Source organism: Beta vulgaris, chromosome 4, assembly GCF_026745355.1.
Source record: "Beta vulgaris subsp. vulgaris cultivar EL10 chromosome 4, EL10.2, whole genome shotgun sequence".
Classification (NCBI taxonomy): Eukaryota; Viridiplantae; Streptophyta; class Magnoliopsida; order Caryophyllales; family Amaranthaceae; genus Beta; species Beta vulgaris.
Genome location: NC_079205.1, coordinates 64,516,520 through 64,569,794, shown reverse-complemented (window position 1 = coordinate 64,569,794; position 53,275 = coordinate 64,516,520). Strand labels below are relative to the sequence as shown.

At 35.5% G+C, this 53,275-nt stretch overlaps 5 protein-coding genes across 9 annotated transcripts; 3 read left to right on the top strand and 2 right to left on the bottom strand.

Moving 5' to 3' along the window:
* Positions 1-551: 551 nt before the first annotated feature.
* On the bottom strand, positions 552-1,579 carry LOC104905559 (uncharacterized). The gene has a single exon (XM_010694150.4). It carries the CDS (start codon positions 1,556-1,558, stop codon positions 674-676), a length of 885 nt encoding a protein of 294 aa, XP_010692452.3. The 5' UTR covers positions 1,559-1,579; the 3' UTR covers positions 552-673.
* A 4,301-nt stretch (positions 1,580-5,880) lies between these two features.
* LOC104889962 (outer envelope protein 80, chloroplastic) lies at positions 5,881-15,458 on the bottom strand. Of its 3 annotated transcripts, none has more exons than XM_010675305.4 (16): positions 14,692-15,458; positions 12,796-12,889; positions 12,625-12,707; positions 12,404-12,501; positions 12,183-12,252; positions 11,683-11,776; positions 10,858-10,939; positions 10,716-10,751; positions 7,998-8,151; positions 7,759-7,899; positions 7,506-7,576; positions 7,090-7,162; positions 6,902-7,017; positions 6,637-6,784; positions 6,419-6,488; positions 5,881-6,226 (listed from the first exon to the last, which is right to left on the bottom strand). In XM_010675305.4, the coding sequence occupies exons 1-16, from the start codon at positions 15,274-15,276 to the stop codon at positions 6,072-6,074; spliced, it is 2,070 nt and encodes a 689-aa protein (XP_010673607.2). In that variant the 5' UTR covers positions 15,277-15,458; the 3' UTR covers positions 5,881-6,071. The 3 variants fall into 3 exon arrangements, with proteins under 3 accessions (XP_010673607.2, XP_010673609.1, XP_010673608.1); XM_010675307.4 differs by having other exon boundaries at positions 12,625-12,715; positions 12,796-12,885; positions 14,692-14,831; XM_010675306.4 differs by having other exon boundaries at positions 12,796-12,885; positions 14,692-14,831.
* A 6,703-nt stretch (positions 15,459-22,161) lies between these two features.
* LOC130591229 (mechanosensitive ion channel protein 9-like) lies at positions 22,162-27,884 on the top strand. The gene is made up of 6 exons (XM_057394185.1): positions 22,162-23,285; positions 24,150-24,408; positions 26,129-26,422; positions 26,736-26,947; positions 27,523-27,739; positions 27,855-27,884. Exons 1-6 carry the CDS (start codon positions 22,162-22,164, stop codon positions 27,882-27,884), a joined length of 2,136 nt encoding a protein of 711 aa, XP_057250168.1.
* A 7,407-nt stretch (positions 27,885-35,291) lies between these two features.
* Positions 35,292-43,979, top strand: LOC104889963 (copper-transporting ATPase HMA4). 3 transcript variants are annotated; one of them, XM_048643819.2, is made up of 9 exons: positions 35,292-35,371; positions 36,419-36,707; positions 37,109-37,854; positions 37,962-38,433; positions 38,535-38,702; positions 39,074-39,328; positions 41,115-41,237; positions 41,499-41,984; positions 43,473-43,979. In XM_048643819.2, exons 2-9 carry the CDS (start codon positions 36,450-36,452, stop codon positions 43,878-43,880), a joined length of 2,916 nt encoding a protein of 971 aa, XP_048499776.1. In that variant the 5' UTR covers positions 35,292-35,371; positions 36,419-36,449; the 3' UTR covers positions 43,881-43,979. The 3 variants fall into 3 exon arrangements, with proteins under 3 accessions (XP_048499776.1, XP_010673611.2, XP_048499777.1); XM_010675309.4 differs by having other exon boundaries at positions 35,304-35,507; XM_048643820.2 differs by lacking the exon at positions 35,292-35,371 and having other exon boundaries at positions 36,568-36,707; positions 37,143-37,854.
* A 2,098-nt stretch (positions 43,980-46,077) lies between these two features.
* LOC104889964 (hypothetical protein) lies at positions 46,078-48,288 on the top strand. Its single transcript, XM_010675310.4, has 2 exons — positions 46,078-46,260; positions 46,660-48,288. The coding sequence occupies exon 2, from the start codon at positions 46,754-46,756 to the stop codon at positions 48,122-48,124; it is 1,371 nt and encodes a 456-aa protein (XP_010673612.3). The 5' UTR covers positions 46,078-46,260; positions 46,660-46,753; the 3' UTR covers positions 48,125-48,288.
* Positions 48,289-53,275: the final 4,987 nt, after the last annotated feature.

Genomic DNA, 53,275 nt, shown 5'->3' with positions numbered 1-53,275 from the left:
TAAATTAAATTACGTTAACTTGACATTATAAATTTAAAAAAACGAACACATTACATAAGATAGATAATTAAAAAAACACACATACATGAAATCTGATACATAAACATAGATAATTTAAACACAAATACATGATAGATTGATACATAAAGCTAAGATAGATAATTTAACAACACAAATACATGAAATTTGAAATTAACTTAAACCATAATTAATTAAATAAAGTTAGTTAATCAACTTGACGATTAGGCCCAAACTTACGCCATATGTGTTCAACCAAGTTATTTTTTAGTGAGATGTGAGTTTCCGCATCTCGCATCTCAGATCTTCTCTCCATGTATGCACCTAAATTTCGCGCATCGAGTCTTCCGTTGTGCACAACGAATGAGTCTTCTCCGACTTGGTTAGATGACCCCCGTTATTTTGAGTTTGAAGCTGATCATATTCGTTTGGATCTCGGTAATTTTGATAAGTATCACGCTCATCTTCAACAATCATATTGTGCATGATGATACATGCCATGATTATTTTCCACAATATGTCTTTATCCACGCGAGAGCGGGTTTACGAATGATTGCAAATCTAGCTTGCAATACTCCAAATGCACGCTCTACATCTTTTCTAACAGCTTCTTGATGTTGTGTGAATAGTCTTTGTTTGGGGGTTTGGGGGAGCTTTATTGCGGGGATGAATGTTGACCATTCGGGTAGATGCCATCAGTAAGATAGTAACCCATGTTATAAGTTGTCCCGTTCACCGAGAAGTTGACCTCTGGGGCTCTTCCTTGTAGGACATCATCAAAGACGGGAGACCTCTGCAATACGTTTATATCATTGCATGAACCCGGGGTGCCAAAAAAAGCATGCCATATCCATAAGTCACTTGAAGCAACCGCTTCTAAGATTATGGTTGCTGTTTTGCTTCTTCCTTGATACATTCCTTTCCAGCCCCGAGGACAATTCTTCCAGTTCCAGTGCATGCAATCGATGCTTCCCATCATGCCTGGGAAGCCACGACGCTCGCCTTCATGTAGGAGACGCTCAATGTCATTTGCATTTGCCTTCCTCAAGTATTCATCTCCAAATCTAGCAACAACCGCTTCGACAAAATGAAGAAGGCACTCTCTAGCGGTACTTGAAGCAATTTTCAGGTACTCGTCAACAGCATCAGATGATGAACCATATGCCAACATCCTGATAGCCGCTGTGCATTTTTGTAGTTTAGATGCACCCATCCTTCCAGTAGCATCTGGTTTTTGCACAAAGAATTTAGCATCTTGAATTGTTACACCTTCGACAATACGAAGGAAAACATGCCTATGCATACGAAACCTACGACGAAAAATATTCTCGGGGTATAGAGGTTCGTTGCTGAAATAATCATGAAACAATCTTTCATGAGCTTCCTCACGTTCCCTACGCACAAAATTTCTAGTGCGGGGTACAATTTCTTCTTCATTTTGTTGCTCAGCATCAACGGACTGACTCCATTCTATGTAATCTTGAACCATGTAATTAAAAAACTCAGAACCTGAACTAGAAGAACTTGAATCATAGTTCATTTTGGAGATATGTTGATTGAAGAGGTGCTTTCCATAATATAAAAATTGAGAGGAAAAGTGAATGGAGTTGTGATTTTATTCTTGAAGTTATGCCCTATTATATAGGAAAAATCCATCATATGTACATAACAGTAATTCATTTACAGATTAGACATATCAATGCAATGTAGGAGCAGACAATTCAATGCAATGTAGGAGTAGACAATTCAATGCGACTATGCATCATACTATTCAAGTCAGGTGAGTTGACAATTCAATGCAGTACTATTTGTGAGTGATTAGACAATTCAATGCAATAATAATAACAATAATCATATATTTATATAATAAAATAATAATAATAATAATAATAATAATAATAATAATAATAATAATATGTATAAATACTATATACTATATATACTACTACTACTACTAATACTACTAATAATACTAATACTAATACTAATACTAAATACTAATAACTAATATAATAATAATAATAATAATAATAATAAATAATAATAATAATAATAAAATAAAATAATATAATATAATACTAATAATATAATACTAATATAAACTAATATAATAATAATAATTATATACGATAATGATAATGATAATGAATATTCATAATCAAAAGTTACGACACATACATATTCATAATTAAAAATTACGATACAACTAAATTGCAAACTAAAACAATTAAAAACATGAACACTAACTAAACATATTTGTCCTTAAATTGTAGCTTAAGTTTTTCATACATCTCTCTCTCATCCGGATCAAGGGAAGACTTAGCCATTAATATATTCCAAATTTTGAACTTTCTATCTTCCTCTTTCGTTGATTCTCTCAAGGCATCACGCTCCTTTTGATACTCAAGTAAGTCCTCTCCCACACGAATCCTCCTCGTAAATTCCGAAGAGGATGGAGATGGAGATGTAGAACTGGATATTGGGCTTTTCTCCTACTCTTGACTTTCTTGACGCCGTCAGGACGTATTGAGCTCACACCTTCATCTGGACCAGACCGTTTTGAGCTTCCGCCGCTCATTTGGGTGCCATCTGTCCATTTGTCGTAGTGTTTAGAACATTCCATGCATGCTCCAATGTAAATCGGGGCCCATGGACTTCTATCCACATCTCACGGGCTTCAGTCAGGACGTCTTCAACATTGCAGCCGGACCCTTCTTCCTTTTCGCCTCGGTATATATCCCGACCCATGCATTCACATCTCCGTTGATTTTTTTCCAACGACTAGTGATAGCTTTGAATGTCCTTGGGCGTAAAGTTGGATTGAGTCGTCGTGACTCTTCAACCTTCTGAAATACCGAACCCCAAAAACCGTCACCATTTTGGTCGGTTCCCTTTAACACATCTCCTCCGCACTCTAGATATGCCGAAATTAGTGCATGATCTTCATCTACACTCCATTGAAACTTTGATGTTGTGGCTTTTTTTGAAGTAGGGGTGTTTTCATTTTCTGTGATTGGATTTAACTACATCGTCGTTTTCGTTAGGTTGTTCATGTTGTTGTGAAATATGTTGGGATATAGGAAAAGATGGTTGAACTTGTTGTTGGGTAGATGATTAGAACTTTGTGGAGATTGTTGTGTAGCTTGTTGAGAATTTTGGTAATTCGATTGGCTTTGGAAAAACATAAACATTCTTTGAAATTCTGGATTTTGTAGCACACTTGGATCGAATTGGAAATTATTTTGGGAATTTTGTGGGTGGTTTGGATTATTTTGGGAGTAATTAGGATTATTTAAATCCATAATATTGACTTCCTTTAAGTAATATTAGGTAGAGAGCTAATTAGATAAAAAATATATTTGGAAGAGGTGTGGTAAAATATATGAAATTTGGGCTCAATTTATAGATAAAAATATTTTATAGCCGTTATTGTAATTTTTTTTTTTTAATTTTAATGTCATTTTTTTTTTTTGACCGTTACAATATTTGTAACGTTACAAATTACTGTTGCTTGGGTTAAGCAAATTGCAATTTGTAACGTTACACTAGCTGGCAGCACTATGCATCAAAAAGAAAAGCTTGCTGGCGACACTTGGCAGAAAACATAAAAGTTGGCGACACTTGGCAGCAACTGATTTGCTGCTCAGTGGCATCTGACGCGCGTCAGAGCCACTGACAGCTCATCAGTCACTTTGCCCCACACGCCAGATGAAACGCTACACTTCCTTGCTTTCTTCCGCCTTTGCACCCTTCAACCCAGCGTTTCACGCTTTTTTTGGCCAGTTTACTTCGCCACGTGGCGGCTCGTTATTAGCTGGGTGCACGCCATCCGAGGAGCTGTTGGTCTGGAATTCTAGACCAACCAGCTCCAAGGACCAAGTGTCCCAATGGTTAGACTAATTAAGACTAGTTTTACTTTTTGTTAGACCAAGTAAAACTAAGCCATTGCTCATGCTCTAAGTTACACTCAACTATAATCTCATCTTTCCCTTACGAGACGTACGATTATGCAATGAAAGTGGTAGATCAAGACAGAGGCGAAAGTTATTCGGATAAAATCCAAAATCCAATCCAATCCAATCCGAATTAGTAATTCAGATCGGATTCGAAATGTGTTCGGATTGGATTCGGATTAAAAAATTTTGAAAATTTGGATTTTCGGATCGGATTGGATTGAGGTAATTGGATCCAAAAATCCAATATAACCAAATAGTAATATGCCTTGTATTATGCATCTTGATTGGGCTTAAGTGCTTAACTATTTTTTTTTCTAAAAAGAAGCATAGTCCATAGCCTAGTAGGGGTAGCACTTCCACCCTTCTCCTAGAACCCTAACAACACTTAATTCCTCATTTCCTAAATCTACTAGGCTGTCGTTGTGCTTGATTTATTTCATCGAGAAACTAGAGTTTTAAAAAAATCGGATTTTCGGATCGGATCCAATTTAAAGTATGAAAATTCAAATTGGATTGGATCGGATTCAAACTCTAATTGGTTTGGATTCGGATCGGAAAATTAAAATCCAAATTTTGTTCGGATCGGATTGGATTAGGCTCTAATCCAAACCGTACACCGAACTTTCACCCCTAGATCAAGAGGCCTTGGCTTTGAAGAATAAGACGCAAAGGACAGAGGTTGAGAAGAAGATTCTTAAGTTGCTTGATCACCCTTTCTTGCCTACCTTGTAGGCTCACTTTAATGCTTCTCATTTCTCTTGCATTGTTATGGAATATTGCTCTACTGGTGACTCGCATTCACTCCGTCATAAATCTTGAATTTCAGTCAACAATTTACCCTTGAATTCATACAATAATTTTGTGTTCTAGATTTGAGGAGAGAAAAAATGAGAATTGAAAATGAAGGAGAAGATGTTCAGCTCCACCGAAACATCTTGTGTTTGCTTTTGAAAAAAGTTTCAGATTTGGGCTCAACCCGTCTGACAATAAGTATTGGTCAGACGGTCTAACCCAATACTTTTACTTATTATAAACCATGTTAAATATATTTAATTTATCAAAGTTGAACAATGTACAATTATTGATCAATTGTCTAACGCGATACCCTGGTCAATGCTCATAATTTGTTTAACTTTTTTTGTCAAAAAAAGTTGATAATAAATGCTCATAATTTGTTCCAAATAAGTTAACTAATGTAGACATATTTTAGAAAAATTAACAATGTATACGATTGATTTCAGAGAAAGAAAGCATTTCTTGGTGTATAAACGAAATTTGATTTCAGGTCTTTACCAAAGGCTACTTGGCATCCATTTGATAAGAAAAAAAACACATATATTTAACGGTGGTATATTATTAAAGAAGAAGAATCAATTACCTCTATATATTATTAGAATGTGTTTACAAAAACAAAATACCAGTCATATATTAATCTCCTCTCACATGAATCCTCTTGCAAATTTATAGAGAAAAAAACTGGTTGTCGCTAGGCCTAAACTTGACCATGCGCAAGGAAAGAAGTATGCACAAAATAATCAAGGTTGGCCGAATTGGTTGGAGACCTTCCTTCTACCCCCTATGACAATGGTTCGATTCTTGCTCCTTGTAAAGTCGGGTCCGTAATTTCTCCCCTACTTGTGCAAGGGATTCATCTTGCTTAAAAAAAATCCTTTTGCTATTCTTATCAAGGTAATGTCTTACATCTTTTGCTCACAAGAAAAGGAGGAAAAACACAGACATACAGAACATCTTCTTAGGTAGTTGTGCAAAAAGTCTAGTTCAATGCCTTCCTCGGAGTAAATAAGGGAAAGCTTCACAAGTTTCATTCGGCATACACTAAACATCAATTGGATAAGACATACAATATGTAAAAAGCCAAAACATGAGGGTGAGAAAAGAGATGATATACAGATGAAGCAAGAAGATAACATTGCAGGGATCAGGTATGTATAAAGTGTAAGCCTCCCACAGGTAAAGCCGAATCATCATGTATTTTCATCAATTGGTAGGATGTATTAACTAACCTATACTACTACTTTAGAACAAAAACTTTGATAGATGCCGGGACGAGGTACAAAAGAACCTGCAGAAATGATGCTAGTTCCGGTGACCAACACCAAAATGAAACCTCCTTGCTTGCTTGTCGTTAAATGCGTATTCAAGACGTAAAGGACCTAGAGGAGACTCCACGCGTATACCAAATCCATACCCGTATCCACTCCCAGGTTTTAACCTCGCACCAGCAGGATCACCTTTAAAGTAATTTTAGAATATAAATCAGATCAGATCTCGGCTCACATGATTTAAGCATCAAAACTACAAATTTAGAAGTTTGATGAAAAATCATGGCTTCTAAATTTCTAATGATTGAATCTCAACTCTTTTATTGACCAAAATGGAGGGGGACGTAGCGGATCGAATAAGAACAGAAATGATGCACATACCAGGAACAGATGGTCCCGATCCCAGGTCAGTTCCATAATCAGTGAAAAGAGCGCCATCTACTGGACCAAACTGAAATAACAATATCATGTTTAAGTTATGTATAAATGTTTAGACACAAAAAATATTTTCTAATACACCTCTTCACCAACATAGCATCACAAGTTACTTATTCAGAAGTAACATTGCATCATTTTTCAAAGCTGGGAATTTAGAATACCAGAGGGAAGGAGATTTCTCCACAGCCAACCACATAGGAACGGCCTGAGCCAACAGCACCCTCTTCATATCCTCTCACACTATTTGTGCCACCAATAGCAAATGCTTCATGAGGAGAGAATTTACCCACCACGTTACCACCAGACAAACTGAAGAACCAAAAGGTATTCTCGAATTAACACCAGCATTTTAAAAAGAAATATATGTGAAATTTCATTAATTAATCACAACAACAAAAAAAGAAAAAAAGCAGGTTCATATCAAACCTTAAAAGAAGATTAACTGGTCCGACTTCCACACCTGTCCTGGCACGGGCATTCACTCGGTTAAAAGATAACCACTCTGGCAAGACGGGAAGACCTTGTTCCATGCTGAAGACCAACTGCAAAATGAACCATATGAGTGACAAGAAAATAACGGATGAAGTTAGTTTCTAAATCAAAAGATAACTAACCATGGAGGATCCTAAATCACCAGTGTAGGCACATTCGCATTTGGCAAGCAACATATTATCATGAGTATTCCCACTGAACACAACAAAAATGCTCATCAAACAAGGATAGAAAGTTGAAACAGGAATGAAATTCAAGACAGACCAAAAAGGGCATTAAAAAAGCTGTTACTTGGACTTGGGTATGCATGTTGGACACGGATCCATATCTACATGTCCTACTCGGCTTATTTTAAGAAAATTTGCCATAATTTTGGTTCAAATTTTAAAGTGAAGTGTCCATAACCATGTCAGAGTATTAAAAAAAAAGAAGAGCCGACACAGATACTTGAGATAAAATGAAGAGTCTGAGTAGAGCTTAAAAAAAAAAACAGCTTCAGAATTTAAGTTAAGAAGTTGATGCATGCAACAGTTCATACCTCGCAGTAAGAGGGCTGCTGTAGAAATCCTTAATAACAGGATCCCCTTTTTCATCATGAGCACCAGCACGCTGCAATACCATGAATGGGAAACTAACGTCAAAGTAATGAAGGTAAACGACACAAACAGAAAACACCACTTTAACACAACTATCAGACAATGATTTTTCCATATATTTTAGCCAAAAAAAGTTGTGTATAACATATTTTGGCAATCAAGAAAAGGATCATAAAAAAAGCTAATTGAAGATACCTGAAATGTAAGCCCAGCAGTTCCGCTCCACTTTGGTCTTATAGGCCTGCTGAATTCAATGCCAGCTGTTACACGGCCAATGGTTATGTTACTATTGTCGGGTTGATTACCATGGACCAAAGTACCAGGAGTTCTTGAATTCTGGAGGACCAGGAATAATTACAGGACCAAATAAACTTAGCAAGATAAGCAAATACCAATTTCTTCTGATAAGATAAATAAGAAGAGTATTTTATCACCTGAATCATAATTGATTGTTGAGTACGCTTATCATCACCTTCAATCCATGGGACTGTGTAATTTATCCGAAATATAGAGTCGATCTGTCCCCTCTCAAGCGAGACATTTACTTTTTGATTCTTACCAAAAAGGTTTCTGTGAGAATATGCAAAGCTGCACCAAATTCAAAAAAATCCTTCTGTTACAGAATCATAGGATCACATAAAACTCTAAGGATTAAGGGTTTCTTCAAAAACTACTTCAAAGAAAAAACAGGCTCCAATACAAGAACAATAAAAGCACACAAACATCTGAAACCAAAAGACATAATTAACAGTCAGAATCAACTTCAAAAGTCCTGGCTTCTCTCCTAACCTAATACTACTTCCTTTTTTAATACTCCCTCCGTCCCATAATATAGTGCTTGTTTCTTTTTTCACGGTCTCCAAAACGTAACTTTGACCTTTAATATCTTCAATTCCTTATTAATAAAAAATATAAAAAGTTGATATTATGAAACTACACATTGAGACGAAACTAACAAGATCCTACATGAATATGTTTTTTTATATATACAAATGAGAATATTCGGTCAAAGATTTTAAAGTTTGACCACCAAAAATGAAATAGGCACTATATTATGGGACGGAGGGAGTATATAAGTACAAATTGATGAGACAATTCAAGTATTCCATCTTGAAGGCTGGCAGTGAACAATGAGATTCTAATTCCTGATAAAGTACTCCCAGAAACTCCCTCCCTGCTTCTCTCCTATATAGGCTAACATACACAGGATGGGAAAAGAAATACATCTACACATGCACATATGGAACCAACAGAAAACCAATGTGTCCATAAGAAAGCTGCAAGATGAGTAGAGTTAGCTTGCTTGTTTCTATCCTTGGACAGCCTAACATAGATACAGAAGCTTGTTCAGAAAATGAGTTGAAAATGTCCATCTTACTCCAACAGCATATAATTCAGACCAGTCAATTCATCAAATACTAGAACCAACCAATTCTCAATTGCCTTTTGTCCCATCAAACTCCAAAAACCTTTTAGACAATCTGAATCCGACCACAGAGAGACTCATACTAGTTTGCCAATTATTACCTTTCACCACCAGAAATCATTCATTCACCACCATTGCGAATTTGATCATTCACCAATCACTATTACTCCTTAGGCAATTTGATACCAACAATAGAGAAAGTAGGCGCCCACTTACAACAAGTAATACATAGTATCTTGAGCTCCTCCAAGAAAACAGCACATAGTAGTTTCAACTAGTGTTGATTAATATATGATTGATTTGATATATGGTACAAGCAAGGGTATGGCTAGGCTAAAAACAATCTTTTTAACTATCCAATTGTGATGAAACCAGATATTCATCTCTTCAATCTTTGGATTACAATGACTAGATCTCAATGGTTCTTTCAGAAGTGTACAATTCTCATTAATTTTTCACACAATTACAGATTTGGGGAGTATAACTTACTTCATCCCAATAAAATCTTCCACTACTATTTTGGGATATCCTGTTAATTTTCCACTTACCTTGTCATAAATTTGACTGCCCACCACCCAATGTGAAGTGGATTCACTTTGTTATACTCCTCACTCACTCATCCTATCAACCACTTTCTTTCACAATACCTACACATTATCTTACCACGTTATCTCTTTATCCACTTTCAATTTGTTTATTCACATTTAACCACAAACTAGCCCATCACCTAGGAGTATTGATAATATGTGTGATGAAGCAAAGAAGATGATCAAATTGCGATAAAGAGTATGCAATATAGAAAAGGTCTGAAAGTAGCTAAAAAAGTTGGAAACGAAATGTTAAAAGAAAAAACAATACTCAGCCAACACCTTAGTAAGAAAACCCCAAATGGCAATGCCTCATGTCCACGACCATTTCGACATGTACAGAGACGGTGAGCGTGAGACTCCAATTTGGCCCCAAAGCCAAACAAAACTCTCCATGTCTTCTAACCGAAAGAAATCATAATTCTTACTATGGAAGACAGGAGAGAGGGGAGAGACAGAAACGTGCACCACACAGATAATATCAAAGCCTTAATACCAAAAGGATAGGCTCAAATACACGAACCAAGATGTCATTTCCATAAGTTGGTCACACGTGAATCCTTCAGCTTCACTCCTTCCTATCCTATCCAATCCAATATGATCGGCCACAATTTCGGTCACCTGGGCTTTCAATAACTCTTCCCCGTTACCCTCTAGTTTGTCTTCAATCTCTCAGATCTAGGTTACACAAAGCGCCTCCTCTTGAACTTAAACTATGATCCAAATCGTGTTTGACCCATGGAGCTCACTAACTTGTTTAACCAACAAATTCATTACTCCATGCATGTAATAATCTATCCCTAATATGAGTCGATAACAAATTTTATTTAGACTTAAACTCAATTGAGGATAAGATTGTATACATCTATACCCCCCAAGAACCCACTATCAGTATGGAAAAAAAGGATCAGGAAATATGAATTACGCACTTTTTTCAGATACTAGATAAGCAAAGATAGTCTTTTCCTTATGTACAGGGCATACGTAATTTCTTTTCCTAGGGTCTTGAATAAGATTAAAAAGTATTAGGAAGTACTCTATCTTGCAGGCTTGGATGATTATAGCATGTAAGCCTAAATGTAAGGAAATATGTATTTTATCAATTAAAAGAAAAAAAATTCTAAGCAACAGAATAGTACCTTCCAATTAGACCTGACAACGGGCCACTTGTTATCCTGTAAATGCATATGCAACCACAGTGCATCAGAATAAACATATACATAGCTTTAAAACCATCATTTTAGAGACTGTATATAACATTATCACAACATCTTTTCTTACCCACTCGAAATTCCACCACCAGCCGAGAAACCTCCACTCACACGCTCAACCACATTCATTACCAAATCAACCTTACCAGTGTCTGAAATGTGGGAAGAAAAAGAAACTGATTAGATTACTGGAAATTTGATTCATCCAGAGAACAAGACAGATGTAAATATCCAATGCAACACCACAAGTATCTTTATACTGCATAATCAACACAATGGTCTCTCTAAAGTCTGAAGTAATGAACTACCACCAACTGGGAAACGAAAATAAAGCGATAATAGAAGCCAAACAATTCGATCAACAGTATGGGAATATATCATATAATAATGGTAACTTAAAGGTCAATTAAAGCCTATGCTCAAGGGGAAGAGGGTCTATCCTTAATCCAGCTAATAAACTGAAGGCCAACAGATCAATTGGCCTACAAAAAGAAACTCAGACCTGAGGCCATGTATAAGAGATAGAGAGTTACACAGTACAACAATCTCAAACTGCTATTTAAAGCATTATCTCAGTCAGCAACTGAGCAAAACAATCATCCTTCTGTATTGCCTTTAGCAGAGGCCATTATTTTGCATCTTAAACAGTTTGCATTTGCCGTGCAACAAAAGAGGTATTTGCAAATATAGCATTAGGCCTCACCAATGAGTCAGTGGCCAGCAGAAGCCCAGAGAATAAGGCTTTCATAATAAGAAGCAAAAGCTCCTGAACTGATACTCTTTGACCAGAAAAATATTTTTACAGGAAAAGGTCCAACCTCGAGATCAGAATCATAACATATGATCAGAATTTTAGGTCAATTGATAATTACTAATAAGAATAACTGATAGTTACCGCCAGCAGGCTGCGGAAAGATGCTAACATCTTCCATAATTCCCATTGTTAAGACAGTCTCCACATCCCTTTTGCCTTGATTTATACTGTACACCTGTAAGAGAAGCATGCAGAACACGTGAAATTACTACACCACAAGTCCAAAGTGTGTATAACTTCTCACTACCACAATCATAATTCAGGGCATTTCCAGCTGGAAGATTAAAAGGCAAAGTATCCTCAATGGCAATTCAACCAATAATAGAATTCTCACAAATTGCCATATAACAAGAAACTGATTGAGAAGGTGATAAAGATTACTGCTCAATTGTCTATATAAGTTCAAAGAGCCAGATCTATCAAGAAAAGTGTGTAAAAGAAAAAAATGAAATTGGAAAGTTGAGAATGGCTTTAAGAAGAGAAAAAAAAGATTCCCTAAGCAGCTCCTTACCCTTAGTTAACAATCAGAAAATGGGAAACATCACTTGCTATCTACAGCAGCGAAAGCAATAGATACTAACCTGTCCTTTTTTAGTTGTAAGCTGCCGAAGTATTGTTTCCGGCTTTGTCTTCCCTACAGTTGGTTCACGTCTAAAGACAACAATTGAATGCGATTAATTAGACTGACATACGAGCATTATATAAAATTTTAGTGGATCACACAAATTATCAACAACTATCTATTAAAACTTGTAGACACGACACATTGCCTGAAATAGCAAAAAGATTAATAGGAGCTTACGTCTTCCGGTCAAGGAAACGAATTGAGACGTCATTGACCTCAGCTTCAGCAATTTGTAACCTCAGTATACCCCCTGAAAGGATCTCAACACCTGATACCTGTAGGAATAGAACAATGAATACTCTGCTCCAAAACATTGCAGCTCGGGCCTTGGGGGAAGGGTAATCAAAAAGGATATCACAATAGGCTTCAATGAATTAAAAAATAAATCAGATATTAACCATGCCAAAAAGGCCACGCTCCATGTACCATCCGTTGATGGAATCAATCACTTCATCCAAACGCCTGATATTGACCACTTTTCCTGCACAGCTTGATGACCAAAATTAATTTAATGAAGGGAAGGCTTCAGTTTTAAAAAACTGTAGCAATAGAGTGATAGAAAAACTTACCATATCCATCACGAAATGAATCCTCTACAAACTTGGATGGGAGAACATTAGCTCCTTCACACACCAATCCTCGAAACTCCTGGTTTGGTTCTACCTTGTGCGACACAATAGAAAGCAAATTAAACAAAACTAGCTATCTCAAAAAAGAAAAATATCTGCACCCAGAGAAAGTTATGGGCTAGCCACAACCACCAAGATATAAAAACAAGATCATGTAAATGAATTACTGACATAACGAAATGCACCCCAAAACGTCTAGGACAGTTATGGATACAGATGAAAGTTGAAAACAAATACAGACATGAGGATTTGTGAGTTTGTGACCATTGCAGTGGCGGACCTATGCATTAGCATGAAGATAAAAAAAAAACCTTTTATAAGCTTTTGAAGGAAAATTTTGATCCCTTTTATATTCTTCTGAAGGAAAATTTGGATAGTTACAAGCTTAAATCCCCAATGTTATAAAACCGACACCCCATAGTTAAGTTCTTACATCTGCACTGGACCACTGGAGTGATAGATCACCCAATAACCTGATGCAACCCTCTTTCTCCTACCTCCCTTTGTGCCTAGGGAAGATGGTGTTTCAAACCTCTTATCCTCTTTTTGGTGTAAGTTATCAATCTTATACCCCTCCCTTGTAATTCAGGGAAGATTATGCTACAAAGCCACAACTAAAAGGCACAATAAGCTGCACGATCCATTCCACTGTATTGCAATTAATACTTGAAATATTTAAAGCTTCCTGGTGCAATTATGCACACGAAACTACTTTGCTACTCAAATTTCTAATATTAATAATAATTCATGTCCACAAAAGCTTCAATAATGAGTCTATCTTCCACCAATTAAACTCTTTTCGTTGGTAAGCCAAAGAATACAATCATAAAACATAGCCTAAACCCGAAATTCATCTTCCATTCCATGTTTGAAATTTCACACCAATGCCAACCAGATTAATTCCCAATAATGAGTCTATCTTTCACCAATTAAACTCTTTTCGTTAGTAAACACAAGAGTACAATCATAAAACATAGCCTAAACCCGAAACTCACCATCCATTCCATGTTTGAAATTTCACACCAATGCCAACCAAATTAATTCCCAATAATGAGTCTATCTTTCACCAATTAAACTTTATTCGTTAGTAAACAAAAGAGTACAATCATAAAACATAGCCTAAACCCGAAATTCACCTTCCATTCCATGTTTGAAATTTCACACCAATGCCAACCAAATTAATTCCCAATAATGAGTCTATCTTTCACCAATTAAACTCTATTCGTTAGTAAACAAAAGAGTACAATCATAAAACATAGCCTAAACCCGAAATTCACCTTCCATTCCATGTTTGAAATTTCACACCAATGCCATCCAAATTAATTCCAATAATGAGTCTATCTTTCACCAATTAAACTCTATTCGTTAGTAAACAAAAGAGTACAATCATAAAACATAGCCTAAACCCAAAATTCACCTTCCATTCCATGTTTGAAATTTCACACCAATGCCAACCAAATTAATTCCCAATAATGAGTCTATCTTTCACCAATTAAACTCTTTTCGTTAGCAAACAAAAGAGTACAATCATAAAACATAGCCTAAACCCGAAATTCACCATCCATTCCATGTTTGAAATTTCACACCAATGCCAACCAAATTAATTCCCAATAATGAGTCTATCTTTCACCAATTAAACTCTTTTCATTAGTAAACAAAAGAGTACAATCATAAAACATAGCCTAAACCCGAAATTCACCATCCATTCCATGTTTGAAATTTCACAACAATGCCATCCAAACTAATTCTCACTATAAAACCATTATACATAAATATATAAAAAGCAGCATTGTACATGAGAAAAAGCAATTAAAAATAATCCACATTGTTGTATACCTGAAAGACCAATCTGATACCATCCCTAGTATCCACTGCAACAGGCATACAAGAAGAGAAATACCCACTATCAATAATCCTATGAACATCCTCCTGAACCTCTCTCACTGTCAAAGCCGAATTGGCTCGACACGCTTTCAAAGCCGTTAACGCCTCCGATTCGAGGTCTTTCCTCTCCAACTCTTCTCCATCTTTGTTCCTCACTAAAACCTCACTGATCAACACTCTCTCCTCATCCTCTCTCCGAGTTCGACTCACTAATGCCTTTGCCTGACTCACCTCCACCGCACCACCAGCACCACCAGCACCAGCACCGGGTGGCTGAGTTGACTCATCTGGTCGACTCAATGACAATGTTGAAGAACACAACAATGGTGGTGGAAAAGAACGCAACTTGAAGGGGTTTTTGTGGAGTTTGATGGAATCTATGAACTGGGTAATTGAGAATTTGGCTTGTGTGAGGGAAGAAGATAGGGATTGAGAGCAAAATGGGAGGTGTTGTGAAGGAAATATAGGGTTTTGGGTTGAAGAAGATGGTATTTTAATGGAGGATGATATGAATTGAATGTCGCCATTTCTGGGCATGGTTGGAGAGAGAAATTGAAGAAGTGAAATTCAAATTTTTGAGGTAATGGGGTTTAAATTTTAATGGAGGTGAAGAAGATTTTGCTCTGCTGCTATATCATCATTGTAACTTCTAGGGTTTTGTAGGAGGGTTTTTGGTGGAAGATTGAAACTTTGGTGCCCAATTTTGAAACAATTTTGGAACAAGTTATTCCAGAATAATGCTCGAATAAAAAGTCTATTCATTCTTAATGTAAGAATTTTTTTTGAGGGGAAATAATAGGTGCAATATATTAATTAATGGACAGAGTGTCCATAAGAACATAAGGGGCCACCTCCGCAGGACAATGATGTTCCCAATGTTGTTCAACACCAAATGGAATAAGTCTAGCTAGGTGATGGGCAACACAATTTCCATCCCGTAGCACATGAGACCACTTAACAGAAACAAAATCCTTGCTAGAGAAAAGAGCATCCTCAAGCACAGCATCTAAATCAGAAAAGAAGAGAGCACCCCTAGACAACCTGTTTGTAATAGTAATACAATCTGACTCAAAAACGACATTCTGCAATGCGTGACTCCGGGCTAGCTTAATGGCAAGACAAAGAGCTTTCCCTTCCGCTACTTCAATAGGCCACCATGCCTTCACCCTACGAGAAGCCGCGAACAAAACTTCTCCCACATCATTACGAGCAACAACGCCCATGCCAATCCACCCATCATCACTAATCGAGGCATCCGTATTCAATTTAACACACCCCACAGGGGGGGGCTGCCACACTTTCGAGCTTCGCGACGTCTGCCCAACCACGCTGCCATATATATGATGGGAGTATTCATTGAAATCGGCTGCAGCTCGCATAGCAATGGCTACCATATTCTCGTTCGGCCTATACCAATTTTCGAAAACCACCGTATTTCGCCTATGCCACACGTAATAAGCTACATAACTCAAGACAACCAAAGTTTCACTCTCCACCTCCTGCCACTCATCCCACAAGTCCAGCCAGCTCGCCCATTCCCCATGCGGCAGCTTATTCGTGAGCCCTGCCACCTCCCAGATATCACGCACCTTCGAACAATGCAGCAAGGCGTGAGAAATAGTTTCGGGCCCCTCTAAGCACAAAGGGCAAGTATCATCTAGGATGATATGTCTATGCTTTAAAATGGCTCGAACCGGCAAAGAGTTAGAACAAATTTTCCACAAAAAATGTCTCACCTTCGGAGATACTTGCAAACCCCAAATTGTGACCCAAGCTCGATGAAAAAGATCAAGATTTCCCGACTTACCAACCATGTAAGACGTCTTGACAGAATATTGGCCATCTTTTGTGAAGGCCCAAGCTACACGATCATGAGGGAGGCGTTCGCTCAAAGGTACTGCCAATATAGCTTGAATATCTTGCTCATTAAAATACTCATTGACAACCCCAGCATCCCACTCCATCGCCCCAAAATCAATCAAGTCACACACATATGTTAGCTGCTCGACTCGTTCACTTGAAATAAAGCGGCTATCTCCATTAAGCACCCAAGGATCTTCCCAGATATTAATAGAAGTTCCATTTCCAACACGCCAAAGAACCCCTTCCTTCACCAAAGACTTCGATCCCCAAATGCTCCTCCACGAATAGCTTCCAACAGGACCCAGCAAGGCATCGAGGAAGTTCGAACTAGGGTAATACTTAGCTTTCAACACCTTACTAAGAAGAGAATCCTCACAATGAATCAAGCGCCAAGCGTGTCGACCTAGAAGGGCCTCATTAAATACTGAAAGATCTCTGAAACCCAGACCTCCTAAGCACTTTGGATTACACAAATACTCCCAACTCTTCCAATGCATCGACCTCCTATCGCCTTTTGAACCCCACCAAAATCTAGCCATTGCCGAATGAATAGATTTAACAATAGCCACGGGAAACCTATAGACACCCATCACATACGTAGGAATAGCCTGGATCACAGCCTTCAGAAGTACTTCTTTACCAGCCCGAGAAAGCAACTTTTCCTTCCATCCCTGCAACTTTTTCCACACTCTATCCATAATTCCTGAAAAAAGATGTTGTTTAGAACGACCTGTCAATGTAGGGATGCCCAAGTATTTGGAATGCCTGTCAACCTGTCTCATAGCTAAAAACTCCACCAACTCCTCTTTCTTAACAGAACTGACAACTTTGCTAAACGAAACTTCCGACTTATCAATGTTAATTTTTTGACCAGATGCTGCTTCATATTTGTTGAGAATATCAACTATAATTGAGCATTCCTGTCTACAAGCACGTGCAAAGAGCAAACTGTCATCAGCAAAAAGAAGATGAGAAATTTCCGGGCCACTGCGACTCGCTTTCATGCCATGAATAGACTTATCTGCAACTGCCTTTCTAACAAGAGCTGAAAAAGCATCTGCCACAAGAATAAACAAGTATGGAGATATAGGATCACCCTGTCTAAGCCCCCGAGAAGGAATAACAGAGCCACACACATCCCCATTCACCACAAAAGAGTATCTCACAGAAGACACACAATCCATCACACATTTCACCCAAGAATCTGCGAACCCCATTTTCTGCAACAGACTCCGAAGAAAACTCCACTCAACCCTATCATACGCTTTACTCATGTCAAGCTTCATGGCCACAAAACCTTTATTCCCCTTACAGCGATACTTCATAGAATGAAATAACTCAAGGGCAATTAGAGCATTGTCAGTAATGAGCCTACCAGGAACAAAAGCGCTCTGGTTTTCTGAAACAACACCAGGTAATACTACTTTCAACCTGTTAGCTAGAACTTTTGTAACAAGCTTGAAAATAACGTTACACAAACTTATCGGCCTGAACTCATAAACAAGAGTTGGAGACTTTACCTTCGGAATAAGCGCAATATTTGTGTTATTTAAAGCATCAGGGGGTCTAGTACCATGAATAATACCTGCAACAACAGATGTGACATCATCACCCATAATGTGCCAGAAGCGCTGGTAAAAAATAGCATGCATCCCGTCAGGACCTGGGGCCTTGCTAGGGTGCATCTGACGAAGAGCCTCCCACACCTCCTCCTTCACCACACGCCTACAAAGCGCCACATTCATCTCAGCAGAAATACTAGGAACCACGGCATCCAAAACAGCAGATAAAGCATCATCAGACGGCAGACTCGAAGTGAACAAATTTTTTATAATATGCCTCAACCACACGCTCAATATCCTCCTCATCATCACGCCACACACCCCTATCATCAAACAACCATGAATGTAATTTCTCCGCTTTCGTTGACTAGCTTTATGATGAAAATACTTGGTATTTTTATCGCCATCTTTTATCTCCGCCACACGTGATCGCAAATACCAAAATGCCTCCTGCTTTTCAAGCAATCCATCAAGCTTGCCATAACACTCCATAACAAATTCACGGTCAGCAGCAAGGGAAGAGTGCTGCAGCCGTTTTATATCTTCTTCCAACGAACAAATGTCACGACCCAAATGATTCAGCGTATCCTTGCTCCACGCAACAAGTTCCTGCGCTACAGCACCCACTCGGCCCTCGAAAGAAAAGCCCAAAGAATTTTCCCATGCAGCCCGAACCAAAGGCTCACAAGAATCCTCCAACAACATGCAGTTTCAAAACGAAATCTCTTCTTTATCCTCTTTTTTCTTTTTCGCTTGCACCCTAGAAGTTGGACCATTATGGGAGTATGATCCGACTTATGACGTGCCATATGCTCAACTTGTACCTGAGGAAAGTAATCAAACCACTGTGGAGAGGCGAGAAACCGATCCAAACGTTCACGGATCCGAGTTGTGGGATTCTTACCCCTCTCCCATGTATACCATAAACTAGAAAAGCCCAAATCACGAAGGTGAAGCTCATCTACAACCTCTCTGAAATCATGCATTGCTCGACTGTCATAAACACGACTCCCTTCGACTTCAGCCATACTCAACACTTCATTAAAGTCACCCCCAAAAAGAATCGGCCCTTCATAATCACCAAGAGATCGCAACAAGTCCCAAGTTTTATGCTTATTACCCGTCTCCGGCCACCCATATACACCCACAAATCGCCACTTGACTCCATTCTCCACAATGACATCTCCACAAATATGATTATTAGAAAAAGAAACCAAACTGAAATCTAGCAGAGCCGACTTCCAGTAAATACATAGACCTCCCGACCTACCAACACTATCAACACCAAAAGCACAATCATAACCCAAACGACTCTTTAAATTCTCCGCAACCAAACCCTGTATCATCATAAAGCTATCTGATTGGATAATTGTTAACTGGTTATATCCCCTCAAAAAAAAAAAAATGTTAACTGGTTATATTAGTTGATTTGACTAGCTGATTGTATTATCGGTTTGTATAGAGGTGTTTGGTAACTAGCTAATAGGCATGATACCTACATTATTATGTAAACAACCAATCGGGTATTGTCCAAAACATGCTTTTTTTCCAGACACATAGATCGATACGCGCAATTCTAGGCTATTCGGGAACGCGTTTCGGGGCTAATCGAATCGTTTTTTCCAATTCCGACCTTGAAACGGATTCCTTAAGGGTGGGGTTAAAATGACCCATAAAACCTTCAACGGACAATTTTTTTCTGACACGTAGATCGATGTGCGCAAATCGAGGTCGTTCTTTGCGCGCATCGATCGCCTCGATCTACGTGTCAGGACAAAAATTGCCCGTTGAAGGTTTTACGGGTCATTTTTACTCCACCTTTAAGGGGTCTGTTTCGAGTTCGGAATTTGCAAAAAAGACCCGATTAGCCCCGAACTGCGTTCTCGGATAGCCTCGATTTGCGCGCATCAATCTACGTGCCAGGAAAAAAAATAGCCCGTTCAAGGTTTACAGGTCATTTTAACTCCACCCTTAAGGGGTTGGTTTCGAGGTTGGTATTTGCAAAAAAAATGACCCGATTAGCCCTGAACTGCGTTCCCGGATAGCCTCGATTTACGTGTCATTAAAAAAACATATTTATACGTATTTCGTATAAAATATGTATAAAAATATGTATTCATATAAAAATACGCATAAAAACCATATAAATACTAAAATACGTATAAGAATACGTATTCGTATAAAAATATGCATAAAATACATATAAACACTAAAATAAGTATAAGAATACGTATTCGTATAAAAATACGCATAAAAATACGTATAAAACCGCAGTCAACTCCTCCAAAACCATCAAGGTATGGGTCAACATCGGTTTTGTATAATTCAGGTAGTTTTGGACAATTCTGAATATTTAAGGTAGTTTGTTACAAAGTGGCTAAAAATTTAGGTAGTTTGGGACAAAAAACCCTAATTCATATTCAAGAATTATCATTGGCCAATTTTTAAGAAACACATACTCTCATATAAAAACTTCTACTAACGCAATATACAAGAAAATCATGGTCTAAGTTCATTCTTCAAGACCATGGGAAGTTCATTCTTCAAGACCATGGAAAAGGAAGTATGAAGGACAAAAAGGAATTGAAGAATGAAATATATATATATAGGGTTGGGTTCTAGTGAGAACCCTCTCATGGTGAGAATCGTAAAATGTTAATTGATACATATAGACGCGATTTAGGTTTTTAACTAGTTATTAATTAGGCCCGGGTTATGCCCTGGGTAAGAAAATCTTCATTTATTAATATTGTACTTTGATATGATATCACTAAATACAACTTGGTCTAGTGGTTAAAACTTTAGTATATGAACTTGAGGTCACATGATCAAAACCTATACTATGCAATTTCTAATTTTTTTTATTGTACATGGATTACATGAACTCAAACTCCCTAGGGAGAGCGCCACGTGACACCGTTCTTGGTTTATGCACGTCTTTTAATATACTAGTATAGATTAGTACCCATATGTAAAATTTGACCAAATAAAGACGTCAGATTTAAAAATTAAGAAGCATCATGCAATGTCCAATATAAATAGGATTGAGTTGTCTTAGTAAAATAAAGTGAGATATAGCCATTAGTTTATCACACAAGTGGACAATATATTGTCAATTGGCTTCAGCATTTCACTCCTCGAGCTTACATTGACTAGATAAATATGCTCGAAGGGTAATAACATAATGCATCGATTAAGCCAAGTCAACTAAATTAAACATGTTCGATCTGAGCATTTACTAACACGATCATGAATCATGATTCAATTAAGTCAAAAGTATTTGTTCAAGAAACCATCGTATATAGAACTATTATATTATATAGTATGAATTAACTAATTAATCTTCACATGATGAACCAATTAGGTTATAAAGTCTTTGTTTAAGAACAAGTATTAGTCTTTTTTAAGCACAAATTACAGCTAGCTAGCCTGATGAGGCTATTGAGTCCAGGGTTTGATGGCATCTAGTAGCAATTAAAAATTTGTTTGATTAGCTACACTATATATACAAGTACAAAGAAATTAAGCTAGTTCATTACCTCCCAATTACATCCTTAATTCAGTATCTAAATCTTCTCTTCTTATCATGGATGATCCACCAAAGTTACCTAATAACATTAGTTCTCATGTTGTTAGCTTCGATCAGGAGGCTGATATTCCAACTAAGCCAAATTCAACTACACGACCACAATTTCGTGAAGTGAAGTACTTCTTTTCCATTTTGAGAATTTTTTTAAAAATGGGTTTTTATTTACTTCTACACCTTTGCGTGTATTTAGTTATGTTTTTGGTTATTTGTGTTTGTTTTGTGTTACTAGTAGTCGGTATTACACTAGGTTATTGTTGCATTCTAATTATTGCCCTTGCAACCTTGCCATTGTTAGTTATTTCTCTTCTAATTACACGGATTTTTCAATTCATTAAGTATGGATATAATTATAAAAAACTCACAAATTTCAAGCATCTTATTAGAGGATGGCTATACATAGATGTAGCCATGGTTTTGGTGGCACTATGGATTTTCTTTCCAATTGCTAAATATGTTCCTTCTATAAAGCAAGTAACATTATTGGATTTGCCTCTCACAAGATGGGTTGTGATAATTAGCATCATTTGTGGATTTTACCTCATCAGCTATGTTGTTTATATGCTTACTCATCAAGTTACTCGAATCCTTAATGTTAGAAGCCTAAATGTTGCACAAGCTTTTTCAGAGATAATCGACGGTCTCATATTCTGGTGGGCAGAACATGAGGTAATGAAACGTGTTCCTACTTTCAAGAACCACGAAATCCTCGGATTACCCACTCGAAAGTGGTTGAGGGTATCCATTCTAGTCCTTATTGGGTACAATCTAATCACCTTGTTTACCCACATAGCCGTCATGTCACTACGTCGTATATGTCAACAACATCCTAAAATAGCTCATGAAAACTTTTGGCAAAATGTCTTAGGAAGACATTTACATAAGAAATTCATAGTGTATTTTGCAAATGGAATGAAGTTGAGCATTAGCTTCATAATGAGCTCATTGTTGCTTCTACTTACATGGGTATTATATTTCGGCACGCGATTAGACATGAAGATAGGCAAAACCAAGAGTATATGGGAATATGGATTATGGACTTTACTTACTCTTTTAATATGTGCTTTTTTTTGGTTAATCAAAACTTTTGTGTTACTAGCTTGGGAAGTTCATACCGTTTATAATAGATTAGAGCATAGAATCATTTCCATTAGTGAGCAATTGTATTTCCTTGGCATTCTTGATTGTGACAAACATGATATATTCAAACTAAGGAATGATATAGTTGAAGATGATGATAATGAACAAGAAGCATCAACAGTACAGAATAGTCAAAGAGGAGGAGACAACAGTTTAACGAAATGCTTTAGCCTAATAGTGACTAGTTTGTTCGACTTAATTCCAAAAGGAGCCAAGAAGAAATTGAACCTTGAAAAAAAGGAAAGGATAAAAAATGAGTTGTTACTTCACAAGGATCCAACTATGGATGATTTACAACGGGCGAGTCATTTCTTTATAGTGGCTAAACGAAAATTGTTGAAGGAGACGTACATCTCTGACATTCTTGAAAGTTTTGATGCAACAAGTGATAATAGGTATGAATTAAACTTATTTCCTTTGTATGTCGATTTTCGATTTACTTGCCTTTTATGCTTTTTTTTTTATTTGGAAAGATAATTAATCCGAACACCAACCCCTATCATGCTACTAGCTTGCAGGGTACACCATCTCATATGTTGGGTACAATCAACATATTGTTGGGATGAGGATTCGAACTAGGGGTGTTCATAAGTATCCGATCTGATCTTTCGGATATCATATTTGCTTTTCTAGATTTCGGATATTTTTATCGGATACGAATCGGAATTTTTCATTTTCGGAAACATGCAATTTTTTTGGATATCCGTTTTTAAGGCCGGATATATGAAATATTCGATGATCCGAAACTTGTTTTATAAACTTTTCCTTTGAAATTTTCAAATTTTTTTAGTTTTCGGATATCCGATGATCCAATCTAAAAATTCTGGATATCCCGATACGATCCGAAAATTTTCGGATTTGATTCGGATATCATTTTTCCCGATCCGAAATTTTTGGACGTCCAAATTTTCGGATCGGATATCCGAAATGAACACCCCTAATTCGAACCATGGCAATGCCTTGAAATTCGGAGTAGTACTACACTGAGCTACCAGCCTACCACCTCTACCTCCTTTGCTTGCTTTTTATTAAATCAAACTTAATTTTGATGATAATTTTAAAAAATTACCAACTTATATAAAATTCTTTAAAATAATTGAAGCTGGTTTTATTTTGTTGATCAATTAGGCTGGTTTTCCCTTGTTTGAAATCAGTTATTGTTGATTCTATAGTTTTTTTTCATAAGCAAAGTACTGAGTTTTACTAATTAGAACCAGAGTACGTATCGTTATATGGGTTATTTGTGTCAATATGATCAGGGAAAAATTGAAACAAATTATTGATCATCATGAGAAAAATCAAGGGAATATCTTGATGAGACTACGTACATTGCATCAAAGAGAAAGAGGGTCTGAGGAAGAAGGTGTAGACAAAGAAGATGATCAAGAAGGTGCAGCACATAGCTCTACCACAAATTGCGCGAAACAAATCAATGATTGGGACCAATTTGTCATTAAGTTACCGAAGCAATCAGAAAATTCTTCTATGATTTCCTATGCTGATATTCAAACATGGGTGGTAAGTAAATTACTAACTTAACATATGATTTACTTTTAGCTTGCAATAGAGGTGATAATGGATCGGGTTCGTTTGGGCCGCGCCCACAAACTTGCCCATTGGTTGGGTCGGTCAAATTTTTTGCCCAAAGCCCGCTAATTCGGGTCAAAATGAGCGGGTCTGACCAAAATCGAGTCGTGCTAAAAAATGACTAAAGAGTCATTTTTGGCGTATCCAATAAGGGTCGTACGGGCTCGACAACGGGCCAAAAATTCTGCCCAAAAATCAGGCCGAGCTGAGTTGATCAACTCTACTTTGCTACTTGTAAAGTATTTAGGACCGGGCAATCTGTGCTACAATTTAGTAGTAGTTAAATAAGTCATTTCATTCATTATATGGATTTAAGTTTTTCATTCATATATCATCATTAATTTTAATTAAAGAAGCAATAATAGTATGCTGGAGTGATACTTGAAATTATGGTTTCAAATCTTCACGTTAATCTTGCTTTTTTTTTAAAAAAAAACTATATGAGAAAGAATATTAGTATAGTGTATAGATAGATTGTATCATTAGGTTGTTTCCACAAACTCCTAACATATTTGATTTACAAAAATTATTAAAAAAGACGGTTTAATTTTAATATAAAAGTAGATCTAGTAACTAAATAGATTAAACTAGTCACCGAAAGAAATTAACCTAGTCACTATCGAGCCGATTCTCTTTTTAATATTGGGCTTACCGTTGCCTAATTTTAATTTAATAATAGACGGTCTCTTACAAGACAAACTCTTTGATTTATTTGCTCTAGCCTCTAGTTTCTCAAAAAGTTCTAATATTTATTTACTATGGCCTAACATGAAAGAGGTGATATCTTGCGCAAATCTTGGGACAAGTCTAGCTAGGATAGATCATCCTTGTCTATCACTGGTAATCTTGTCTTACTTCTAGCCTCTAGGCTTCTAGCATATATGAAGAGAATTATAAATAGTAATGTAACTTTGATTTAGAATTTGTTAGGAAGTCTTCCACTAAATCTGACTTGACAAATGATTTTGATACTTTGATTTGAAACTTTTCAATTACCTAATACTCATATAATTTGTTCAACAAAAGTAGTCTTAGCTGTAGCACTAGGCGACAATAGCTATCAGTTGTTGTCAAATATTAATTGTTAAAGTTTTTTTTTTTTTTTTTTTTGATTGGGAAATTAAGTCAGCCCTAGGGCTAACCCCTACCAAGGCTACTAGCCTTGTAGGAACTACCAGCACATTGGCTGATAAAGCATGCAAAGCATGCTAAGGAAATACCCCAACATAATGCTGGGGGTAAGGATCGAACCCCTGACCTCAAGGATCAGAGGGGAGTGCTCGACCACATGAGCTAACTCCTCATCCTTATTAATTGTTAAAGTTTGATTGTAAAAATTGTTTTTATAAGAATTAATGTTCGGTAAAACTAGTTGTTATTTTAGAAAAATAACAAAAGCAAACGATATTCAATCTTCAAAAGCTAATACTTTAAAAGCTACCATTATTCCAAAATCTAATTCAAACACCAGAAACTACTCAAAGCACTACTTCACCAAACACGACTTTTCACCCATTATTAGAGTTTTGATTTAGTTCAAACACTAAAAGCTAATTCAAAAGTTATTGTCGAACACGCCCATAATTAAAGTATGAAACTTAATGATAGGTGTATATTTTTTGACATTTCGAATTTTCATGTACATGAGCAGGAGAGAGCACACCATCAGTGTATGTATCTTGCGAATACTCTAAGCAGTGCAGAGGAAGTAGCAGGTTGTTTAAACAAAATAATTAGTTGGCTTCTAATAGCTGCAACTTTCATAATGTGGCTTCTTCTTACTGGATTGGCTACTACACAAGTACTTGTCCTCATTGCATCACCATTGTTAGCTGCAACTTTTATATTTGGAAACACTTGCAAAACTCTATTTGAAGGCATCCTTTTTGTTTATGTGGTTCATCCCCTCGATGTTGGCGATTTATGTATCATTGACGATAAAATGGTTAGTTAACATATACTTACTTTTCTTTCTATTTAATCCAACTTTAGTTGCAATATTCATTTTTTGTATTAGCCCGTGATATGAAATAGATGACAAAAATGACATCAAATTTATGTCAAAATTTTGTATTAGCCCGTGTTATTTTTGTTAGATTCTATGTCATTATATGCGTGGGAGATTTATTATTATTATTATTATTATTATTATTATTGTTGTTGTTGTTGTTGTTGTTGTTGTTGTTGTTATTATTGTTATTATTGTTATTATTTGATTAATCATGTCAACAATTGTGCTATGTCTTTTGACTTTACAGATGGAGGTTACAGCAATAGGCATTTGGACAACTACTTTCACAAAGGTGGATAAACTTGGTACGCAAGAGGTGGTGATATATCCCAATGTAGAGTTAGCCATCAAAGTTATAATCAATTACAAAACCAAGTTTGATTGGAGTGATTGCGTAGAATTCAATTTAGGTTATGTGAACCTCACAAACATCAACAATCAGGAAGAAATAACTAATTTGTGAGTTTGTCTTCCTTTCTTTCTACTAATTCCATATTAGGGGTATGAAATTAGAGATCTTATCAGCTCATTAAGCAATGTGATTATACTTCATGACACCCCCCCCACACACACCCAATGACATAAACTGATAGAGAACTTGAGCTCTGATACCATGATAAAGAACCAAACAAAAGCGTAAACTGATGGTTGAAATTCCAAAAATAGTTTTATACTCTATCATAATTCATAAACATGTAAAGTTATTAGGTCATACGAAAATTAAAATACTTAGTTGAATAGGTGAAAAGACATTCATTTTACAGTTTATCTTCGACGCATTATGCTGTTAAATGATGGTACGACACCTAATATCGGCTTGTTCCATGCACAAGTGTACATAAGCCTTATCTATTTCCTATTTATGTTCATCAATAACACATATCACACTTACACCGTCGAAATATCATCTAATTAATTATACGGTCTGTTGCATAAAGCAAATTATAATTATTGTTCTTCTATCTAAGTTACATACACTTTTTTAACTAATTTTCTCTGATAATCAACCTCTTACCTCTAAATGCATATTTCAGTTTCAAAGATCACTTGGATAAGCAAAGCTTTGAGATTTTGCCAAGTTCTATTAACTTAGCAGTCTCAATAATGGGAGATAACATCAAGTTAGTCCTCCGTCTGAAATACAAGGCTGAAAATACTAAAGGTTGGACGTACTCGGAGTGCCTTCGGCGAAAGAATAAACTCCAAGCTGATTTTTGTCTACTTATGCAAGATGTTATAAGCAAATTCAAGGTAAAATTCCAACCAATAATACTTATGTCACTATTTATGTTAAACCTATAAGCTAAGTTAAGTTATAACATAATTACTCTGTTGTCTTGTACTTTCAACATGTATCATATTGCAGAGTAAACAAAAGGGAAAAGAAGCTAGCTAAAACGATATCATGGTCATCTCTTGAGGTAAGTATGTATTGTACTCCCTCCGTCTTTTATTAGTTTACCCATTTCTTTGGGGCACATTTGTCGAGATACTAATTTGAACCTTAATATCTCTAATTTTCGATAAGCAAATATTACAAAAAGTTGATATTTGGATAATACACATTGAGACGAATCCAACAAGATCTCACATAACTATATTTTTCCTTAAATACAAATTACAAAAGATAGTCAAAGTCATGTATGTGAATAGTGTCAAAAGTCAAAAGGGGTAAACTAATAAAAGACGGGGGGAGTATTTCCCAGTGACATACTTATACAACAAGTTAAGGTCATTTGCAGTTTCAAGATTATGTTTATTAGACTGCATTTTCTTTACCTAATTTCATTAATTTTATCTTATGAAACTTATTACTAGCTCTAAACTTCATTTAGCTTATTTACTTTGAGCTTAACATATTTGAATTCCATTTGTACATCAAATTTGAGTAGCCTTATGCCCTAGCTCTTACCAGCCAAAACTTAACTTGTACGAACTTATTAGCATTATGCATATTTTCTATTTAACAAGACGACTTAGACTTCATAATAGTCCTTCTTCATTAGGGCCTTTACAAATATATGATCATATTTAGATTTCGACTTATGGATGCTACGACGTTCATGATTGTATGCCTCAATTATCCTTCCTTTTTCCCTTTTCAGGTTTCATAATAACATTTATTAAGCAAGTCCATTGCTAACTTTAACCAGGGTACCTAAAAGATGTTTGTCTCCAGCGCCGAATGAACCGTGCTAATTCAATATCGATTTTTGAATGAAATTACACGTATGAAGTCGCTTATGCGAAGCTTAAGGATAGAGTTTTCTTTTTTTTTTTTTCAAACGAATTGAAATGATTGAAGTTTTTCTATTTGGAATCGTCTTAGGTTTTTAGATATGAGCAAGACGGAAAAGGATAAAAAGGTATCATCAAATTGAAGATATGGGAGTGTTTTTAGTAGGCCTGGAGACGAGGGCTAGTACTATGGACGAAAAGCTCACTTCATTAGATCAAAGGAGGTTTCATCGCAACATATTGGTAACAGGTCTAGTCCATCAGCTAGCCACATAAAGTCAACATCTTTATCTTTTTGGTATTAATGTGGGACATTCATATGTAACAAATATCAAGTATATCACATGAGATTAATTTAAGGAGGCTCAACAATACTTTGAAATATTTCTTCTTCTTTTAGTCTCTATAAGTCCTTATGCTATAAAGTCACACATATAATAAACTGAACATGTCTTTTTTTGTCAAAAGACAGTAAACAAAAGTTATATAGATGAAACTTGGAAAGAAAAAGAGTTGTGTAGGAATATTTAAATAAGAATATTCACGTTATCTCTAGTATCGTTAAGTTTAATAAAGTTTTACAGGGTACATATAATTTTCAAAAGAGGTACATATGTTATTTTAGTAAAGACACAAAGTTATCTGGTTGGGCACTTCCCAATTGGCCAACAATTTTCACCATTCCACAATTCCACTTGTCCTTATTGGGAAATTCACTATTGATAAGGCGAAGGAGTTTCATTTTCAGTAGTTTTGTATTACGAAAAAAAATGTATTACAATGGATATCTATTTTTTGTGGGAATCTATCTATATATATATATATAAAACAAGGTTCATTTTGCTTACGTGTCAAGCCAGCATTATTCAATGTTCACTTCGCCTACGTGTCATGCTACTACTACATCTGCCACATGTCATCGCCAAATTCGACACTCTATTATTTAACGTATTCACATCCAAAAATTCTGATGTCACATGGCATGATTATTTCCTTCCAAAAAAAAACTACCTTGAAATCAAACAATGATATTAGTGTGGGAAGTTTTAAACAACTGCCTAAATTATAGCTACCGGTCAAATATAATTAAATGTTTTTTATTTAAAATTCAAAATTCACCCACCAAGAATTGTTATTATAGTTGCGGAAAAATAAAGGTAAAAAATGTTATTATATAAGATGTTCATGTAATCACACCCTAATATAAACTGATTGTCCAGAAAATTAAAATGTGCATTCATCCTAATTTCAATCTCAATTATAAATTCCTAAATGATAGTTATACTACTAATATATTAAATTAATTTTCACTAACTGTTAAAACTTAGAATCTTGATTTTTTATATTTCTCACTCACTAACTGTAATAAATCTAATCCTTTCCCAAAACAACTCAAGTTATAATTTCGGAATTTTCTTTTCTCTCTAATTTTCTTTTTTGGACGAAAAACTGATTTACAAAAAAAATTCTGATTTCGAAAATTTTATTTTTTGAAAGATAAAAATCTGATTTAATAAATAAAAACATGTTTCATAAAAAAAAAATCTGATTTATTATAATTTTACTTTATTTGTCAGAATTTTATATTTATAAAATCTTATTATAACAAAAAAAAATTAATCTTAAGTAATGAGATGATTTATGTATTGTATTGTAGTGACCGTTAAAGAATTGATATCGGTATTATATAGGATCCATAATCGATTGTGTTTTTGTTAAAATAATATTAAAAAAACGATTTGCTTGCATTATATTATAATATTATATGTAAAATACCGATTTCCTTGAATAAAATAATGGGATTATGAGAAGGTATTACGTCAGACGCGTCCGACCATAATATTTGGTTGGACGACTTTCAGTCGGTTTCAATTTTTTTTTCAGTTGGTTTCAATTTTTTTCAGTTGGTTTCAATTTTTGTTCAGAAGACCAAATGAAAGAAAAACAACACAAGCTGAAAGAATTTGCACACCAACTGAAAGAACACAAAAGACCAAATGAAAGAAAAACATCACAAGCTGAAAGAATTTACACACCAACTGAAAGAACACAGAAGACCAAATGAAAATCATATCACAGGAAGGAAAGCATTATCTTCTTCTTCTGATTACTCATTCTCTCCCCCCCCCCTTCCAAAAATTGCAAAAAAAACACACCAATTTCATTCGGACGGGCTGGAATCACTACTAAGTCGCGGAACCATGTTCTTTAATCTCTATGTTGTATCTCTTCTCTTCACTACAATAATCACAACAATCCAAAATCTATCATCATCAACATCATCAATCATCTCCAGATTCCAAGAATACCTTCGAATCAATACTGCCCAGCCAAATCCCAAGTACTATGAAGCTGTTGATTTCATCTTATCTCAAGCTAAATCCTTATCCCTTGAATCCCAAACTATTTAATGCGAGTTGCTGTTGTTGATGGTTAAGAATAAGTCCTTGCATCTTCTTCGTCTTCTTCCTTGCGCTTGCTCAGCCCGTCCGACGGAAAGTATTGGGTCAGACGGTTTGACCCAATACTTTCACTGGGATTATTGCCTCATCATGGTCTACATAGTGTATAAATTGATTTGCTTGAAAAAACCAATTTGCTTGCATAGATTATTGCTTCATCATCATATTCTTTCCTAAAGTTAAGATTATAATTGAATAAAGTAACATTATTGCACCTACAAAACCAATTTGCTTGAACTGATGGCCGAAATGATATTTTTTCCTATAGTAATATCATCATATTCTTTCCTAAAGTAATATTATTGTCCTTGCATTTACATTACCACGTGGTAAAGCAAAGCAATAGGTTGAAATGAAGATGACACATGACATAAGCAAAGAGGTGGCCGGAAAAATTAGGATGAAGGAGAGCAGAGGAAGCTTCATGTCTTGCCACGTCGGCTGAAGTTTTCTCTCTAATTTTCTTTTCTCTCTAATTTAAAACTTAGAATATTTTTTATAAGGCCCGTTCTAATAAAATAAGAACAATCATACTACTAATTATAGATAATTCACAAGCCATAATCTTACAGCACAAGGGTCATAAGCCAGTTTTAAACTATTCTCATTACAAGATTTCTAAAATTTTTAATCACAAGGCCATAATAAATATTTCAACCTAAAATTACAAGATACACCTCATTCACGAATATGTTGGAATGTAAATATAGAAGTTTGAAATTGTTCTACAATACAATTCTAAAAATCGAAAAGAATATGAAAAAGAACACAGGTCATATGGTGATTAAGAAATAAAAGGCAAATCAATACAAAAATATGCCATATTTGTATAATTTTCTTGAGTGATTGTCTATTTCAATTAATTTTTTCACTTAGAAATTTAGAGATAACCCCATTTATTTTGATGAAAATCATGCTATATAAAACTTTGAGATTGTTTTTTAATACAATTTGGATAATCATATAATAAAAAAGATAAAAATTTGTAATAAGATAGTTTAATAAGAAGAGGAGTTGAGCGGGACTGCAGAAAGCAAGGAGTGAAAGTTGTTGCATGATCGAGTGACATTAGTGCTGCGCGTTTTGTATTTATATGAGCCGCTGTATAAAACGATAGGCAGAATAAAAGCTTCTTTATTGAACTTTTTTTGTTTTAAGAAAGTTTTTTTTTACTAAGCAAGTAATTATATTAATTAGAACAAACAGTTACAACCTAAAACCAACTAAGAAAAAGCAAACATTTGCTTAGCAAAAAAAGAAGTTGGTTGGTCACATGTTTTATCATGACATTAGCTACATCAATCACTGAACATACGGGTCATAAGTCAGTTTTAAAATTTATTTTTAATACACAATATGATTATGAAAACTTGAAATCAATCAACTACTATTCAAATCATGATTTTAGGAGAAACATTCTAAAATCTTAAATTTATAAACAAAGTATTCCCCCCATTTTAGTGTTTTTTTTGTTCATTTACGTAATTATAAATGTATATATCACGATTACAATATTTTTAAAGTTTAAAATGTTGTAACAAAGGATTTATATATATATTAAATATAATTTTACATTTTATATTCTTTTAATCTTAAATACATGGATTCTAATAAGCACGAATTCAATATATTTCGAATAAAAACAACTACTTAATATACAAAATAATGTTGTCGTACATTATATATGGCTCCAAACCATTTCTACATAAAACCTCCCGTGCATTTTTGCACGGGTGGAAAGCTAGTACATATATATTAAAAGGCGTGTGTAACAACGTCGATGCGCCACGTGGCACCCTCCTCCTGCCACCAGAATTTCGCCACGTGTCTGTTAACCAACAAAGTCAAGTAGTCATTATTTTAAAAATAAATATGTTGAAGCTTGGGCTCGAACCCCTGACCTTATGTAAGGATTTTTAAAGAATCACCATCTCATCTAACTTCTCTTAGTGATTTATGTTTCCACAAAATTACAAATACGTGTTGTAATTAGTTAATGTTATTAAACATATCCCTTACATCCTTAAAAATAAATGAATTTGCATGTTCATTAAAATTAATTATGTATGCATGATACCATTTAAAGAGCAGTGTTGACCACCACAGTATTACCCCTAGGGAGTTTTAGTTAGTATAGTGTTTGATCCCGCGAGACCTCAAAATACATATAATAAAGTCTTAACCACTAGGCTAAGTTGTTTTTATTATTATTATCATAAAGTATTATATTAATAAATGAATTTTTTTTCTTAATTACCCGGGGCATAGCCCGGGCCTAATAACTAGTTCTATAATAAAAAGTGTGGGAGAGTTCAGAAACTGGAGAGAAAGAGTTGAAGTGTTGTTTCTTGCAACACTATGTGAAATTATTAGCGGGATACCTACACCCCTTCCCCCCATTTTTCTCTCTTCTCTTTTTCAACCTATGGACTATCGTCACTTTTTGGGCGATGGTAGTCCCTTTTTTCCTTTAGTTACAATATTTTAGGTTTGTATTTAAAGATAAACTTCAGTGTATCTCTAATGGAGAGTTTTTCTACCTATATATATTGAATTACATCTACCCATATATACATTGGGTTTTATCTCTCTCCATGTGAGATGTTGGAGACTTTGTTTTTATTTTTTTGTGTAATTCAAGACAAGAGGTGATTTGTTGATCAAAATTTGTGCGGGGTTGTAACAGGTGTCCTACTTTGTTTACAATCACTTGAATTGAATCCGGTTCGATCTACTTAAAAACTATAAAAGATCGACATATCCTTGTAGAGGCTGCATCAGACATCGATGTGATGGACGAGGGTTTTCAGTAGTGTTGGATCTACTCAACGATCGTGGTTTTGTCATATTAAATGTGTATTTATTTCATTTTGATAATTTGATATGTATTTGTTTACTTTTGACTTCTATTATAGATGTCATATAACTCTGAATCAATGAATTAATTTTAATTTTTAAAAAGTGAAATTATTGACGTTGAAAAAGCTTTTAATTTTAAACTAAACTTTAATATTCTTTTCGTCCTAATTACTCGCTTCTCCAACCTACCACAAGGTCGAGCTTACATAGTGGTACGAATTGCGATGTCAAAAATAGGAAATTCTATATGAAGGGTAATCTAATAACTTCACATTATGTACCTAAGACTACAAATGGCCAATAGTGTGGACTAATCCAACCATCTAGCCCAGCCCACCTCGTGGGTTGTGTGGGTCGAACCTGTAAAAAGCCCGGTCCAGCCCAACCCGAGCCGTAAAATTGGTGGGTGTGTCGTAGGCCAGATTTCTTGAGCCCAGGCCACTAAATCGTGCTACTGCCCAGCCCGGGCCACAAAACCGGTCCAGCCCGACCCATGAATCAGACCAGTCAAGTCCAAGTAAATATTGAACCAAATTGTGTATAAATCAAATCGCATATATTATAATTCAATCAAAATTTAAAATAATGAAATTATTCATTAATATTAATAATTTGTATATGTTTTAATTCATTTTAAAGATTTTATGTAACAATAATGAATAATTTCAATGATTAATAATTTTGAAAAATAATTCTCATGCCGGCCCGGTCCAGCCCACAAGACCCACGAACTGCCAGAACCGCTTCCCGAACAGTGAAAACCGGTAACAGATCGTTGTGGGCCAAGATTTTTCAGCCCGCAAACCAGCCTGCCAAGTGCCAACCCATGAATTTCACGGCCCGCTTCTGGACTGTGAAACCTAAGCCCAGCCAGCTACGACCTACGGTCTGGCCCGCCTAGCCCGCACCAAGGCCACCTAAGACTATTCTATTTATCCAACAAATTTGTTACTAGTATTTCGCCATAGGCCTTAACCTATCAATCAAGTTGGCGATTTATAAGATTTCAATTTTCACACTAAGAATTCGTTTGATTCAACTTATTTTGACTTATCTGATCTAAACTGATCTTATCTTATTTTTTCTAAAATAAGTTAAAATAAATTGAACAAAACAACGCTAATAATAGAACCCTAAATAGTCTTGGTGGGAAAGAGACGAATGTAAGACTAAATCTTGTAGTAGTACTGGCAAATTCGAAAATTTAAAAGTGGGACCCGCTGAATGCAAAAAAGCGGTGGGCTAAAAAACGCACCCAAAATTCCCATTCCCGTCATCCCGTGTTCTTCTTCTTGCTCTGCCACAACTTTCTCAGAACATTCTCGTAATCTCTCTCTCTCCTCCCTCCTTAATTTCACCGCCGTTTTTTCAATTCAAAACCCTAATTTTTCCCCCAATTCTGTTATTCTACTTCCACAACTCAGATTCTTAATTTCTTCAATTCATTTGACGAAGTAGAGGTAGTTTCATTTATTATTGTTCAATTGCATTCGTTTAATTCTTGCTTATAACCTTCTTTTTTGTACGATTTTTTTTCTGGTTTTAATTCTGTCTTAGATTCTTCAATGTTCTTTTGTTGTTGCGTAATTGTGTTTTACTGGAATTTGAATGATTATCGAAGTTCATGAAGTTGATGTTTATGATAGAATATGAAATATACTAGGATTATATTTTGTATTTACACTTGTACTATAGTTAGGTTTCCTAATATTGTTATGATATCCGTTGTTGTAACCTATATATTATTATGTGTTTTGCTAGCTTATTGATTCGATTTTTAGGTATTTTTGTCTTATTGTAATAATTTTGAAGTCAAATTTGATATGTTGCGAATTAGTTTATGTCATCTATTGCATAATGAGAAGTGAAATTCTTGTGATTGATGATTCTGAAGCTCTTATTTGATAGAAATTTGGATTGATAGAAATTTGGATTGATAGAAATTTTGCAGTTTTTGAAGGAATTACGGCTTCTATGTATTAAGTTGTACTTCCTTCGATGTTATGGAACATATATGATCAACGATGGATATTAATGTTTTAGCTTATTAGTTTGTTTAACCGAACTTGCTTCAGGAATTTCGTAGTTTTTAATTCAAATTCCTTGTGTGATGATAATTTTGACTTGGTAATGCTTGGCATCTTTTTTTTTTTTTTCAGGAAAATATTCCACTCCACAACTGAATTATCAACCTAATTAATATCCTTTAATAATCATTTGGAAAGTTGAATTGTTCAAATCTTAAATCTTAATTGTTATGACATACATGATGTTTTCAGGTGTAAGGAGAAAGCCTAATTACTGATTCTTGATTCTTGATTCTTGATTCTTGATTCTTGATTCTTGATTCTTGATTCTTGATTCTTGATAGGGTTGAAGATTGAAATTTCGGTGCAAGCAAAATGGAAGTCAATGGAAAGTCTGACTTAAAGGTACCTTTATTGGAACCTCAGGACAGCGTGACAGTTAACATTCCTCCGGGCAGTGCAGATGCCGACAAGAAGATTACAACATTGAAATTTACGATCAAAGGCATTGTGTGTGCATCGTGTGCAAACTCAGTGGAGACAGTGCTAGGGAAGCTTGATGGAATCGAGACTGTTGCTGTTTCACCTATGGATGGGCAAACGGTTGTCAAATACATGCCAGATATAATTGATGTCAGTAGCAAATTCTACTCGTCTCTATGGTTTTATCCTGTCTGTTTAACTGTGTATTGATTTTCTCATTTCTTGCTAGTTCTCTTGTTTTGTTCTCTTTGAAAGGGTGTGGACCCATAGGGTCCCACCCCCCTTCTCAAGCTTAGAAGATAATTGTCTTTGAGCATTTTCTGTGAACTCATATCTAGGAGCAAAATCTGAAAATATGATTCATGATTTAGCGCTGAATATACATGGCAGCGCAATTATGATTTGTTGCTTCCCCTAAACTGCTGACAAGGAGGGATTTTCATGCATTTTATTATTCAAATTATCTCAAATATATTCATGTTATCTATTGTCATTATCATTCATTTGCGTAGTTTATATTGATCTTCTCCCTATTGTTGCTGCTTTTGTAGTCTAAAACAGTAAGAGAAACTATAGAAAATGCAGGCTTTCAAGTTGAGGGGTACACAGAGCAAGAAATAACTGTCTGTCGACTGAAAATTAAAGGAATGGCATGCACCAGCTGCTCGGAGGCTGTTGAACGTGCACTTTCAGTGGCTGATGGCGTGAAAAAGGCTGTGGTTGGCCTTGCTCTTGAGGAAGCCAAGGTCCACTTTGACCCAAATGTCACTAATCCCAAACAGATCATAGAAGCAGTGGAAGATGCTGGCTTTGAAGCTGATCTTATTAGCCCTGGGAATGATGTGAACAAAGTGCACTTAAAGCTTGTTGGGGTTCATTCCCTTGAAGATGCTAAGACTGTAAGAACTGCTCTTGAGTTAGCAATTGGTGTCAACCATGTTGACATGGATGTGGAAGAAGATAGAGTTACTATAAGCTATGATTCTGATGTAACTGGTCCCAGATCTTTGATAAAATGCATCAAAGAGGCTTCTATTGGCCTAACTTCTTATGATGCAAGCTTGTATGTGCCTCCAAGACAGAGAGATTTGGATCATTGGAACGAGATCCAAATGTATAGAAACCAGTTTTTATGGAGTTGCCTTTTTTCTATCCCTGTGTTTGTTTTATCCATGGTACTCCCCATGCTTCCGCCTTATGGAGTTTGGTTAAATTACAAGATTTACAACATGCTTACTATTGGAGTGCTGCTGAGATGTATCCTTTGTGCACCTGTGCAGTTCATCATCGGCAGGAGGTACTTATCGTTATGTGGCATATAAAATAGTGCATCCTGCAACATGTTCTATCTCGTTTCAAATTAATCATTTTCGATAATGGTGTCTTTTCAAATGCTCTTCTCAGGTTTTACGTTGGCGCATATCATGCGTTGAGGCGTAAATCTGCTAATATGGATGTTCTGGTGGCTGTGGGAACCAATGCTGCTTACTTCTATTCTCTCTACGTATTGATTAAAGCCTTAACTTCCAATGTCTTTGAAGGGCAAGATTTCTTTGAGACCAGTGCAATGTTAATATCATTTATACTCCTGGGCAAGTATTTGGAGATCGTGGCAAAAGGGAAAACATCAGATGCTTTAGCAAAGTTGTCAGAGCTTGCTCCAGATACGGCATGCTTGGTTTCACTTGATAGCAATGGAAATGTCACCTCAGAAACAGAAATAAGCACCCAACTCATACAGCGAAATGACTTGTTTAAGATTGTTCCAGGGACAAAGGTTCCTGTTGACGGGATTGTTATTGATGGTCAAAGCTATGTAAATGAGAGTATGATCACTGGAGAAGCACACCCAGTTGCCAAAAGGGCTGGTGATAAGGTATAATAGAGTATGGTAGATTCGATTTCCGTTTAGTACCTTTTTATCTTGGAATTTATTGATGATGACACGTTCTACTTTCTGTGTGATGCTACAAACAGGTTATTGGTGGAACTGTAAATGAGAATGGATGCATCATAGTAAAGGCCACACATGTTGGATCAGAGACTGCCCTTTCTCAGATTGTTCAACTTGTAGAGGCTGCTCAGTTGGCCAGAGCCCCGGTTCAGAAGTTGGCAGACCAGATATCAAGATTTTTTGTTCCAACTGTAAGTTTGTTTGCTTCCGTACCTATAACAGTCAGTTTTCTTGGTTCCATCCAAAATTTGAAGTTCTTGAGGAAATTATCTTATTGAATTATGGAAAAACCTTAAATGTGAACAATGTCATATGATGCTATTTCAGGGGAATCCTTTGCTAGGTGAGTAATGAGAGCCTCTTGGCCTAGCTAGGTTGCCGTGCTGTCAGTTGATAGGGTTTTGGCCTAGGGATGATTGGACATTATAGTCTCATACATCTCGAATCTTAGATCAACAATCTTTTTGTTTTGTTGTTAATTCTCCATATCGAGGGTTTTTGGCAATTTTCTCAATGAATCAAAGACATATATATTTGACCTTTACTTATGATCAAATATCAGGTTGTTGCTGCAGCATTTATAACATGGGTAGCGTGGTTCATTACTGGAGTAGCTGGTCTTTATCCAAAACATTGGATCCCGAAAGCCATGGACAAATTTGAACTTGCTCTGCAGTTTGGAATATCTGTGGTTGTGGTTGCTTGTCCATGTGCTCTGGGACTTGCAACTCCTACTGCGGTCATGGTTGCCACTGGTAAGGGTGCTTCACTAGGCGTACTGATCAAGGGGGGGACAGCACTTCAGAAGGCGCACAAGGTATGAACAGCTTTTGTTCGTTTGGTTGTGTCATTTGCTTAGATACTCGTATACAACACTTGACAAAATGGTTGTAGGGGGATTGTATACTGCAGAAGGTCAATTATAGATTATATTTATCAGAGATATGGAACCCACAAGTGAGATATGACAAGATAATAGTTGCGTAGCTGTATATGGTCCCAGTTAGAAGTCAATAGCAGCAACAGGGGCTGTTCAATTGACTCTTTTCAGTTAGGACACATGGAATACTGGTGATTTTGGCTTCTGGAGGGAGTTGGAATTTATAAGTTACTTTTCCTATGTGTTGGACCACCTGGCATGGCCCATTAAACCTAGTTACCAATTTGTGTGTAGGTTTCTTATCCAAAGACTACGCTTATTGGGTTCCAACTTCAATCAAAGCTCATTCCCTACCTTAAAACCCTTATTTCTGTTCTCCTCGAACAATTGTGCATTTAAATAATCCTAAAACAGCATCTTTCTCTGCTCGTTGGTCTCCGAAGGTGGACAGATGTATGCCAGACACAAAACTCAGCATGTCGGGAGGGATTTCTGCTGTACAAATTGGTTTGAATGGAGTGCATAATGTAGCCGTGTGGTATGAAGTGTTACAAATAATTTGCCCAAGGAGCCATTTTCCACAAATACATGGCTTGCCTTAGATGAAGCATAGGTGGAATTCCAATGCTTTTATTAACAACTGGATTGTGGGTGGTAGGAATTACTAATTTGTAGGATGTTCGTTCCATTCTAATCAATTCCCTCTGAAACAAGCAAATAACAACCTTATCCTTGTCTGATATTCACCACCTCCTTCATGAAGTCCTTAGTTACATAATCTGCAGTAAATGGATGCTTAAGACCTACAATATGACCATATATAGTTAGCCTGTCCACCACAATTAAGATTGTGTCTTTGCACTGGAAAGAGCGATAGCCTTCACAAAATTCATGCTTATGTTTCCTTAAGTTGTAGATGGAATAGGTAGAGGCTGCAATAATCCAGGTGAACTCAAAGGGGAAGTCTTTTGCAGTTGAACACCTGACATCCTTGAACATAACTGGCTACAATTCGCAAAAAATTTCTTCCAGCTTTCCTGAAGCTAACCTTCCTTCCTAATTTCCACTTTAAACTTTTTTCACCCTTCTAGGAAAAGTCAATCAAGGAGGGGTAATTGTTAATTCCTTGCACACTTCTAGTATTTTGGAGCCACCAATATACTTTCTGGCTTCTATGAAATGAAGGTAGAGACTAGAGAGAGGTGCTGAGAAAGTTGATATCTAGATTTTGAATAATCGAACACTTTCTTTACGTTATAATCTGTAATTTCTGTTTAAGATGATGAGTTTATTCCATAGAATTGATAACTGTGCAGTTAACATTGTAGCTGGTCAATTCAGGGTTTACTGTTTAGTATAGATGCACTGGTTCCATGCTGATATGCCTACTCCAATGACTAACTATCTTCTCTCCCCCCCCCCCTCCACCCCTTTTCTCCGTGTCTCCTATTCAGTGATTATCAACGCCTTATCAATATTTCATTAGATATATAATTTCCTGAGGAGTTGATTTTTGTTTTGTTGTTCTGCCTTTTTGGCTTGCAAATAGACTACATAAAGCACCTCATGGTGCATCTACCCTTTTTTAAAGGGCAATTAGGTCTTATGACTTATAGTAATATGACTTCTCAGCATTGCTTTAGCAATTCGACTCTTTGAGCTAATTTTGATGTTCGATCTTGATACTTCCTGTCATCGTTTTGATTTGGTAATTTTCCTGCAGGTTAAAGCGGTGGTCTTTGACAAGACCGGAACATTGACTGTAGGAAAGCCCATTGTTGTCAGCGCTGTTCTCTTTTCAGGGGTTACAATGGATGAATTTTGCGATATGGCGATTGCTGCAGAGGTAAGTGCAGTTATTTGGTTGCTTCACTGGTTATAGAGTTAGATGTTTGCGGATGAGATGTGTGTCATGCACTGTGCGCTTTTTCAGAAAAATGTGCTTCCAAATGTTTTATTTTCAATGCTTTGAGTATTGCGTAAGGAGGTATTAGTTGCTAATGTTTTTCTAAGTCTTTTTTGTGTATTTGTCATCATTATGATGTAACTGAAATCACTTTATTGCTCTTTCCCCACTTTATTGTTCTTTCCTCTAATCTATTTGCAGGCAAACAGTGAGCACCCTCTTGCAAAAGCTGTGGCCGAACATGCTAAGACTCTCCGCAAGAAACATGAATCATTGGTGGACCATGTCGAAGATGCAAAGGATTTTGAGGTGCACCCTGGAGCTGGAGTGAGTGGAAAAGTTGGTGAGAAGATCGTTTTGGTGGGAAACAAGAGGCTCCTGCAGGATCATAATGTGCCAATGAATCATGAGGTTGAGGACTACATCTCAGGGACAGAAAAATTGGCTCGAACTTGCGTGCTAGTTGCCATTGATGGCAAGGTTGCAGGGGCTTTTGCTGTGACGGATCCAGTGAAGCCAGAGGCAGGGCGTGTCGTTAGATTTCTCCAGTCCATGGGAATCTCAAGCATCATGGTAACTGGTGATAATTGGGGTACTGCAACAGCGATAGCAAGAGAAGTTGGCATCGATCAAGTTTTCGCAGAAACAGATCCAATCGGAAAAGCTGCAAAGATAAAGGAAATTCAGGTGGGTTTGCTGATACCAATATACATGGCTTTTCTTTGTACCAAAAAATATATATACTTCCTCTTTTCTGAACTAAGTTAAACACTTCTCTTATTTCAGAATGGAGGGAGTATATATATATACATATATATATATATATATATATATACATATATTATATATTATATACTATACATATATATACATATACATATACATATAATTACATATATATATATATACATATACATATATATATATATATATATATACATATATATATACATATATACATATATACATATATACATATATACTATATATATATATACATAATATATATATTATACATATATATATATACATATATATATATATATACATATAATATATATATACATATATATATATATACATATATATATATATACATATATATATATATACATATATATATATATACATATATATATATATATGTATGTATGTATATATTTACATACATACATACATGGGTATTCTTTCTTCTTTTGTCATTTCATGTCTCCTGCGACCTTGGTGATGAGTTTATATGTCTGTGTGGCACTGTCAAATTTTTGTCAGTAGTTATTGACATTAGGCCGTAGATTACCTCATGAACCTAGGTAGGGAATTATATTTGAGAACACAGTTGATTTTCCCTGGGTTTTTTAGTCCCTTAAACGGAAATTCTTGCACAGAAGGGGCATATACATCAAGGAGGAGGTAAGGAAGGTAATAATATGCAAAAGCTTGAATAAGTTGTTCTAGAATTAAAGGGGATATATTTCCTGTGAATAACTACACCTCACGGAGAGTCCAGAGCCTGTTCTTGGCACGACTGAGTATCCATATTCCGCAATGAAAGATAATAGAGCTTTAAATATTGATGTTATTTGTCTGTCTCGTGTGTGCTAGGGTGCATGTAAATTTGCTAGACATTTGTTGTGGACTTTACCTTGTTTCTTGATGAGAGTTAAATTTTTTAGATAATTCAAATTTGCATTTTATTAATAAAATGGAGGGAAGAAAATCTCAACTGATCACCAGGTATTCCTTCTCAGAAGAAGGAAACTTTTATAGTGATAACACACCCAATGATGAGGAGATTTTCCATCTCCTAAAATTACACTTACATACCATTACAAATATGAATTCAGCTCCACTTAGAAACCCCAACCCGACATGAACCAATCTTAAATAACTTGAACTTATCATAATTTGCAATAATAATTATATATTTTACCTAATTGGCTAAATGTTTTGAGCATAACCCGAAATTAACACCAAAAAATCAATTTTGAATTGGCCCTTAAACCCAACATGTGTTTCTGATAACCGACCCACCCTTGAACCAATTTTGAGTAGAATTGACAACTCTATTCTCTACATTTGTAGTGCAAGTTGAGAGTAGAAGTATATGTTTCGGTTGTCCTCTTTTTGGATGCAATGTTGGATCGAATCCTAATTATGTTGTTTCTGACAATCCAGATGAAAGGTGTGACAGTGGCAATGGTGGGAGACGGAATAAATGATTCCCCTGCCCTAGTTGCAGCTGATGTCGGAATGGCAATAGGTGCTGGCACTAATGTTGCTATTGAGGCAGCTGATATAGTTTTGATTAAGAGCAACCTAGAAGATGTGGTGACAGCGATCGATCTCTCCCGGAAAACTATGTCCAAAATACGTCTTAACTATGTGTGGGCCCTCGGCTACAATGTCCTCGCAATGCCCATTGCTGCAGGAGTTTTGTTTCCCTTCACTGGGATTCGGCTTCCACCTTGGGTTGCAGGGGCTTGCATGGCTGCCTCATCCCTTAGTGTTGTTTGTTCTTCTCTTCTATTGCAGTCTTATAAGAAGCCATTGAATGTTGATAGAATTTCAAGGCTGACCCCATAGATTTTAAATTTTTTTCAAAATCTTGACAAAATTTTAAACTCAGGTATGTATTGCAAAGTGTAAAACAATATTATGTGCAATATATTACCATTTTTGCCAGGTTTTTTTTTCCCCAACAGTCAGTACAACAATAACATTATAGCATACGGTCTTGTAGGTTTCAGCAATTGAGTATATTTTTTTCCTAAATGTGAATACCAGCTTACATATTGTATACATAGTATTATATGAGAATTTCTTTTTTTAAAATAATCAAACCTTATTGTTGCAATTTTCTTCTTTGAAGAATTGTGTTAATCAGACTCTCGATGAGAAGAGTGACCTTTGATAGAGAAAAACCCTCACCAAAGAATCTAGAAAACATTGCTAAGTTGGTTGATGACCAGGGCAGCGCTGAGCACGTGCAATATAGGCAATTGTATAGGGCCATAAAAAAATGTAGGGTCCCATTTATATTAATATGGACTCCACAAATTATTATAATAGACGGTCTAATTTTAATATAAAATTAGACAATGCAAACCTAAGTTCTCCTAAGAAGCCCATTCAATTTCTCTCTAACCTAACACTATTTTTAGGTATCTTGCACCATCCTAGTCGTCCATTCTCTTCTCCTTCTTTTATTTCCCTTCTAAATTTTGAATTAGAACAAATAATTTTTAAAAATAGTCCGTCAGTCTTACAAAATGGATTAAGCTAGTCATTAAATGGATTAAATCAGTCACTAAATGAATTAAAGAATGTTATTAATGAATAGATTAAACTGGTCACTAAATAGATTAAAATGGTCACTAAATAGATTAAAGTAGTCACTATATTAAGAAATATGATCTATTCTCTTCTTAATATTGGGCTTGGGCCGCGCCTACTTTTAAATTAAAAGTAGACGGTCTCTTACAAGACCAACTGTATTGACTCATTGTATAAATCATTTTTCGTTGTTGAGGTTGGATTCATGTAGCATCTTTATTTGAGAAATGTGATAGATATGTAACAAAATAATAATTTAAGTAATCATTTAATAATTTTAATACATTCCTAAACGAAAAATTGATGTCACTCTTCAAATATTTCAAAAGAATATTTTTTTAACAAGTTTTAATCATTAAATAAGGCTAGTTTCCTTTTCTTTATATTAATAAGTCATAACAAACTAAGTCATATGCCAAATATAATTTATATTGGACGTAAACAAGTCCAACTTACCCACTGCACCATGTAAAACCATTACATTAAGGGTAATGGTAAAATCATGAGTTGATTAACTATTAAAATATAGAGCAATTATGTTAATATGTGAATATTTTTTATTTTATAATCCAAAATTTAAAATTTGAAATATATGTGTACTTTTAGAGTGACCCCAACAGTTGCCCTTCTAGTGGTTTGTTTAGAGAGATAACATAAAAGTAATATTAGTTTATTAGGAGAAAGAAAAAATTTGGCAAAAAAGTGATGTCCAGCTCTTCATGATGGATGAAGAGAAAATATATGATGAGGTAGGTTAAAGAGTAGAATAGAGAAATATGATGACCACAAGTTGGAGGACTACGATTGAAATTAATGGAATTGAAATGACTAGAGTATGAATGAGAGAAAATAGTGAGAAAGTAATAAAATAATCGATGACCACAAATTATAGGGCAACTATTGGGTATACTCAATTTCTCTGAAATGAACTATGAGATTTTAACTACCAATATACTACAATATCAATATTTAATGTTTCAAAGTAAAACATAATAAAGTCTTATAATTATATTCAACAATAAAAATATACAAGTTTTTGATCTCCAATATTTTTTTTTTATTAAGGTAACAACATTCTCTAACCCCAATTTCATTAAAATTGTTATTTTTATCCCCAAATTCTTATACTTTCTTTTAAAAATTAACTTATCATGCCATAACGTCTATCGCCAATCTCGTACTAGACTGAAGACGAAAAACTAATTAATAAAATCAATTATGAAAAATTTATGAACAATAATATATTTTGATAATTGTAACTTATCCGACACATCATACGGGCCAAAATATTAGTGAAAAAAAGTTACTAGCTCTGTGTTTTATTATGTGTAACGATCTAACATAAAGTAGAAATGGAAAATGTGTAATCATTGCAAATAATCGAAAACGGAGGTGGTAGAATATCACATTAATATGCATAAGTAGTACTAAGTACTAGTTTGTTCTCGAAAAAAATAAGAATAGTTGGCCTGCCCCATTTTGCTGCCCAGGTGTATTCCACTTTGCGTCCCAAAGTTGTGGAACATCCCTCCTACCCTCTCTCACCTCTTTTCTCCCTCCTTTTCATTTGATGATCACTTCTTCCCTGAGATTACAAAACAACAAGCTTTCTGCTGAAAAGATGATTAAGGTAAGTTAAATCTTATTTATAACTCTCAAATTAACATTAATTAGATTTCTCTAACTTGTTAAATTTTTATACTTTCTTGTTCATTTTGTCTCCCACTTCCCTTGTTAATTATGAACTTCAAGTTTCCATATTGGGTTGACCTGTTATTGATTGTTTATGTACTAACTTAGCTGAGTTCAAATCTTAAATCCCAGAAAGATTTGTTCTTTTTTTTGTGTAATTAAGTTTTGTAATTAATAAGTTTGTGTGAAGTTGTAAACCCTAGGTTGGAATACTGTGCAATTTTTCTGGGTTTTTTTGGTTTACCTTATACTTAGCAATTGAGTTTCTAGGTTGTTTTTGTTGTTGGGTTTTGTTGTTGTTTGTTGAGTGTTAAAGATTTGGTTTGAATTTGGCCAGCAAATGGAAATTTGAGACTGTCTAGCTGAGGGAGATAAAGGTTTGGTTTGGCCGACGGATTCTTGGAATTTAGGTTTTAAGTGTTGCTTTTTATATGGATAGATCGAGTTTAGGAGGCGGGTTTTTATCGGGGTCAAATGGTCGATTATTGGATATGGAAATGCCGGTTGATAAGTTCCAACACCGTCAAATGGGTCACTCATTAATGACCCATCAAGCTCTTGAGTTACATCCTATGAATATGATGAGTGGAGCTGAAAATGAGCAACCACTTGGGTTCTTGGAGGCGAAAGGGTTGTCGTTGAAGGGCATGTCTATGGATTTCAATAAGGGGAAGGGCATCTCTCTTGGGTGTTCGCCGAGTAATAATAATACTAGTGAAGATGAAGAGCCGAGTTTTACAGAGGATATGAATGGTGAGAACTGTAATGTTGCTAAGGATAGAAAGGAATCACCTTGGCAGCGGATGAAGTGGACTGATAACGTGGTTAGGCTTCTAATAGCAGTTGTTGCTTCTGTTGGCGATGAGGGAATGTTCGAAGCTAAGGATGGTTTGAAGAGGAAATCTGCAATGTTGCAAAAGAAAGGCAAGTGGAAGATGGTCTCGAACGTTATGATCAGCAACAACTGTTCTGTGTCTCCTCAACAATGTGAGGACAAGTTCAATGACTTGAATAAAAGATACAAGAAGTTAAATGACATTCTTGGTAGGGGAACTAGTTGCCAAGTGGTGGAAAATCCATCTTTAATGGATGCCATGCCGCACTTGACTGAAAAGGCGAAGGATGAGGTGAAAAAGATTTTGAGTTCAAAACATTTGTTTTATCGGGAAATGTGTGCTTTTCATAATGGTCAAAGAATACCTGGCTGTCATGACATTGATTTACAAGCTCATTTATTGCCTCTGGCTAACCACCCAAATGAAAACAATCTTTCTGAGATGCAAGAAGCCGACAGAAATGATGAGTCAGACAGTGATGACTCTTATGAAGAAGATGAGAAGAATATTGATACCAAAGCTGGGAGGAGGGAGGAATATTATGCAAGAAGCAGCAGGAATAGAGGCAGGGCTAGCTTCTCACTGTTGTCCAGTGGGCAGGATTGTAATAGAATGGAATTGGAGCCAACGTTTCCGGAGATGACAAAGTCACCGACAGAACAGAGAGCCCAGATTCAGCATCGAATGTTGCAACTTGAAATGCAAAAGGTCAGGTTGCAGGCTGAGGCACTTGACATTGAGAAACAGCGGCTGAAATGGTTAAGATTTCGCAGCAAGAAAGACAGAGAACTTGAGAAATTGAGGCTGGAGAATGATAGGATGAAACTAGAGAACGATCGGATGGTTTTGCTGCTTAAGCAAAAGGAAATGGTGCTAGGTATGCAAAAGTCAGAAACATCATTAGAGCGCACTTCCCTTAGCATTGACAGAGGAAGAGATGGAACCAAAACCGATAGGCATCTGTAGTAGCTGAAGGAAGTAGGTCAGTTCTCTTGGTGAAATATTGTTTGTACACTATTTGACTTTATACAAGCATAGCTTAATCCAAGTTGGAGAGTTGTGTTATTGTAGTGCTGTTGAATTTTGATATTCCTGAAATTTATGTCTTGAATCCAGAGGTTGAGTGACTAGCTTATGTTTCTCCGTATCTCCTTTTTTGCCGAGTTTAATATTTTCTCTCTGGAAATTTGTTTCACAATTACTCTCTTTGGCTAATTGTTTTTTGACCTGTTATGTTGACAACAATGAATGATCTTGAATCTTGACTTCTCTGGCTGTGCCTCATAATGGTGTTCGTAATGAGCAATGGATCTTTGATCGCCAAACCAAGCTGAGAATCATGGTACTAGAGATTACTTGTTACTTTGTTAGGATGTAGTTGATGCTATTGAGTGGATAAAAGCTTGGTTTGTTTGGTTTTCCTCAAAGAATATTTGATTATGTTGCTGAATTTGGCCAAAACTTAAATACTTCTCCCTAAGGCTACATTTACTATCTTAGTGGTTATATAATATCCGAAGGCTTGGTTAATATCCGACTTTCTTGTTCATTTGATACATAATATGAGCCTTTCTTCTACTCTGCCTGTTCCCTAGAAAAAACACTATATCATCACGTGGAAACTTCTGTTTCGTAGTGCTTAACAGTGTACACACACACACACACACACACACACACACACACACACACACACACAAAGATTTAAATGGCAGCATATCAGTCCTGCATTCAAGGTACGTCAATTTAGCTTCAAATTTTATTTCTGTGTATGTGTATGTGCGTGTGTGATGTGATGGGTTTATATCTAAAACTTTGTTCTTGATTCATCTCTCTTGTTCACACAGTCAGGTAGCTGTATTGTAAATTATTTATGTACCATACTGTTGTTGGAACAATTAACTTTCAGTGTATATCGATACCTTGTGTGGTTAGCTGTAGAATTTATCATCCTCTTGCCCCCCATATAAATCAAGCACATATTCTGTTGAAAGCTAACAGCTGCTGCAGATTGGAACGATTGTGGTAGTGCTGGTCTTGCAGACATTGTGGATTTATACAATAGGTTTAGAGTATCAGATCAAACTTGAGGTACAGATAATAGGATTTGTACAATATGTCTTGTAGACATTACTTCTTTACATTAAGCTTTATGCTGACTTAGGCTGTGTTTAGTTCAAAGGAGAACATTATGAACTTTTATTTTGAATGAAATGTAAATTTCATTGCATATAGGATTTCAACTTCATTTTCCTTTTGTTCGGATTCTTGATTTAGAAAGTTATAAAGAATAACCAAAATGGAAATGGAGGGTATGGAAGGGAGGAGAAGAATGAAGGTGAGGGATATGGAGAATGAGGTAGAATTCTTTCCTTACAAAGGAAATAACATTCAGTCTTTAACCTAAGAATATCATTCTCACTCCTTTACAAACCAAACAAAGAATGACGAGATGACGAATGTTCCCAGAAATAAAACTTTCTCCCAACCAAACACAACCTTAGCGACTTAAGTAACATGTTTCGATTGCACAGTTATTTTGAGCAATTTGTTGATGGGCGCCCGCCTTCTCCGGTTTCTCTGAATTCTTTCTTGGCTTAAATTTGGTTGATGCACCTTTTCTGGTGGTTTCTTTCTGTCATCTCACATCTTTACAATATTCCAATTAATATCATCTTGGTAAGGGCACCTCGCTTTCATTTCATAGCTTATTTGGCAGATTATTCTGTAACTATATTTTTAAGGAAATATTGTTTTAAATAAGTCAACTTTTGTGCGATCTTCTCATTTTAAGTCTACCCTTTGATTATCCTTGATTGAGTTAGGCTTGTATGTCTGTTTTCTTCTATTGAGTTGTTTTAACCTGTTTGTTATTTGTTTAATAGGTTACTTATGATATGTGTTACAACGTCTCAACCCCACCTTCGCCTCCCTCACCTGTTTTAGAAGAAGGAGCGTTGTAACACGTATCATAAGTAACCTACTAAACAAGTCATAAACAGGTTAAAACTCAATAGAAGAAAACAGACATACAAGTCTAACTCAATCAGGGATAATCAAAAGGCAAACTTAAAATGGAAAGACTGCGCAAATGTTGACTTATTTAAAACAATTTTGCCTATTTCTAATTCATGTATTTTCCATTATTTTCCATTATAGTACTTCCTCCGTTTCAAAATAGATGATACATTTTGACTAAAACGCTTTTCGATGCACTACTTTGACTACTAATATCTTTAATTATGTATTAGAGTAAAGTATAAAATTTTGATTTTCTGAAAATATACATTAAGACAAATCCAACAACATATTACATTATAACATTTGATTTTACCTAATAGTAAATAATGCATGGTCAAACCTCATTCATGAATAGTGGAAAAGTTAAAATGTATTATCTATTTTGAAACGGAGGAAGTATAAATTTGCTTTAAGTGACAAGACATTTGAGGTATACTTTATACTATTGCAATTTGCAAAGCTGACTCAATAGCACCCCCTTGTAATAGGCATTGTGCTTTGAGGTCAGATTACCAAAACTGAAAAGCAAAGGGCATATTTTTGACTACTTCATTGTATTTGTGGCTACCGTTTCTCCAACGTATTGGAAATTTGGCTTTTAATTATTGCTTTCATGCAGGCTTACATGCTAAAAGTTGTTTAAGTACATGTATTCTGATTCAGCTATATATGCTAATATTATTTGCTTTTGCTAGTGACGTACTATAATACTCCCTCTATTCCGTATTTATATTATGCTTATAAATTATAATCGTGTGGCCAGAGATTCTAAACTTATATTTGAATACTTTTTTAGAGTGTGTGTAAGAAAATTTAAGTAATATGATCCATATCGGACTTTATTAGATTCATATCGGACTTTATTAGATTCATATCGATGTACTTTTTCTAATGTAAATAATGTGCATAGTAAATTGTGGAAAATCGAGTGCGAAGAAGATACAGAGGGTCGAGGGAGATGTGGAGTAGCTTGGCTTCAGTTCGTGTTTGGTTTTTGCATTGATTACTCTTCGTTACTTGGGGTTTCAGTTCGTGTCAAGTCAATTACTAGGTACTTCAAAGTGTAATTGGGTTCATTTTGTGATTTTTGTAGCCAACGTTGCATTCAATGCACGTAAAGACAGTATAATTGGTATAATGTCAATGCAATTTTACAAAATAGTCGGATTTGTAATTTTTTTTAATAAGTTAAAGAGAAACTTTGACAAATTGGAAGGAATAAAAGGGATTTCAACTTGCCAAGGGTGACAATCAATCCCCAAACTTTCTGAAATCGAGAGAAAAGCTCTAACAACTAGGCTATCTCTGACTATCACTTCGATTTGTAAATGAGGTTGCCATATTTGTATGTTTGTATCTTTAAGTAGAAAATGAAAAGGCTCTGATATTGATAAATTAAATTTGTGGTCAAATCTCTTGTATTATTTTAATTGATGGATCATAGCTAGGAAGAAGCTTCCTCTGAAGAAAAGTATTTTACGTAACATCGTTGAAGAGTTGGGAAATAAAAAAACGTGCAGGAATGTTTAGCTGCCTTATGAAGCAAATCTGGAAACTTAGTCTTGAACCAGCCGAAATTAGTTTTCTTTAGGTAAATAGGAAATTTATTGCTAGAGATCAAGGCACAACTAGTAATTAAAGTAAGATAAACGGATTCATATTTAACGAGTAGAAATTACAATGATTTTTAAGTAAAATTGGTTGTGATGAGGATTGAATCCCAACTTTGTATACGTATTAAGGTAAATCAATGTTTTTTTTTCAAGGGCTTATAAAGAGTCGAAAACGTATTTCACATTTTCGCTAGATAAAAGAAATTGCTCTGATTAATTAGATCTTTAATCTGCGTTTGTTGCGATTTTTTTTTTCTTTTTATTATAGATTATAAATGTGTGATTTTAATGCACCGTACTCTTATAAGTTATAAGGGGTATGGAGTCACCACTTTTCATTCTTTGAAGTAGATATGAATGGGTTAAATCTTTATGATTTGTAAGTGCTCAAATTTGAACTAATTTTTTTTGGTTAAGTGATAGTCACAAGGAGTCAAGGTATGGACGATGTTTAATTTTATATATCTCGTGGTTTCTTCGTAATAATCTATGAAATATATTAGTTGATATTCATGCATCCAAATTAATAATGGTAACTACTTGTTTTTATACTACATATTTATTTCCTATAAAGAAAAATATACACATGCCCATCATACGTTTTATGGGTTGGTGGTTTTCTTTAGTTTGTTTATAGTATACTTTTATCTATAGCATGTACTTTTGGTTTCTTCTCATTCAAAACTTTTTTGAAGAAAGTTTTTGGATCGAGTTTGTCCTAAATCGTCGTTGTGATTTAGAATAGTAACATATTATAGAGACATTTTATAAGAGTCGGAAAATTTATACTAGATATTTTGGATATTTCCTAAAAAAAAGTTACTATATGCATTATTTACACATTTTTTCCACGTAATTTATTTTAGTTTTTTTTTTGAATTTCTATTTATCGTCCTAAAATTACTTAAAATTGATAATGATGACGAACTGACAATAATTATGTCTAATGGTTTGCAACTTTGCGTCCTGTGAATTTCACCCCATACAAATTATCTTCTTCTTTGTTTCTTATCGATTACAAATCTTGAATCTCGTAAAATTTTGAAGGAACTAATTCCGATCTCAAGCATTATTGGACGGAGTAAGATGTACGCGGATGGTGGATGCTCCTAACAAGGTCAAATTGGTGCACATGTTGCGTGGTGTTGGGCAACTTGGCATGGCCCATGCACATGTGACATAATGCCGACGCCCCCAATCACTCCATTAGCCAAGATTTTCATTAATACTTCGAAAGCACATGGAAATTATAATATACTTAGTAGAATCAAGCTACATATTATCTTGTTCATATTGTATTCAAATTAGGGTATGTTATATTCGACAACAAAAAACTGAATTGAATTGAAACTGATTGCAATTGAACCCAATTGAACAGAATTAAATTATAACTAATAGAAATGATAGTTGGAGCTAATTGAATTGAGTTGAACTAATTTCAACAGTACTTAAATGAATTAAACTTAACTCAACTGGTTGCAACTGA

What these genes read in the sequence shown, in the direction of transcription:
- LOC104889964 (XM_010675310.4), top strand. Translation starts at nt 46,754, where the DNA reads ATGGATAGATCGAGTTTAGGAGGCGGGTTTTTATCGGGGTCAAATGGT.
- LOC104905559 (XM_010694150.4), bottom strand. Translation starts at nt 1,558, where the DNA reads ATGAACTATGATTCAAGTTCTTCTAGTTCAGGTTCTGAGTTTTTTAAT.
- LOC130591229 (XM_057394185.1), top strand. Translation starts at nt 22,162, where the DNA reads ATGGTTTTGGTGGCACTATGGATTTTCTTTCCAATTGCTAAATATGTT. An exon ending in GATGCAACAAGTGATAATAG is followed by an intron (nt 23,286 to 24,149) that starts GTATGAATTAAA and finishes CAATATGATCAG; the next exon opens with GGAAAAATTGAAACAAATTA. An exon ending in GTATCATTGACGATAAAATG is followed by an intron (nt 26,423 to 26,735) that starts GTTAGTTAACAT and finishes TTGACTTTACAG; the next exon opens with ATGGAGGTTACAGCAATAGG.
- LOC104889963 (XM_048643819.2), top strand. Translation starts at nt 36,450, where the DNA reads ATGGAAGTCAATGGAAAGTCTGACTTAAAGGTACCTTTATTGGAACCT. An exon ending in CAGTTCATCATCGGCAGGAG is followed by an intron (nt 37,855 to 37,961) that starts GTACTTATCGTT and finishes TGCTCTTCTCAG; the next exon opens with GTTTTACGTTGGCGCATATC. An exon ending in CACTTCAGAAGGCGCACAAG is followed by an intron (nt 39,329 to 41,114) that starts GTATGAACAGCT and finishes ATTTTCCTGCAG; the next exon opens with GTTAAAGCGGTGGTCTTTGA.
- LOC104889962 (XM_010675305.4), bottom strand. Translation starts at nt 15,276, where the DNA reads ATGCCCAGAAATGGCGACATTCAATTCATATCATCCTCCATTAAAATA. An exon ending in TTCATTTCGTGATGGATATG is followed by an intron (nt 12,708 to 12,795) that starts GTAAGTTTTTCT and finishes CAAGCTGTGCAG; the next exon opens with GAAAAGTGGTCAATATCAGG. An exon ending in CTGCTGGGCTTACATTTCAG is followed by an intron (nt 7,577 to 7,758) that starts GTATCTTCAATT and finishes ATGGTATTGCAG; the next exon opens with CGTGCTGGTGCTCATGATGA.